General features: G+C 43.6%; 1 protein-coding gene across 1 annotated transcript; it reads right to left on the reverse strand.

Annotated features, from left to right (window-relative positions):
• Positions 1-20,538: 20,538 nt before the first annotated feature.
• On the reverse strand, positions 20,539-54,858 carry CYB5A (cytochrome b5 type A). Its single transcript, NM_001159732.1, has 5 exons — positions 54,700-54,858; positions 28,582-28,710; positions 26,675-26,704; positions 22,539-22,573; positions 20,539-20,782 (listed from the first exon to the last, which is right to left on the reverse strand). The coding sequence occupies exons 1-5, from the start codon at positions 54,826-54,828 to the stop codon at positions 20,701-20,703; spliced, it is 405 nt and encodes a 134-aa protein (NP_001153204.1). The 5' UTR covers positions 54,829-54,858; the 3' UTR covers positions 20,539-20,700.
• Between the last annotated feature and the right edge of the window lie 7,022 nt (positions 54,859-61,880).

Raw genomic sequence — 61,880 nt, forward strand, 5'->3', positions numbered from 1 at the left:
CATTCCCTCCACATTGCCAGTCAGCACCCAGCACTCCTGTAAGCAGAGCCCTCCTTTCTCTCTCATTTATTTATCCTTTAATTATCATTATAGACCCAAGGATTCCTGTTTTTGCCAATGGTTTTTAAGTCATTACTGTACTTAATTGTTTGGCTGCTCAAATTGGGCCAGATTTGGCTAATGGGAGCTCCAGGAAGTTGGCTCCTGGGTCCTTCAGATATGACCCATCTATTTTTTAAATCACTCCTTATTTTGTGGCGTAAAGTCCTTCATGCTCATGTGCCTACGTGGTCTTAGCCCTGAGATCAGCCACTTCTCTGAGCAGTCCTGGCTCCATTTCAAGGGAAATAGTACTTGACACCAATGCCTGAGCACAACAGTTTCTTGAATGACTGAACATTTCTATCATGGGTTGTCTTTCCAAGGGTCTGTTTTCACCTGAACCAGCATTAGAAAACAAGATTCTCTGTCTGTGCTCTCTCAGGAACAGAGAGTGCTAGAGTTCAGCTGAGAGGAGAAAATTGATACAACACTATGATAAGGGATTGTGGCTCACTGTACGAAAGGGCACAGCCGGGAGCCGCTCTCCACAGAACAAGCCACCAAACTGAGCGTCCCCACTCAGGACAGGGGATCCACATCTGATCCCCGGCACTGGTCATTTGGATTTCCATCTTTCTCATGGTTTTGGACAGCAAGGTACCAGGTTATTTTAACTAGGGAACGGAGCAGTGCACTTTCCAGGACCCTCGTGGAAATCATGGGAGCTACTCAAAAGCTTCCCTTGCCATCGTATCAATTAAATGAATTCAGTGATGCCCCACATGCGAACCTGGAGTGGCACTGGCACCAAAGAGCACGCAGCCCATTTGCTCTTTCTTTTTAAAGCATTGCATTGTGAAAACTTTCAAAGATGCACAAACACGAAAGACCCCCATGTGGCCTCACCCCCCATTCTTATTTCATCCATCCCCCCTTCACTCCTGCACACTCTTTGGCAAGAAAATTTTAAAGCAAATTGTAAATGTACTTCAACATACATCTCTAACAGTTAAAGACAATACTATTATCATATCCAACAAAATTAAAAGTAATAACCTAATTTTCTAATATCATCTAATAGTACCCAGTCCAGGCTTAATTTTCTCCAATTATCTCAAAAATGCCTTTTTACAGAACATTCTTCACAGAAATTGAACAAACAATCTTAAAATTCATATGGGGCAACAAAAGACCGCGAATTGCTAAAGCAATCCTGAGCAAAAACAAAGCCGGCGGAATCACAATCCCCGATTTCAAAACATACTACAAAGCTACAGTGATCAAAACAGCATGGTACTGCTACAAAAACAGGTCCACAGATCAATGGAACAGAATTGAAAGCCCAGAGATAAAACCACACATCTATGGACAGCTAATCTTCGACAAAGGAGCAGAGGGCCTACAATGGAGAAAAGAAAGTCTCTTCAACAAATGGTGCTGGGAAAACTGGACAGCCACATGCAAAAGATTGAAAATTGACCATTCTTTTTCACCACACACCAAAATAAACTCAAAATGGATCAAAGACCTAAAGATTAGGCCTGAGACAATAAGTCTTTTGGAAGAGAATATAGGCAGTATACTCTTTGACATCAGTTTCAAAAGAGTCTTTTCGGACACTGTAACTCCTCAGTTGAGGGAAACAATAGAAAGAATAAACAAATGGGACTTCATCAGACTAAAGAGCTTCTTCAAGGCAAGGGAAAACAGGATTGAAACAAAAAAACAGCTCACTAATTGGGAAAAAATATTTACAAGCCACTTATCTGACAAAGGGTTAATCTCCATAATATACAAAGAACTCACATTGATTAGCAACAAAAAAACAAACAACCCGATCAAAAAATGGGCAGAGGACATGAACAGACATTTCTCAAAAGAAGATATGAATATGGCCAATAGACACATGAAAAGATGTTCATCATCGCTAATCATCAGGGAAATGCAAATCAAAACTACACTAAGATATCACCTTACACCCGTTAGATTGGCAAAAACATCCAAAACCAAGAGTGACAAATGTTGGAGAGGATGTGGAGAAAAAGGAACCCTCATACACTGTTGGTGGGAATGCAAACTGGTACAGCCACTATGGAAAACAGTATGGAGATTTCTCAAAAAGTTAAAAATAGAAATACCCTATGACCCAGCCATCCCATTACTGGGTATCTATCCTAAGAACCTGATATCAGAAATCTCAAGAGTCCGTTGCACCCCTATGTTCATTGCAGCATTATTTACAATAGCCTAGACATGGAACCAGCCTACATGCCCAGAAACTGATGATTGGATAAAGAAAATGTGGTATATATACACAATGGAATACTACTCAGCCATAAAAAAAGACAAAATTGGCCCATTCACAACAACGTGGATGGACCTCGAGGGTATTATGTTAAGCGAAATAAGCCAGTCAGAGAAAGACGAACTCTATATGACTCCACTCATAGGTGGAAGTTAGTATATTGATAAGGAGATCTGATCGGTGGTTACCAGGGAAAAGGGGGGGTGGGGAGAGGGCACAGAGGGGGAAGTGGTGTACCCACAACATGACTAACAAAAATGTACAACTGAAATCTCACAAGGTTGTAATCTATCATAACATTAATAAAAAAAAAAAAATGCCTTTTTACGCTTTGTTTAAATTAACATCCAAACAGACAAGGCCTACATCTTATACTTGAGGGATATATCTCTTAAGAGTATTTTAACCCATAATAGTTCCCTCTCTTTTTTTAATGCCATTTACTTTTTTGTTTTTTAGGAAGATTAGCCCTGAGCTAATTATTGCCAATCCTCCTCTTTTTGCTGAGGAAGAGTGGCCCTGAGCTAACATCCATGCCCAACTTCTTCTATACATGGGACACCTACCACAGCATGGCTTTTGCCAACAGTGCCATGTCCGCACCTGGGATCTGAACAGGCGAACCCCAGGCCACCAAGAAGCAAAATGTGCACACTTAACCGCTGTACCACTGGGCCGGCCGCTAATGCCATTTACTTTTTGAAGAAACTGGGTTCTGTAAGAAGCCAGAGCAAAGATGTAAGAATCAGAGACGTGTCGGGCTGAGGCACTCACGTGCTGCTGAGCAACCTTGTGCAAGCGGCTGAACTTTGCTGAACTCCGATTTCCTGATTTGTAAATGAGAGAGCAGCTTGGCTGACAGGGTTGTTGCAGAGTGAAAGGAGATGATGGGTGCACGATGCTCAGCATGCAGAGATCAGGGAACAGTAGGGATCGCCACCTGCCTTGGTCAGGCATGGAAAGGCACAGAAGAAGTGTGGGAACCTGATGCAAGGACAGCCATTCCCTCCCAAGAACATCCAGGCTCTCCCTGCCTCCCAGGCTTCTCAGGGTGAACTGAGTCATGAGCACACTTCAGGGGCAGACTCAGTGGGGACGCCACTCCTGCAGTGGGCAGAGGGGGGACATGGCAGGGCAGCCCCGTCACAGGTGGTGCAGGGTTGGAGAACAATCATGATGTGTGTTTGTTTGAAGTACAGACCGACAGGAAGGAGCCTTGCCATACACCTAAGCAGCACCCTGATCAGGTGTTCATGGAGTAAACTTTGAAATTTCAACTCTGCTCAGCTGGGTAGATGTGGAAAAACAAAGATAACCGGAGGGTACGCTTGTGGCCTTCATGGCAAAGGTGAGATAACCGGCCAGGAACATTCCTGATAGGCAAAGTGCCTCGTCACCTGCGGGAAGGAGGCGGAGGAGAGAATAATAAAACTTCTCACGTAGACGAGGAGCTAGGGCCGTGTGGTTGTCCGCTGGTGCACACAGACAGACGTCGTTAAAAAGGGGACATCATCTCAATTCAGGCGCTGAAGTCCGTCGCTCATAGAATAATCGCCCCAAATGCATGCAGAAATGAGCAGGAAGGCTGAGGGAACTGCAAATGATGGAATTCTGCACCGGGTGCTTCAGGGGCTATCCTGCAGCCCAGCAAATTGTGCCCTCTCTGAACCAGAGTTTAGGATAACGTGCAACCAATGATTGTTATCAAAGGTCTAAATGACAATGCAGGAATCAGGAGCAAATCACCACCACACTGATAAGAAGTTGCCACAAAAACATTGGGCACACAGTCACTACCAAACACTTTGACCGGCCCTGCTGAACTTAGCACATGCTCAGCACACGCTGTCTTCCCCAGCTCACCTTTGCAGAGTGGCTCAAAGGGCCTCACCCAGCATTCCGCACCTGTGACTTCCATTCAACATCCATTGCAGATGAATACAGATTCATTACTTTCATGTAGGTTCTGGTGGAAGAGCCCCCCCGCCCCGCCAGGCCCCAAATCTACAGGTTTTTAAAAAGTTAGGGGACAACATCTAAAACATGAGAAAAGATGTAATCATTCTTTGGAAGAAAATAATTTATATCCATATGTACGAGACACGTCAGTTACAGTTTGTCAACCCTATCAGACCCCATACTCACCCTTTTAAAACTAACATTTTGTAATACTATCTCAACCTGAAATAAGATTCCTAGATAATGTAACTTAAATATACTTTCAAAATAATCATGGTAATGACCTAAATCTAATATAAAGGAAAAATAAAATGAAAGCAATTCATAATTAATATTTATTTCAATATCTAAATGTTTGGGTACAGTTATGCCAGAAGACAGAAAGGTCCCCACACATTTCTAAAATCTCTGCTAGGAGGCAGTACCACCCCTACCAAGAATCGTGAGGGCGCGCTTCGTGACGGGACCACTGACTGGACCGTAGAGATCCCCCAAACCAGGAGGGCTCATCCATGGGGTGCAGAAAGTTCTAGCCAATTGTTAGGTGAGCCAGAAAGGCCAGCTCCTTCCAGCAGCTGCAGTAGAGAATGCAAAGCATATTGGCCAACCAGAAGTCAAGAGAAGGGAAAAGAAAAAGAAAAAGCACATTCACTGGGGAAGTGGTGTTACAGGAAAGAGAAAACACAATAGAGAAATAGGAGGATGCTCACCTTGGGAGGTGACTCTGATGCTGCTGGTTTCCAGGCCCAGCTCCATCCCCGAGCCACCATTCACTGGCCTCCCTTTTCTTTGAGCTGTCCTAACAACTACTGTGTTGTGTTGTGTTGTGTAAACTCAACATGGTCAGAATTCTGCAGTGAAAAGGAAGTTTTGATGAGGTTTTCTTTTTTAAGCTAATAGAAAATCTACTCCATTGCTGGCTTGAGAAGTTATGTTAATGAGGCCTGAGAACTGGTTGTGAGAAGTTGTAATTTTTAATCCTCTGTCAGTCAGAAATTCAACACAGAGTTTTAGGCAAAAACATTTAACATTGCATCCATTGCAAATGCCACTTCCTCACAGTTAAAGACTGAAAATCTGAATTCAGTTGACTACTAGTGACCTTGGGGGTGGAGCTGCTTGACACCCACCTGTAGGTACACCTGCCGTGGAGAAGGTGCCCCCACGGGCCTGGCTCGATTCTGCCCATTAGCCTCACAGCACCTTTGGCAAAGCTCTGCTCCCAGCTCAGTGCTGAGTCATCTGCATGGGCACTGCCAAGCAGGTAAAACGTTTTCAACGTAGAAGGAACCAGAGCCTGATGACAACACCTGTGGCCCAAGCCTTCCATGATGAAAAGACTTAACAACATAGACGTGTGGGATTTTGTCCTGGTGCTTCCCAAAGGCAAAACACGCCCGGTGCAGGCTCTTGCCTGGCCGCTGGGCTCTTCATCACAGCTGAGGTCCGTTTCTCCTGCTTCACCTCTCTACCTCCTTGCTCTCGGCTCACCTGGGTTTTATGAGGACATAGGCCCAGACAGAGCCCAAGGAGCTGGGTGCCTCAGAACCACCTGCCTTTCAACAGCTCTGAACATGCTCCTCCAGATAGTGTCCACACCAGCCAAGCTCCCCGGAGCACTCACTCCCTGCGTGAGAGGGCGCCAGGCATTGTCACGGTGCCACTGTCCAGAACAGAAATGTTAATTTTTAAAAATGGGCCCTGGGTCACATTCCCCTGGAAATTCTGATCCAATATTAGGTTTACCCATTTTTAGGGGTTGAATTGTTTCCCCCCAAATTTATATGTTGAAATCCTAACCCCTGGTACCTCAGAATGCGACCTTATTTGGAGGCGAGGTCATTGCAGATGTATTTAGCTGGGATGAGGTCACACTGGAGTAGGTGGGTCTCTAATTCAGTATGACTGGGGTTCTTGTAAGATGGCCATGTGAAGACACAGATGCACAGAAGGAGAAGAACATGTGAAGATGGAGGCAGAGATGGGGTGATGCTTCTACAAGCCCAGGAACGCCAAAGCTTGCCGGCAGACCACCAGAAGCTGGGAGAGACGCCTGGACCAGATTCTTCCTCCCAGCTTCAGAAGGAACCAACCCTGCCGACACCTTGATCTCAGACTTCTAGCCCCAGAACTGCAAGACAATAAGTTTCTGATATTTCAGCCACCACATCTGTGGTATTTTGTCATGCCAATCCTAGCAAACTAATACACTTACTTAAATTGACTTTCGAATTTAAATATTGACCATCTAACAAATTATTAGTATTTAATTTATAAACTCCATAATGAGGGTCATTTCTCATCACAATACTTATAGTTTTTACTTGAAAGGAACAGAAATGCATTGTCTATCAGAAACTCCACCTGTAGACCCTGCTCATCCAAAACTCGCTCTTTTCCAGGAATCTCCGCAGCCCTCCCGTGTGCCTCTTTAGTGTGTCTGAGCTGGAGTGACGCAGCGGTCCAGTAGCAGTTCTACTGTAAGAAACGCACCCCCCTGGCCGCACACTCAGACCTGATGTAACCAACGGAACAGAGTAAGTGCCAGTTAACTACTTGGTGTCCAAATCAATAAATACAATGTCAGGTGCCTTCCTCTCTCTCGTCCCCTGTTCTTGGACTTCTCCAGAAAAGTTGACTGTGACATGGGTCAGTCACACATCAGCCCCCAAAATATCTAACTCTGAACCCTTGGTTTGTAGCATAGGTTTCATTATCTATTACTTGTTTTATTATCATACATTTTATTATACTGTTGACTCACGGTTTTTAAAAAATTAGGTTCCAAGTTGCCATTCTAGCTTACATGATTTTCCAGAAGGGCTTTCTAGTACATTTCCTTAAAAAGAAGCTCAGTCGATTACTTCTTCTTCTTTTTGCTTGGTGGGGAAGATTGGCCCTGAGCCAACATCTGTGCCAATCTTCCTCTATTTTTTTTTTTTATATGGGCTGCCACAGCATGGCTTGAGGAGTGGTATGTAGGTCCGTGCCCAGCATTTGAACCTGCCAGCCCCTGGCCACTGAAGTGGAGCACATGAACTTAACCACTTGGCCACCAGGCTGGTTCCTCAATTATTTCTTGACAGCAGCAGGTGAAAGGTTTATGTCATAGGAAATTATAGCAATATTTCGATGCTGTCATTTGCAAATTTATAATATAAATCCTGTTTACTATGTGATCATTTGGCTATACTTAAGACCAGCTCTTAAGGGCAGACGCACTTGGGATTACACATGTCTTCTTTCTTCTCCTGCCGGCACGGGAATCCACGGCACCTTGGGCAGTGCGAGACCAGTGTTGGCTCAGCCCTTAGCCTCTAAGGGGAAGTTGTGACGATGAGGATGCTTTTCTCACCTGAGTGTCCGATGCTGCCACAATTCTGGGGAATCTGATTCCAGATCAGAAAGGCAAATGCTAAGAGATGCTCAGAATCTGACTCTCACTGTGAAGGTCTCCTGCAATTCTTTCTTTTGCACTCCTTAGAATGAAAAGGTTTGCGTTTTAAAAGCTACTTGAGGGGCTGGCTCCGTGGCTGAGTGGTTAAGTTCGCGTGCTCTGCTGCAGGCGGCCCAGTGTTTCGTTGGTTCGAATCCTGGGCGCGGACATGGCACTGCTCATCAAACCACGCTGAGGCAGCGTCCCATATGCCACAACTAGAAGGACCCACAACAAAGAATATACAACTATGTACCGGGGGGCTTTGGGGAGAAAAAGGAAATAAATAAAATCTTAAAAAAAAAAAAAGCTACTTGAACCTCAGCCCCGGCAATGAGAGCAATTACCTAACGGGGCATGTACCAGCACTGACACTGCTCTGTACAGGTCTTGACTCAGTACAGTGCATGACAACTTTTTCCAGGGGACAGAGTTTGGAAACGGACAAACTGGTGGGATTGACAAAAAGGCGACCATGTTTGGCTGTCAACCGAGCTTAATTAAATCTCCCTGCCTTGAGAGAAAAACTATGAAAGGGCCCTTGGCTTGGAAGGTTCCAGCTCTGACAGATTGTCAGCAACATTTCATCACATCGTTGTGTCAAATGTTCTTTGCTGGTTGGGAAAGCAAGAAGTGCTAGAGGCCCATGCTGACCTTTGTTGGACTGAGAAAAAACAAAGTTTTGCCTTCTTGGCTTGTGAAGCAAGTGTTGTCCCTCCCTGAGACTGGCTCCTCTCCCACAGGGGAGGTGAAGGGGCACACAGCCCTGCTCCAGGCATGGCCCTCCCGCCACCCAGGAGTTCCTTCTGGCTCCGCCGGGAAGACGAGGCTCGGTCAGGAGAAACAAGGACATGGACATGCTTTATGTGGGAAGAGCACACATGCAAACTCTGCCTTACGACCTACTCTCACTCTGACTTATTTCTCCTCCCCCATATAAGCAACTGCCTCTTATCTGGCTGGGGCTGATGGAAACCAGATGTCAATTAATCCAAGCTCACCCACATCTCTGTCCCCCTTGGGCATCGCCATAGGAGCTGATGGCAGTCGCCACGACAGCCAACTGTTGTACCTCTTGTATTTCTCAGGTTTCAGCAGCAGGAGAAGCCAGTGGCGGCAGCAGCCCCCAGAGACGGGTTCTAGAGCAGTCAGCTCCGATTCCCTGGTGAGTGTCTCCTTCCTGGGGCGTGGTGCTAGTTCCAGCTCATGTTAGCTATGAGTCTTTGAGCTGCAAATGATGAAAAACTCGCCTATCACTGACTTAGACAATCAGGATGATTTATGAATTTCAACTTTCAGGTTGAATTGAAAGAAACTGCCATTCTTGTAGGTCAACACTCGTCAAGGTATCAACAGTTTCATATGCTTCAAACCTCATAAAAACCCCTCAGTAGTCTGGCTTCAAGAGAGGCATGATCCAGGAGCGTGGCCAGTTTCTCCAAGGACTCAGATTTTCCCAGCCCTTCCAATATGCTTTTCATGGGGACAGGCTCATCACCAGATCTCAGGAGTCCCTACCCTAGCATGACCTAAGATACCTCATGATGTCAAAATGGCTGCAGCAGTTCCAGACATACATCTTGACACCATATCATCCAGGGGAAGAGAAATGGTCTCTTCTGACAGCACACGCAGGGGAAGGAAGGAGTTCCCCTTTCCCAGGAACACTGGCAAACAGCTCTCTTGCCTCCTTGGTTCTGAAAAAGTGGAATATTTTCCTACTATTGCCAGGAGATGGGAATTTTTTTTTTTAGCTCAAGCTAATCAGGACTCGACCTGGAGCTAGGAGTGAGGTCAATCCCACCCATATCACATAGTTGAGAATAAGGGAGGCTAGTCTCCTCAAAGTCAAATCTGGGGACTGTTACCAGAGGAAAATAAATATTTAATGGCAAAAGAGAGATGTTCCCTGCAGGCTGCTGGCACTGAGGTGAGCATGACCAGAACAAGCCTTTAGACGGAGTAAGCCCCCTGGGGGTTAGCAGCCACCTCAGGGCAGGAAGGTTTTGGGGCCAAGAACCTTACTTCCTGCTCATAGGGGCTTGTGGGCTTCAAGCTGGTCTTTGCTTCCACACTGGATAGTGGCATTTGTACCCAGCTGGGGACACCAAACACAGGCCACGTGCAGCGGTCTCGGATCCAGCTGGCCTCTCGGCACTCCCCACACCCCTGCTTGTGCCTCCAGGCAGCTCTCTGTGCCCTTCTCCACAGCAGTTGTTCCAAATCTCTGTTCTCTCCACCATCTCACTCTCATTCTCAGCTGTGGCTTCAGGAAAACAGAAAACAAGAGGCGGGAATTGCCATTTCCCCTTTCCCTCCTCTTCCCTCACTCTGGTTCCCACCTCCTTGGCCCTTTTAGGATGGAGAGCTCTCCTGCAGGGCTCTCCACCCCGGGACCTGTGGCCTCCAGTCAGCCCCTTCCCTCCACGTCCTCCACCTCTGCCTCGACACAGCGCTTCAGCATTTAAAGATGATTCCATCTCTCGCACCTTTAAAATTCAAATAAGGCAGAAACCCTCTGCCCCCTGCCCATCCCCTCCAGCTGCTACCCTACCTCCTTCCTCCCATCAGAGCCAAGGTTCCAAGTCTCTCCCTTGCGTCCACTGTGACCGTCCCTGCCCCTTCCTCTCTGTGGGAGCTGCTCCCCATAAGGCCCACCATGACTCTCTTGTCGCTGTTCTGGGGAAAATTTTCAGTCGCAGTCTTAGCACACTGTTTCAGAGCACAGACTTCAGAGCCAGCCCAACCGGAGTTGGGTCCGGGCTCTGTCACTTGTTGGTGACCTGGTGAGAGTTCTTTGCGCCACTCTCCATGTCCCTTGCTTCGTCTCTAACACGCAGATGATGGCAGGTTCCTACCTCCATGTGTTAGGAGGAATAGTTGAGGTCATAAACATAACACCCGCCAAAGAGTGCCTGGCCCAGGGCAGACACGATGTGCTGCTATGACGGCAGCCCCTGCTATATCCGTGACCTCCTGGGCCCCTTGGCGATGCCGAGCACTCTGCACTTCTGTGGCAGCATCTTCCTCTGGCTCTCTGCCCTGCGCTCTCCTGGCCTTCCTTCTCCCTGGGTACTCAGCCTCCTCCCAGGCTCCCCTTCCCCTAATGTGGGTTCCATCCATGTCTCCCTAATCTTCTCAGCCTGCTGTCTTCTTCCCAGACGACCTCAGGCACTCACGTGGCTTCAGCAACCATCCACAGCTGATGGATCAGCCCGTGTCTCCAGCCCAGACTGCAGAGCATCGCCACCTCCCAGATACCCAAGCCAGCCTCTGGGACTTCTCCCACTTGCTCAAATGTCTTGACCATTGTGTACCCCCAGTACTTTCCACAAAAACTGGCATATGGTAACTTCTCAATATGCCGAACAGATGGATGGATGAACGAATGGATGGATGGTCTCTGGTTAAGAGATTCAGAATGAGAGTATAGAGTCTCAAGATTACTTGAAATCATAACAATAGTTGATTTCCTGGAAGTAGTGTGAAGAGAGAAGCGCAGATGGCACACGACAGAGCCTCAGGGAAGAACCCCATTCAGGGGGTGGGAGGGCTATTCCTCAGTAGGCCTCCTGGTGAACACAGCTGAGGCCAGTACTTCTCCATCTTTAGGGTGGGGACCGAGATTCTTCCTTTAACAGACTCACTGATGCTGCTGCTCTGCAGGACACATGTTGAGTAGCCAGGGTGCTGGCCTCGTCAATTTCCTTTAAAAATGAATACATGTATATTTTACCACAATAAAAAATAATAATAGTACATAATGTGTTACACTCAATAAAGATATATCCTTTTGCTTTTTTGATATGGACAGATTTCTGCAATTTATTGTTAAGTGAAAAACTGTCTTTCTGATGTGATGCCACTTTCTAAGGGAATATGAGAAGGAATTCTGGAAGAATATATGTTGAAATGCTAATCATAGTTACTTTTAGGTGGCCACCAATTTAAATATTTTTATATTTCTGATTTATATGTCTTTGGTTTCATTTTCTATAAGTATGTATAAAACTAATAACTTTATTTTAAAATTCCCACTTTGAAAACTCTAAATACATAAAAATATAGTTACAAATACATGTGTTTATTCCTAGGCTTAGGCATCTGCTCTTGGCCACCCATCATCTGTGATCTCCAAAAGGAACTCTCGAAATGTAAATTAGATCATATCTGTTGACGCCAGGCTGGCCTCCTTTGTTCTTCTTCAAATATGCAAGGCACATAGCTGCCCCAGGGCCTTTGTACTTACTGTCCCACTCTCAGGAATGCTTTCCACGGATATTTGCATGGCTCGTTCTCTCACTTCATACGAGTCTCCACCCAGATGTCTCCAATTCTCAGATGACTACCTAATCACCCTAAATAAATGACACCCCTCTCCCTTTATATTGCCTACCTCACTTTACTCCTCTCGTCATGCATACTTTTCACTGACATTGCATGAATGTCTCCCCACCAGCATGCAGCTTCCTGAAGGCAGGGACTGTGGTGTCCTGTTCAGGGCTGAGTCCAGGCCGAGACGGCTCCTGGCTCACAGCAGGCACTTGAGACATCACTGGGGGATGGATTTTAGGAAGAGTTGTGACCTGAAGAGGGATGGCGTTTTCTTCAGTCTTACAGTTAGAACTAGTGGTCCTTGATCTGTCGGGAATCACAGGCCCCTTAAGAATTTAAGAAAAGGTACTGATACCCTTGGGAAAACACGCATACAAACAAAACATTTCATGTGATTTTGGGGATCCAATGACTCCCAGGAGCTGCTTCTACATGTTGAAATCTGCTGCCCCAAACCTCAGGAGCCGCTTATTTAAGCCTAATTGCTATTTGTCTAGGCCAGAAGTTACTAGAAAGATCATTCCTTTGGGTTTCTCCCACGGAGAGACAGATAACTACGCCGTCATAGAATGGCAGTTGTTCATGAGAGAATGCACAGAACACCAACACGAACTACAAACGGAAATTTAGAATTTGAGCTTGAGATGGGCAGGAACAAATCAATAGCCCAGATTCTGCAGTATAAATTTCAGTAGGAGCTCTAGCAACCCATCGCTACTTAATCTAGTCAGCAGATTCACTGTCTCTCTCCGTGTCCTCGGAAATACACACCAGCCGACGTCCAGGACACACGGATGCCCTCAACTCCGCGCCGGCCTCCTCGAGTGTCTGCACATCCCTCCCTCCTCTGCCTGGCTGAGCGGATGTTTATCAGTTCTCTTTGCTCCCAGTCTGCTTCCATTAGCCATATCTGTCATTGAAATTTCACTATTTAATTGAATATTGTGTAACCTGAAAAAAAAATACAGTGCAAAAGGAGAGATGTTCCTATAAAGACTGCCAAGACTCAGTTGAAGCCTTTGGAGAGCTTTGATAGAGAAGGTGTTGAAAGGACTGGTTAGGTGCGGACACAACCACTATAAAAGACCAGGGAGAACATCCTAACCCTCTGGGGATGCTGCAGTGCTTACTGAGAGCACGGGAAGCTTCTGTAGGTTCTCATTCCACCCTACAGTAAGAGGAGGGAAATTTTAAATGATGCATTATGGATGCCACCCATGGACCCACACTCAAAGGAAAGCTCTAGACAAATGAATGAACATTTAAATGAACTTAAAATAAAATGATGATGATTTTCCGCTTTACCCGACTTGTTTGAGTAATCAACCATCCAATCACACAGTTAAGGGGGCTCCTACTACATTCTAAAAACAGGGAGAGGGGACAGCCAACCTGAAGTCACAAAGAAAGAAAACCCTATAAGCATTATGGAATTAATATTTATAAAGACGTAATGCCATCAGACCCGTTTGGTTTTCCTCCTGGCATGACTCAGCAAACAGACGGAGAACCAGCGTTCTGTCGTCCTTAAGGAGAGAGGGCTCTAGAACCGGGCAGGGGCGGGTGAAGAGAGAGCCACAGCTAGGCGTTTTCTGGTGAGGACAGCTTCACGAGGACAGACCTAAAAGGGCATGGAATCCTGTTTGACCTTGAAAGACACAGGGAACCAACCAAGAGTGGGCATCACACTCAGTAGAGATGATGCTGAAAAATACTAAACAGTGAAGAGCATTGGAAATAAGGACAAAGATCCACACCATGATTTCCCTGAAAGGATTTTGTTTTCTCTAACACATGAAAACTTCAACCAAAAACATTGAATCATTCTAAATCGTGTTTGCTGGGAATTCTTCTACGAGTTACTCGGTGCCCCATGAGCATGCTTGCACCAAGAGGAGGAGAAAAGTGCTCTCTCTGGTTCTGGCTCGGCCTCCGTGGGGAGCCTTGAATGCTGAAATAATCACTCTTTTCCCAGGAGGAGAGTGTCACTTGGGGCCCCTGAACCAACAGCTTCTAGTTAAAAAGAAGGCTTTTAGGTACTGGGCTTCCTGCCAGGCAAACTTTACCAGCTTGGAAGAGACTCCCTGGGGGCAGGTTTGCTGAAGTCAGGAGATAACTGCAGCTCTGCAGAGATAAGGAGTAACTGAGCAGAAGTTAATCAAACTCAGGTCCAAAAGCACAGAACTTCCCTGACCTTTGGGCACGTAGCTGGCCCTGCCCTCCTCCGTGTTTGCTGCTGATAACCTTGCACCCTCCGTTGCCCTCCATCTCTGGGACGGGATCCAAGACCTAGGCACTAACGTAGCCTTCCATCGGGTTTCACCAGCCCGCAGGATCTGGTGTGCTAAGAATATCAGAGCTTTGTCAGAAGGACACCTTTCTCCACCTCTTGCCGTGCTGAGACTAAACGCACCTGTGCTCCGGTATACAAAACTCGGAGTCAGCCTTCTCACTGCAGTTCTCAAAACTCACTATCCTTAAAGGCTGAGGAGCAGTTTGCCAAGTGCCTTCAGGACTGCCCTGGACTTGGTGCCACCGCCAAGGCTTTTGGGCAAGAGTCATACGGGAGTGGAGCCTCAATAAGAATAATCTGATGATGATGGGGTTAAGAGATTAGAAATAGAGATCGGAGGTGGGAGACCAGCTAAGTGACTTCGGTCATTTATTAGCTTAGTTATTTAGTCAACAAACATCTCCCATGTGCCAAGAATTGGACGAGGCTCTAAGAATACAGCATGCAACAGAAATAATAGCATGGACAGATCCAGGTGGGATGAGCCAGGGATCACTTGTGGCCATAATTCAGAGAAGAGCTGAAGGCCTGAACTAAGGCGATGCAGGTGGAGAGGGGAGATGGGTATTAGGAAGTAGACAGACCATTAGGGCTATCTATTGCTCATTTTTAATTGCAAAAGTCATGCAATTTAATTCAAACAATATATAAATGGACAAAAAATAAAGTAAAAAGTAAGAGTCCTTCCTCTATCTTCACATTCCACACCATAAAGAAGGCCATTTTTAAAAGATTGCTGATTTTAGGAAGTGACGTTGAGGGTGAGTGGGACGTGAAGAACTCTCATTTCTGGCATGAACTGGGTGGATGCTTCTGAGATAAACACTGGAGAAGAACTATTTCTTGGGGGTAGAGGATGAGTTTACTTAGATTGTGTTGAATTTTTTTTTATAATAGCTTTATTGAAATATAGGTCCCAGACCATACAGTTCACCCATTTAAAACTTACTACAATTCAATGGTTTTTAGTATGTTCATAGATATGTGCAAACATCACCATAATCAATTTGAGAACTTTTCCATCACCCCAAAAGAAACCCATAACCATTAGCAGTCACTCCCCATTTCCCCTTTACTCTCCTCCCCAGCCCTAGGCAACCACTTTCTGTCTCTATAGATTTACCTGAACATTTCACATAAATGAAATCATACAACACACGGCCTTTTGTGACTGGCTTCTTTCACTTAGCATGTTCTCAAGGTTCCGCCTCCTTGTAGCATGGATAGTGCTTTTTATTGTCAAATAATATTCCATTGTATGGATATAACACACCTTGCTTGTCCATTTATCTATGGACGAACATTTGGGTTGTTTCCACTTTTGGGCTATTATGAATAATGCTGCTATGAACATTCATGTACAAATTTTTGTCTGAACACCTGTTTTCAATTTTCTTGAGCATGTACCTAGCAGTGGAATTGTTGGATGACATGGTAATTCAATGTTCAACTTTTTAAGGAACTTCCATACTGTTTTCCACACTGGCTGTAACATTGTACATTCCCACCAGCAATGCACAAGGGTTCCAATTTCTCCACATCCTTGTTCACACTTGTTATTGTCTGACTTTTTGATTACAGCCTTCCTAGTGGATGTGAAGTGATACCTCATCATGGTTTTGATTTTCATTTCTCTAATGGCTAATGATGCTGAACATCTATTCATGTTCATATTCATTATCCATTTGCATATCTTCTTTGCAGAAGTGTATATTTTGCCCATTTTTCAATTGTTATTTATCTTTTGAGTTGTAAGAGTTCTTTACAAGTCCCTTATTAGATATATGATTTGCAAATATTTTCTCCCATTCTGTGTATTGCCTTTTCACTGACTTGATGATGTCCTTTGAAACACAAGTTTATTTTTTTTTTCAAAGATTGGCACCTGAGCTAACAACTGTTGCCAATCTTTTTTTTTTCCCTGCTTTCCCCAAGTGCATAGTTGTATATTTTAGTTGTGGGTTCTTCTAGTTGTGGTATGTGGGACGCCGCCTCAACGTAGCCAAATGAGCAGTGCCATATCCACGCCCAGGATCTGAACTGGTGAAACCCTGGGCCGCCGAAGCAGAGTGCACGAACTTAACCACTCGACCACGGGGCCAGCCCCGTAAGTTTTTTATTTTGATGAAGTTTGGTGTCATTATCTAAGAAACCATTGCCTAACCCAAAATCATGAAGATCTATGCCTACATTTTCTTCCAAGATAATTACAGATCTTTTATTTTGTTCCTGAAGTGGCAAAGTAAGAAAACGAATGTGAAGGTAATGCCACTGTTACTTATAAGAATATTACATTTTTCTATCCGGCAATTCTCTAACGATTTCTCTCTAAACAGTTACTGATATGACAGGCATAATCATAAAGGTGAAGTAAATTCAGTGAGCACTAAAATATTAGAAAAATGAAACGAGTTTTCCAAGTTAGTGAATGTTCACCACAGAATAGACATCATTTAAAATTATCATATGAATTTCAAATTTTTTCTACTAGAACTTCTAACTGTTTACTTGTTTCCAGAATTCCCCCATGGCTCCAAGAATACTAAAACAGATTAAATTTTCCAATCTAAAAACGACAACATGCCATTTTAATGGTTTCTTATGTGGAGAGAGGTGAAATTTTTGCAATTGTACATTTTGCCTTGTTTTTCTGGAGGACCTACACTGTAGACACAGGCAAATTTGTTTCATTGCTTCTTTCTTCTTTAAAGGGAACGGTGATGATGGGGTTCAAAACAGCTCCACCTCTGGATGCGTAACTGTCTCTAAGCCAACCCCAAAACCTTGAGTCACCTTCAGCCTGGTCCTGGGGACTCCAAATACCAGCAGATGCAGAGCTGGCTGGGCACAAAGGGAGACCACTTGTGGGACCAGATGCTCTGCTGCCCACTACCCTCCTTAAAACAACTACCTTTGAGGCCGGCCGAGTGATTAAGTTCGTGCACTCCACTTCGCTGGTCCGGATCCTGGGTTTGGACCTATGCACCACTCATTAAGCCATGCTTTGGCAGCATCCCACATAAAAGAACTAGAATGACTCACAACTAGGATATACAACTATGTACTGGGGCTTTGGGGAGGAGAAAAAGAGAGGAAGATTGGCAACAGATGCTAGCTCAAGGCCAATCTTCCTCACCAAAAAGCATAACCTAAAAAAAAAGTAACATTACATAAAGGCACAAAAATCATATAAATTCTAATTATACTACATTAAATCATATTCATCTAAATTTCCATTAACACAAAAAAGTAATACAAGAGATTAATAAAGCTACCCTTATAATCTCTAGTATTAATGAAGTTCTTGAGTATACACTTTAGTGAACGAATTTCACAACAAAACTTTTTCTAGATATAAATGGTAAAGTCACCAGAAGAAGAAACATCTCACCTGGCATAAGTTTTTTTTTCTTAAAGATTGGCACCTGAGCTAACATCTGTTGCCAATCTTTTTTCTTCTTCTTCTTCTTCTTCTTCTCCTCCCCAAAGCCCCCCAGTACATAGTTGTACATTCTAATTGTAGGTCCCTCTGGTTGTGCTATGTGGGATGCCGCCTCAGCATGGCTTGATGAGCTGTGCTATGTCCATGTCCAGGATATGAACCAGTGAAACCCTGGGCTGCCAAAGCGGAGCACACGACCACTCGGTCATGGGGCTGGCCCCTTCCTTGGCATAATTTTAAAACTTGAATATACTCAAAAAAACTTTTCAAGCACCTCACAGGTTTCACCTCCCTACCATAGTGATGTGTCATATGCTCTCCAATAGCAGTGGTTGGTAGGAGTGGCCACTAAAATATTTCTAGATTACTAATTTAGCAAGCACTAATTATTTTTATTTTTTTGCTGAAGAAGATTGGCCCTAACATCTGCTGCCAATTCTCTTCTTTTTCTATGTGGGACACCACCACAGCATGATCACTGACAGACGAGTGGTGTAGGTCCATGCTTGGGAACTGAGTCCAGGCCACCAAAGTGGAGCATGCCAAACCTAACCACTAGGCCACTGGGGCCGGCCCTAGCAAGCACTAATTTCTTGCCTTAACCTCTTCAGTTATACAGTAGTTCCCCCCTTAAGTGCAGTTTCGCTTTCAGTGGTTTCAGTTACCTACAGTCAACTGCAACCCAAAAATATTAAATGGAAACCTCCAAAAATAAACAATTCATAAGTGTTAAATTATGCTGCCCTCCTGTGTAGCACGATGAAATCTCGCACCATCCTGCTCCCTCCAGCCTGGATGGGAAGCATCCCTTTGTCCAGCAGATCCACACTGTGTAAGCTACCCACCCTTAGTCCCTTGGCAGCCATCTCGGTTATCAGATCGACTGTCACGGTATCGCAGTGCTTGTGTTCAAGTCACCACTACTTTACTTAATAATGGCCCTAAAGTGCAAGCGTAGTGACGCTGGCAATTCAGATGTGCCACAGAGAAGCTGTAAAGTGAAGTGCTTCCTGTAGTAAAAGGTGAAAGTTCTTGACTTAAAAAGATCATATTCTGAGGCTGCTAAGATGAATGGTAAGAACAAGTCTTCCATCCATGAAACTGATGGAAAAAGAAATTGATGCTAACTTTGCTGTCACACCTCAAATACGTATGCACAGAAAAAAACATACTATAACAGGGTTCGGTACTGTCCGTGGTTTCAGGCATCCAGTGGGGGTCTTGGAATGTATCCCCCACGAGAAGAAAGACTACTGAACTGCTTGTTGCCCAGACACAGCCTTCATAATGACGCCACATCTTGAGCAGTTAACCAACTGCTCTCCCATCCTAGAGAAAAAATTGAGGAACTTTACATGTAAATCCTTGATATGTAAGCATCAAAAAGCAGAATGATGGTCTCAAAAGTCATTTTTAGTGATCTACTGACCTATCCATGATTAAACAGTCATGAGAGCGTGCATATATCAGCGTGCCTACTGACCTGTATTGTCTGTGGATGTGTCAAACCTCAGAGGTATACATTTCAGAACACTTTAAGTCCATTACAAGAGGCATGATTTTGTTCCAGGCACACGTTTATTAAAATTTGAACACAAGATTCCTCTGCAAGATATTTTCCCATGTGACACAGCCTCCCTTCCCCACCTCAGCCTCACGATACTCTAAGTTTCAGTGACAAAAGAGGCAAACGATGATATATGCCATTGATTATAAAAAATCTATACTCTGAAATAATAAAAAAATTCCTTTCCAATGTGTTTCAGTTATTTCTGAAGAACTCCACTGCTCGCCAGTCGGCTAGCATGCCATCGGAATTGTGCAGTCCTAGCTAACTACAAAGTTCCTACAGTCTAAAAATTCATACCTCAAGTTTCCACATTTAAAAGGAAAAAGGCACAGGGCAGAGAATAACAAATGAAGACAGGGTGACTGAGTCAGTCCCCTGGAGCTCCAACAAGAAAGCGAACAGAGCCGTACCAATCCCTCAGGGCTCATCGCCGGCAGCGGAATCTCTTCAAAAATCAGACTCTAAATGTCCCAATCTCTTTCAAATTGGTCTTTTTACAAATTAGAGAATCAACATTTCCTCACAAGAGTACATAAAGAGTTTCACCTCTGAATGAGGAATCTTTAAAACTTCAGAACCTATATAACTGAGACCTTCTTCAGAATAATATTTTTAAGGTGAGAGAAATGACAGTTGTAATGTCCTCTTGTGGTTCACGGGTTTCTGTTTATGCTGCTGGTGTTTATTCAGCAAAAAAGAGATGGAGTCTCTTTTCTAGGTCCTACAGGCCACTTTCTCCTTTTATCATCTATTTCAAGTGCAACAATTATTAGAAATCTTTAAGCTATAATTTCTGAGCCTTTCTTAATTTCTTTGAAAAAGGAACTACGTTGGAAACACGCAATGCTGGTTACTCAGTTAGATGTCAGGAAGCACAAGGAGAGATCCAAAAATGCTCCCGTCCTCCAGGCACAGACGACTCGGGTCTGAATAACTAGCACATTACATGACTCTGCTAAAAATGAAAGATTCTAAATGTTAAAAACAATTATATACCAAAGAGACAGGCAAACGTGGTGGTAAATGCTAAAAGCCAGACATATCTTTAAAAGATCATGCTCACATTAAGTAAACTATGTAGTGATAGAACATCAAAATTAAGTTGACGAATAAAAAGGCACATTCTAAAAGCTCAGGAGTAGAAGGAATACGACAGTTCTTTTTGGTTTGTTTTATTTCTAAATGTAGGAGGAAAGGCAAACAGGTGTATTAAAATTATTTTTCGGGTGAAGGTTTCTGTCAGTCAAAGCAGTTAACACTGGCTTCTTTCTCCCTGGTCCAAAGCAGTCTTTTCTTTCATTGGCTTCTGAGAACGTATTTAGTCTTCCGCCGTGTAGATGCGATACATGAGGGCTACGACCACTGCTGAGATGGCTGGGATCACCCAATTGGTCCACCAGCTGGAAAGAAACAGCAATGATGCTTGTATGGTGTTCGATGCAGGGGACTCAAAATGTTTGCTCCTTCTGATTACCATGAAAACCAGTATGGCATGTTTTTACTACCCTTCTAACCTATTTGGATGAAAAGACAACTCTTGAGTTGCCAAAAGCGATGCAAGTGCAGCACGTGCCCTGGTGTACCGGCCATTCTCTATCCTCCTGGCCTTATGAGAAGACTAATGAGCCTCCAGTTCCAATTAAATCTATCCCTATAACTTATACAAACAGCTATGAATCACTCCCCCAACAGACGCTACTAGGATGAGTGACTTTTCTAAAGGGCATCAACGCTGGGTTACGTCAAGTTCACGAAAGTGAATATGCCTGACAGGGTTTACTCTAGTTACATATATTAACTAAGAATTTAAAATGGCAGTAACTTAAGAAGCAGAAGACCAAGGTTCTCATTTTGGGAGAGCCATCAGCAAGCTGTATAGCCAAGGGCAAATCATGTCCCCTGAGCTGTAAGGTTAAGGGTTTTGAACCACATGATAACTAAGGGTGCTATCAGCACCACAGCTCTGAATTCTGGGATTCTGTTTTGAAAGTCTAGTCTTCACACGTGCGTGGATTTAACATGTTATGAAGCAACACACCCAAACTACTCAATCTGCGGTCCATCAGTGTAAATTCACGAAAATCCCTAACTTACACACTGTTCAGTCCTGATGCATAGAATTTTTGATGAAGTATAAATGACAGATTATGGATTAAATCAGGGACAGAGCTAGGAGGATCCTCCATTTAGATCTGAACCTGTAATTTCATAGAAAACAGAAATAATGTATAGGTTTTAGACTCAGAATAAAGCCAGATAATGCCTATGAATACATTTATTTTCTATCATAAACTTCCTATCCTTTAATACTCTGTACATATCAACCCATTCAAAGATCAAGTTCAAATAAAGATTTAAATCGCAAAAGGATTACAAGTGTAATTTTCATCTTGGTGGGGTTCTCAGTTTCCATTTAGAAGGAGATTGACATGTCAGGGAAAAGTAAGGTGAAGAACTGCCTGCAGGCAGGGAATGTACCAGAACACCAACAGACTGGGGCAGTTCAATTTGACAGGGTGAAATAAAATAGGCATAAATGTGTGATTTTGAACTTGGGTCCAAAAAGATAAACATATGATGGCAATGACACAAGTCAATACGGTAGAGCTGCCAAAAATGTTAATATGATCTTGGATTATAATGAAGAAATCTGGTCCTTAGAGCAAGTGATTCACACCACTCTTAGATTACTGGGTTCAATTTGGGGGCCAACATATAAAAGGGACAGAGGAGAGCTGAGCCGTGCCTAGGAAGATATAACCACTACAATTAAGAAACTGATCAATTATCAAATGAGGAAGGAAATGGAATGTTTCCCTGGGGATTAAAAGATTGCGCAGGCCATAGAACTGCCTTGCGGAAAAAAGAAGCTTCAACTTGTTCGGTATGTTCCTTAGGGCGGACGTAGCTGGAGGGTGAGATCTGGGGTCACGCTTAGAGCGTCCACAGCCTGAGCTGTCTGACAGTTTAGGAAGGAATGCCCCAAGCGGTCTGAGGCGCCGAGCCGAGAAGACCACTGGGCTGTCCACAGAGAGGGGCACGGTGGAAGCTCAAGCGTCAGAGAGGCACCTCAGATGCGGGGTGAGGCCCCCCGTCCAACTCTGACTCTAGGAGCCTTCCAATGCAATGATACTTGGAAAGAAAACTACCACATACCTGGAGTTGGAATCGACAGTAGTAATAAGAGTTTCCTGAAACACAAGAGAAAAAGTAACTTAAAGGGAACATCTGAACATCTAGCCAATTGACTGAAAACCTGTTTTAAAATAAGAACACAATATTTTATTCAATGCATTCTTCAAAAAATGTTGAAAGGGAAAATCACATCAAATTTCTTTTCACTAAAATGCCTAATTTCACCATTTTTCTGGATGAAAAAATTTAAAGAATTATCTATATTTAAATTCCTTGTGAACATAATGTAGATAATTTGAAAAAATATCAAAAATTACTAGGCTACATAAAATATCCTGCACACAACAGACACCCAAATACTTTAATGTAGAAACTGAAAACATATCATTTACCTATACACACAACCCCATCGTTATCTTTAGGAAGAGCAGTTTAATTCTTCAAAAGCATGAATGAAACATTCAGTAAAAACACCAGTTATTTCATTCAAATCTTATATGAAGTGTCTTCAAATTATATTAAAAGACATATCAACGAAAAAAAAAATCAAGAACTGTCATTTAAATTATAACACTCTGAACCACCTTTCCTGGCCTTCTTTACCTCTGACAGGACAGTTCTAGAAAGACTCTAGAGGCCTCAGGGATGGACCTCACACTGTCAGCAGCCAAGAAACCTCCAAATGAGGACACTCTGTGTGCGGGGTCTTTCACAGTTATGGCTTGTCTTACCTTCCAGAACTTTCCGAGAGAAGCTCTGCTTGTCAGTATCACAAAAGTGAACTAAGGACAGCTCTGGAAAAATGCATACTTCCCCAAAGAGCTGAATAACTAAGGCCTAGCGAAATATAAACTTTTCGGGCTTGAAGACATGTTAAGAAGCATTCTTTTGACATTCCACGCAGCAAAGTATTAGTGCCTCAGAGGAAGGCAGCCACGAATCAGTCAGGAAGCTTCATCAGAGTCTTGTCTCTGCAGCTCCCCAAGGCTGATCGCCAGCAAAGCCGTCAGTGGTTTGCAGTGAGGCAAAGCGACACTCAGCAAGGTGTGTTACAAAACTCCCATAAAAGGGCAGGGACCTTTCAGGGAGGAGCAAGCAAAGCAGTTAGGGGACCCACCAACCTGGAAACACGGCCTTTAAGATTCCTGACACGGTAGGGGGAAAAAAATAAGTCATTTAAAAAGAAAACCGCACATTTATTATCTTTTTAAGCAATGTTAAATCTTAGCAACTACGAAAAGCATTCATAACTACTGCAAGATTTTTCAAATTTTGCACATATGAATAAAATTAACACGGATTACTAGAAATAATTGGACAATGCAAAAATATTATTTAGCTATTAGAAGAAAGACATAATCAGTTCCGAAAGTGAAACACAACATCTCACTAGGGCCAAACATTATTGCCACACTAGCCAGTTAAGGCTGAAACGGTAAACAGGAGGCAAACATGGATCTGTTATTTTGTTACATCGAGCACATGCATTTTACCAAACATGCTGACAGCCCTTTATGGAAACTCGGCTGGCCTGTCCTTCCTCCACCTTCATCACTGCCATGAGTGCTAACACTAAACACTGCCACTGCATCACGGCCACCAGCAACAACAATGATATTCTAAAGAGCTGAACTTCAGAAGATCATACACATTATTGATTGCTTATTATCTGTTAGGCTCTTAACCTCGGCATGCTTGAGAGTTAAAGCGAGTTTGAATTACCACTTAGCACTCCGATGAATAAGGAAACTGTCTTTCCTGCCCAACGCCCTGAGGCACCTGAGTTGGGTTTCCAATATCTAACTAACAAATATGTTAACAACAAACAGGGAGCAGAGACTATGGTTTTTATTATGGGCTCGGCCACCTGTTCACTCCGTGACCTTGAGGGGTTCAGTTTCAAGAAGGAAAAGGTTAATAATTAAAACAGTACAGGGCGAACTCTATACAAAAGCATGTAACGCCATCAAGCTTTTGCAAATCAAAGTCATGGCATTTGTAAGCTCATCTAACTTAGTCCATTCCTTAATTGGAAAGCCCTCCTAAAAATACTACTGACAGAATGAAGCCTTTCATGCGAAGTCAGAGCCTATATAAGTTTAAGAGACTGCAACTGCCAAGCCTGAAATGGGTGGTGGCTGTGGTTCTGCAGTGTGTGACCCTGAACAAGGGCAAAGCTTGGAATAAGTTCTGAGCTTCACCGTCTTCACCTTCCCTGGAACGTCCACAGATCCCACGGAAATATCGTGAGAATCAAATAAAGTCATTTACACAGCAATGCTTTGAAAACTACGACCAAGAAAAGGTGCTGCTGCTACTGATATCCTCCATGTAAGCAGATCTGGCAGACATGGATTTGTTTAATTACAAATGCATCACTTCCATGTTTACAAATACCTTAAAATTTGGCAACCTCACATCATGTTTTCCTTTGGGCAGATTCAAGCTAATCATCTTTGCTGCATCTTATTTCACAATTCAACTACATATTGTAAGTAGGCAACGTGTCAAAAATCCAGACCACTGCATAGTTTTATCAGCCTGGAGAGAGATCGATGGTTACACAGACACACACAAGAAAAGAAACATCTAAGAACACTCTTCTTCTGGTAAACTAAAAGCAGAAGAAAGATAAATCTGGAAGAGTGGTCATGTGTTTTCTTTCATGGTATTTGCTTACGGCCTTGAGGTAAAACACCAAGTTCTTGTCCCGCATTCCCCCAGTTCTGCTCTAAGGTAAGCAGAGTCACATATGTCCTACAAGCAAATAATGGAGGAAAGAGTCTGTCTTTCAAAAATAAAGCAGTTATGGTAAGAGGCCTCAGCCCTAACTCGTGCTTTCTGCTTGTGGGCATGGTGGTTCGGGACGCGGTTGGACCTACGTTAGATCTGAGTCCATGCCATGAGCCTCATCCTGTCCTTGCTTTACCACAGCTGAGTGACCTGCACCAACCTTATAAACATACCGAACACCTAACAGGAAAAAATATACTTTTTCCCTGACAGACTTTGGAGAAAAAGCAAAAACGTCACACATCACAGAATTTCAGGGGGCCAAAAAGTGGCCTCAAAGAAAGTGCTCAAGTCATATGAACTAACAGCAAGGATTCTAAGCAATCGTTACAGAGGCAATTAGAATTCTGAAGTCCATTTTTCATCTTCCTGAAGGATTCAGATCACCAACGTTGAGCTTAAGCCTTTTTTAAACAGGAGAGAATATAAAAGAAATTGCTCTGCACGAAGCAGCCTTACACACGACTTTTACCGTACTGTCTAGGGTGTTAAGGTAAACACGGCCTTTATACTCTGTTGAGTTAACTGCTTTGATTTTGTTGTAGATTTAAGACAATGTCCTGCCAGCAACAGCAGTAAACTGAGTTCCCCAGTTCTTAACGCACGCTCTGTCAAGCCTGTTCCTGTACTTTCTCTAATAAAACCGAGCGCATCAACCAAAATGGAAAAATTACGCTCTTTCTGTTGTTTGTTTTAAGAAAACTTTCCTCCACAGTCTTTTAATTACAGGCCAGCAACTATTCTGCCTATTTGTATTTCTCAGGAACTTTGGCTGCTGTCACCAATTCTTGCTAAGATTTATCTTCAAATATAAGTGACATGATCAGCTCAGAGAGAAGGGCTAGGGAACCAGAGGGTAAAACCAAGCGTTGCTAAAATTATTTTCCTTTCCTAAGGAAAATGCATCAAAATGTCATTATTTAATTAACATTAAATTCATCCAACAAATATTTTTGGAATACCTACTATGTCTCAGAGACATGGAGATGAAGAAGACATAGGCAGTGTCCTCAAAGGTTTAAGCAATAAGACCTCAGTTCAATCATATTTTAAGTTCTCTGAAAATACGACTTGTGTCAAATCTTTCAGATCAGAAGCACAATGCTCCTTATAAAAAGTAGCTCTTCAGAAGGTATCTATGATGAAAAATTGTTTTAAGTATTGAGAGCCTTACGAAAATAACACACAAGCTATCCTAACAGAACGTAATGACTACTCTATACAAATAAACTTGGCTGAGCCAATAGGTTACAAATTCATCTAACCTAGAAAGGTCATGCTGGCCTTTGCCTTCCAGTTTGACAGAAGTGATATACAGTGAAGACAACTATAGCAACTGGGGCATTTGAGTTGGTCACACTTACCACAGGCTTGGCGATCTTTGATCTGTCATCCTATAATAAAAAAATAAGGCACATTATGGAATGAAAGACATCTACAAAAAGTACCATTTTCAAAGTGCTTGCTTTTACTGAGATTTTTAAAAACCTTACTACTTAGTAATTAGCATTTTGGGTTCATCTATCTAGGTTGTTAAAAGCAAAGTTTGATCCATGTGACTTGACTGCAAAAATTAGTAGCAGATTAAGTGTTGACAGAGATTTTCAATCTAGAGTTCCAAAGCTGAGAACAGCGCCATGGTAGTCATATTTTATATGCTGATGTATATTTACATCGATTAGACTTGGATTGTGATCTTTAATTCAGGAAGCAGCTGAGACCTAATTAGATTCTTCCCTTCCATCCTCTCAAATTCCCTTGGCGGGATGTGTCTGCATGTATGTGCGTGTGTGTATGTGCATGTATACGTGTGTGATGTGTATCTTATTTGTGTGATAACCTCAGTGAATTCCCACAATCTCCCACTTACAGGGTCATAATGTACTTAAACCTCCGGCCAAAGTGGTCCAAAATAAAGCACATCTAAAGGCTGACCATAGGTAAGCCCAGCAGGCAGGTGAGGCAGAAATGCTGCAGTGCTGGCCTGCAAGCCCACTTGCTCTACCCCACGAGCTTTGAAATGGAAAGAATAAGGAAAGGATCAAACATTTGAAGGGCAGGCCTCTCTGATGACCATAAAACCACTTCACTTTTGAAGTATGAAGAAGGAAATATGTCGGCAAATAAACTTTCCAGATAAATGAAGCTTACTCTCTGAAAGTATCATCTCCTACCACGAAAAAAAAAAGACCTCCCCACTCAAAGGAAATTGTCCTACAATGGATTTCCTATCTTCAGGCCTCCCACAAAAAATCTGGCTTAAGCTTCCCCTCATTCATGGTCAGTACAAGAAGCATCAATCATATATACACAGGACTTTTCCTATATTTTGTTCTCCATGTGCTCACTTGGGTTGAGGCTGTTTGCCAATGTTTTTTTCTGGCTAGAGAGCCCCCTTCCAGTAGCACCTCAACCCGCTTCTGGTTGGCTACTGGGAATGCACCCCAAGCTGGGAAAGCAGGAGGGAGGGCATCGCTCTGAGGAGTCCAGGCGCTCTCTAGAGGGAAGGAGGGGAGCTTAACGTGCAGCGTGGGATCCGCCTGTCTGCTCGGGATGCTGGGAGAGCTCAGTTACTTCTTTCCAAGTTTTCAAATACATTCCTGATAACTTCAGTTGACGGACTTGCAAAGTTTTACATGCTCATTTCAAATCGCCACAGAAGAGCCTAAATTCATATGACGGCCCTAGATTTGTATAAAAGCTAAATGAGGCCTGTGTTCTTTTTAAGTCAGTCCATGAATCGGCACCAAGGGTGATGTTCTCAAAGGTCTGGAGAAGTGAGAGGAATGAGGACAATGTGTGGGTTTTACAGAAGGCAGAGTTCATTCATTTAACATAGCTGATTTCTAAAAAAATTTTAAATTATATTTTAGAATTAAAATATCTTCAAACTAATGAAAGAAAAAGGGAGCTTCTTAAGAAAAATACTTTGGTCAAAAAATAAAAAAAATAAAACTATGCCCGGTTGATATCCCCCACCTTCCACCATTTGCTGCTCCCGGCACTTGAGGGTCTGACACGCACTGCCCTCAGCACACGGCCTTGGGATTCAAGGATTCTGACTCCAAGTGCCAGCGAAAAATGCAACCAGAGAGATGCAAAGAAATTTCCGGTCAATTTGTTTATGACGAAAACGCTGTTTTAAGATCAGGAGAAATTGTCTTTGCTTTACCCCTTTTTAAATTCTGTAACATGAAAGTCTACAGATTTGAATACGGTCAACCAACAACTTTAAAGAGAAATAAGTAAAGGCCCCCAAAAAGGTACTTACTGGATGAAGTTCTCCAATGATAAACGTTTTGGACAACTCTCTAGCATCTGTAGAGTGCCCGATATCCTCGAAGTTCTCAGTAGCATCACCTCCAGCTTGTTCTCTTAAGACTTCTTCCCCACCAGGATGCTGTTCAAAAGATAGACATAAAAAATAAATATTTTTCCCAGGCAAATGAATTAAAATGAAGTGGCCAGTTTTTTTAACCAAATAGGCTACTCCAGAAGTCACAGATGGCAATGCATGAGGATAAGTCATCCATAATGTGGATAAGGAGATCATAGTCCTTCGTAGTCAATTTCCTTCTTGGAAGAGCAGCAGAACCTTTTGCTAACAGAAAGAGGTCATTTCCCCAGGTTATTCGTATGGCAATAAAAGCATCAGGTACATATTTTTGATTCTTTGGGAATGTCCTCTTTGCTTTTCCATAGAGCTCTCAAAATTGCTCTTCTTAATCTTTACCCAGTCTACTTTTTCTTGAGTCCTATACCTTGACCTCCGACTTCTTCGGGCTCAGTGTGGATGGACACCATTACACCTTGGGTGATAATTCACCTCTGAAAAGCACCCTGCGTGCCAGCAAAGTACAGGCAGCGTATAGCCTGTTGGACAGGCAAGCCAGTCCCCTGCCTCTTGCAGAACTTACCTTCTCGTAGGAACGAAAAGAAAAGCAGGCAGGTGCAGGAGCGACTTGCTCAAGAAGCTGCCATAGGGATCCATCGTCGACAGGGAACAACAGAGGCAGAGGGAAGAGTTCATTCTATCGGGTGGAGGGGTGGAAAGAGCCCTTTGCATAACGGAAGCATTTTAGAGTGCCAGCTGCTTTAACTGGTAAAACAAGGACGGTCACGACGCAGGAGGGGAGACTGACAAGTGGGGCCCAGTCACAGGATATCTGAAGAAGTCCAGAGGATCTCAGGCAAGGGAAGGAGTTCTCTGTCACGTAAAAAGAAAGTAAGTGCTTGGTCATACCACCCTAAATACTTTTGTAGGGAAAAAAACCTTCTCAAATTGAGCTTTAGTATTTCCTTAGATCAAATTCACCGCACCCTGAGCAAATCACCTGGAAGAGTCCAATAACTGATTAATTCTCCCCTGCATGACGGACTGCGGTCTCTTAATTTCCTCCAGTAAGGGAAGACACAAAAGCACCTAACATTTTAGAAAGGTGGACAATGATTCTGTTTTGAAACCTGTTTCTCCTCCTCTTTTGTTTAAACCAATCTAGTGCTAAAGAAATCAACTTTTTTTCTCTACTATTTGTAAAAGTTATCCATCCACATTACTGAAAAATAGGAAAGCACAAAAAGAAAATAAAAATCATCTAAATCACTCATAATCTTGCCATCCAGACAGAGCTGGACACACATATATGTACATGTGTGAAAATTTTAGAAAGAAAACCATGATCATTACCTTAGTACACTGTTTCATTAGACAAAAAGCAGATAACAACACACAGTACAGAGACAGTACTGCCTAGTGGTCACTACTACTATGTGAACTTGGGAAAATAATGGTACTTGTCTCCTATCGCTTTTGAGGATTAAATGTGTTAATATAGGTGTCTGACACATAAAATATGACCAATAAATATTATCCAGCATTTTTTTTTTTTTTTAATTCACAGACATAAAATTACATTTTATTGAAAAAAATCAAAACAACATCATCTAGGAAAAAAGGTACAAAAACTGAACACGCTCACTGTTCATATAGATGATTAATATAGAAATTGCTGTACACTTAAATTTTTTTCTTCTGTGATCATAGCTAACCAAAGTTATGAGGGAAATAGTGATTCCCTATATTAAATGCCTATGTGAACACTTTGAATGTACACATGTTTATCAGCATTAAAGCTTTTAGTTGACAAATCCAGGTTGGATTGTTAATAATGTTATAGGAGATGATGTATATCTAAGTTGTGCCTATGTTTTGTTTTAATAACATTCATAGTAGAGTGTCTCTGAGGTAAACTGACAGAAATGGAAGAGATTTTAAAATAATTTCTACATACTAAGGATATTCATTTTTAACATGATGAAGCAATGATGCATTATTTTCAAAGTGCATTTTAAGTCTTTCATTGGTAATGAGCTCCAACAGTTTATGCTGTAAAATTATTTTTTTTTTTTTTTTTTTTTTAGCATCTCAATAACTTGTCCTCTGGAATTTTTTTTTTTTTTTTTTTTTATTAATGTTATGATAGATTACAACCTTGTGAGATTTCAGTTGTACATTTTTGTTAGTCATGTTGTGGGTACACCACTTCCCCCTCCGTACCCTCCCCCCACCCCCCCTTTTCCCTTATTATCCAGCATTTTTATTAAATATTTTCTACTGTCATTATCTTTTCTCAATATGGCTTTATAAATGGCTACAAAATGTTACATTGTGTAGACATTTCCAAACTTCATTAAATTTTCCTCTATTGGGGGCATTTAGAAGCCCACTTTAAACAAACACCGGAGCCACACTCGAGGTACAGGAGGCATAGGCAGTTGCCTGTCTCACTCTGAAACCAGCCTGCAGCTTCCTGATGCATCTCCCCGTCTGTGGCAATGAAAAACAGGATGTGTTGCTTCTGGAACAGCCTGCTTATTGTTGGGCTCAGACTGAGTCAGAAGCAACAACGTGGGAGATATAAAATGACTAACCTAGCACCCACGACGCATGTCAGTTCAGACTGCTGTTCCCTCCGTGTGGGCAGCTCACCTCAGGCGTTCCTTAGCTTTTCGTGCCTGGTAAGGACACGTGAAGACAGACAAACCTCCGTGAGTAAACTATTATTTTTCGGTTATAGCCTAGCTTCAAAGGAAAATTTCAAATGAGGTTAAATACATGGACTGGCCTTTTACAAAGAGTCATAAAATTAGATAAGTTTTAGAAATAAGAATTCTGATCTTTAAAGTGCCAAAATGGAGAAAGTAAACATTCTACTTCATAGGGTAAACAGCAGTCTTAAACCTGAAACAAAAGGGCTACGTCTCAACTTAATTTCTGATGAAGCACAGGAAAAAAAAAGGATATGTGTGTGTGTGTGTGTGTGTCTGTTTTTATGATTTAAACTTTGCCTAAACCATTTGTAAGGCAGTTTTATAAGTAAAAAAGGGAAAGAGAGAGTGAGAAAGAAATATCCAGGGTTATATTAATTTCACTGACCACTATTTAAGAAAAAATGTAGTATAGAATAAACAAATTGATGCTAAAAGACCTTTGTCCTGCCCTAAGGATTTTTTAAACAATTAGTTAAGAAAAACAAAGACTAAAAATTGATTTTTGGAACAAAATAATGCAAATCTTGATAAGACAGTAAAAGATATGAGATTGCCTTATCACAGTACCTAATATTTTCCTTGAAATATATTTATGATCAGGGGAGGGAGAGAGACAGACAGACACCTTGCCAAGTAAATCAAGTCTGAATTGCGATGGTTTAAAAAGCAATTCATCTTGTTGCTCTCTCCTCACTCTCTTAGCAAATTCATGCTGCAGCTTTAGTAAGCACACATCACATTTGAATATTAAAGGAGGTGATCTGCCTTACTTGTCAGCACTCGTAAATGACAAAGAACTGAGAATGCCAGACGTTGGTGCCATCTTGGTTATTCCCAGAGATGGTGTATGTCAGCGATTTTTGTCCAGAAACTCTCAAAAAACTTACTGCTACCTTTGGAGCAGATTATAGAATTTGGGGATGACTCAAAGAAAAGGCAAGGCTTTGAAAAAGGAAAGCAGAAATGTGACAGGCGAGCGAAATTATCTGAGGATTTTCTGAAAGATTTAAGGAAAAGACCAAAATGCTGTCACTTGCAGGCAAGATTGGAGGTAACAAATGGGGTGAAATTTTCCTTAAGAGTCTGAGCTAAACTGTGGTGAAGTCTGTATCAGAAATCTGTCCTCGCCAAGCACCATTCCCTAGGACCGCCACCCATCCCACCCTGTGGTGGCCAACAGCGGCTGCAGAACCCAAAGAGAGAAAGATGGGAGGGGAAGTCAGGGGTGACATTAAGGAGGACCCAGGAAGGACAGAACTGGAGCAACGATGGGAAAACAAGCCATTTGCACCAGAGCCATCCTTCTAACATAAAGCCTCCCATTTTTCCAGAGGAAGATTTCATTTTCCATTTGTATTATTATGTGAGAAAGTTAATTCACTCAACGCACACATACCCAGCTTCCTCATGTGCCAGACACCAAGGTGTGCCAGACAAAACAGTGAGCACAGAAGGTCACAGCTCCTGCCCTGGGGAATTCACAATCTAACAGGGATCCAACACGAATAATCCACGACTCTACGTCTGCAAGTGAGAATCGATGCTCTGAAATAAAACAGCACAGCGCCACGAAGAACGCGTATAATCCTGAGGACTCAGGAACGGCTTCTCAGATCTGAGACGCAGAGACGGAGTCAGAGTAAAGGAGGGGCAGAGACTGAGTGAAGGAACGTCCAGTAGAGGAAGGAGCGTGGCAAGTTCAGGAGCAGAAAGAGGCTGCCACAGTAGGAAGGAGAAAGGGCAAGCTGGAGAGGGCAGGGCAGGCCACACGGGCTCGCAGGCCCTAGTATCATCATCCTGGGAACAAATGAGAAGCCATTGAAAGGATCTAAGGAGGGAAGGTGACAAAATCAGATTTAGTTTTAAAAATATATCCTGGTCTTCAGAGTGGACAACAGATACAAAGGCAGGAGAGGATCTGAGAAGAACACAGTCTAAAGCCAGTACAGAAATCAGGGCAAAGGACGACAGCAGCCTAGGGTGGGATGGTGGCAGGCATGGAGATGAGACAGAATGTACACAGGACTTGTCAGAGTGAAGATGGTGAATGAGAGACAACACGCATCAGGATGACTCTGGTTTTGGTTTGTGCAGTAGAATGGATGATGGTGCCAATTGCAGGGACTGAGATCTCAGAGGAGTCAGTGAGCCAATAATTCCCTCTGTCTGCTTCTGCAAAATCTCCACTTTATAAGTTACCCAAATATATGCTGCTCTGACAGCATATGAGAACCCCCAGGTACAAACCAGAGAACACCAATAAAATAATTGGAAATAGCTTTCACTTTTTGCATCTATAATTTCAGGTAAATAATAAGAAATACATTTGAAAAGATGAAACACGGGCACAGTCCATAATTCAAAAGACATTAACTGCCACAACCGCTACCCAATCCTAAGGACACTTTCAGGAAGACACGGTAAATTCCTGGGACATAAACAGTAGCGCTGGCTACCAGGTCCTGAAATCACAGCTGGCTGTCCAGTGCTATGGCACAAACCCTGGCAGCAGCTTTGGCACAGTGGATCTCTCCTCTTTGAAGTGCTGTCTTCACGTGGCTTGCAGGACAAAAGCCTCTGCTATTTTCCCTTCAACCTGACTGGCTCCTACTATTCAATCTCCTGATCTTCTTGAAGTCTGAACAGGGGAGCACCTCCCATCTCTGTGCTAGCTCTCCTGGTGATCTTACCTATTATCTAGTCTCTGACCTAGAATATGTGCCACCTGTTCCCTAATGAACACAGTCAAATAACGATCCCTCCAGACTCCCCCTTGAGGCAACAGCCTACTTAACACGTTCACTCAAGGTCTAACGCACATCCCGACATAACATAGCCAAAACTTAAGGTTTGACTTGCCCCCATAATGCACTCCTTCCCAATCTTCCCACTTTCAGTAAATGTTGCCACCATGCACCCAGTTGCTAGAAGTCAAAAACCAGAAGTCAAACTTCATTCCTCTTTCCTTCTTACTCCAATCCATCAGCAAATCCAGCTGCTACCTTCAAAGATACTCAGAATCTAACCACCTCTCCCCACTTGCACCGCCACCACCTTGGACCAAGCCACCAACATCTCTTGGACAACTCCAACCATCTCCTAACCGGTCTCCTGCTTCCTCCCATTCATTCTCACAATCAACTCCCCTTACGGCATCACGCTCCGAAGAGTTTTCCTTGATGACGACGGTGATCTAGGAAAGGGCCGGTGCCAGCTCAGTCCAGGGTGCTGGCTGTAGCGGAAGTGAAAGGAGGTGACGGCAAAGCAGAACAGCAAAACAGGTCTGCTTCAGTGACAGAAGGAAGATGACGGTCCCCCACACCTGCAATGATCCAAAGCGCCGAAGAGGAGTCCTCTCTCCCTCGGCTCTGTGCACAGTCTCTGGCAGCCCTCAAACTCGCCAGACTCGCCCCTTCTCCGAACGTTCACATCTGCCTTCTGCTCAGAATGCTCTTCCCAGACCTTTACATGGTTTCGTCCATCACCTCGTTTAAACTCTGAAGAATGCCAGCTTTTCAGAGCTCTTCCCTGATTTCCCATCTAAAAGCGCCCGCCCCATATGCCCACACAGGTCTCCCGCCCCTTCCTGTTTGATTTTCCTTCACAGCACTTATTACTACCTGAAGTTATATTTATATAACTTGTTTGTAACATTCAGGAGGACAGAGACTTTTGTCTGTCTTGCTCATCACCATTGCTAGCACATGGCAGATACAAAGAAGTATCTGTAAGTAACGGTTGGATAAATAAATGAGAAAAGCACAGATCATTACACGTTGGTTTGAAACTATTATATATAACCAGTTAAGTGGTTAAGGACAATTTTCTCATTCTAATTATTCCAGTTCATACTGCCCTCCTTTTCCTGAACTGGAATAGTTTTAACCATTCAGGGATCATATAATTTCGTATTTAATTGCTGTCTAATTTATTTAACCAAAAGATTTACTGAGTGCCTACTATGTGCAAGGCATTGTGTGGGACACACAAAAGTACATGAAAAATCAATGTGATTTGATCCTGAAGAAGTGTGCAATTAATTTGAGCTTACAGAAATAACACAGAAGAGACCTTTGGCCTTCACTCATACAGCCCCATGGTTTTGACTATTCATGAACTACCCAACAGGTCCTAAACATGTCGCAATGCATAGTACTACTGAAGCATGAACTTGCATCACTTTCCCTGCGAGGCAGGAGCAGGTGAGTCACTTAGCTCTTGAGCGTAGCCACAAACAATGCAAACCTTTCTCAAGAGAGAGAGACAACCTAGGCGAAAAGTGAAAAGGCGTTTCATTTGCAGTGAAAGAAATGTGCATTTATTATGTGTGCATGTACACAAACACACACACACACACATACTGTGTGTGTGTAAGTCAAGGTGAGCTCAGCACGTTGAGAAGGGTGCTCCCTTATGTGGTATGATGCTAAAAGTGGCAGGGGCATCAGGCAACCCCTTTGGTGGTGCCCTTCCTGTCAAGGTGAGGAGGCTCTGAGTGAGGTCATTGGTAGAACAAGAGTTCAGCACAAACCAAACTGCTCTGAAAGAAAACGTTTTTCTCACCTGACTCATCTAAGAAGAAGAGGCCAACTCAGAAGGCAAAGATGGCCAAGGACGAAAGATTCTTCTCTGCGGCTGTGTGGCAGGTTTTAGGATCCAGTGTGACTTAGTTCACCAGTTTGCCAACCTGAGGGCATTGAAGGCTAGGGCTAAGAAGTTCTTGCCTGTATGACGACAGAGCAATAAAGGCTGGCATGACATAGCTTATTTCGGTTTTTTATTTATATCAATTTAACATAAATTAACAGTTTTATGGATTTAGTCCTTGTTTTACAATCACTTCAGGTCTGAAGCGGCCTCATGGGCTTTTCAGTTACACTTTAATGCAAGAAATAGTTATAATTGCACTTGTGTATTTGAGGATTTATCAAAGTCAAGGGTCTGCCAAATACACACACGAATGAGAGGAATACAAATACTAAGGCAGAAAACGAAAAGTATTAAATTGAGTATCAGTAGGTTCAAGGAAAGGATAGGTCATTTGGTTGGAGGACGACAACAAAGGAACCCTCAATACCCTGAACAATTGACAGGAAGGGTGAGGCCACCCCTTCCCCACTAAAGGGTCACTCCAATTAACGGCCCTCACTGAGCCTGTATGGTACTCAGTGGTCTGAAAGATATACCCCCTGTTTTCTAAAAAAACGTTAAGAGCTCAAAAAAGAAGAAAATACTACAAACTTGACAAATTTTTCTGCACTGGGCACCAAATAGCCATAAAGAAATAAGCAATATTTACAGTCCTTTGGACAATGGTAACAAACAGAAACAAGCTCAGATTCTCATTTCATCTTTAATGAATAGCGCCGTGCTGGTATTTTCAGGTAAACACTGTTGAGTTACCTGCTGGGAAAAATCCACACACTTAAAACCAAAGACCAGCTGCCACTCTTCACTTACAGAGCTGGCCTCACCACAACCCCACCTACCCTACGTCTTTGCAATCATGCCCTCTGGGTAAGAATCTGCTTTAATCTGAAAACACTCAGTGCAGATGGAGTTCTGGTCCTCTTGGGATTGCTTCCTTCAGGAGAGATACCAGGGTTATCAGGGTTAACCCGCACTCACAGCCTCCCCTCGGAGACCATATGATAAGCTTCATTCATAACCAAAGTTCCAAGAACCTCCCAGAAAAGACACATGGCCTGTTTAATGCCACAGCGCTCAATGGTTTACACCCTCGGTCCTTATAAAAAAGAACAGGACCCAAACTTGATGGGCAATCCTCCCACGCCCTGCTGACGTCACCCCAGGACTGTTCAAGTGGCAAATGCCAGTCCCTAGGAGGCTGCCTTCTCACACCTTAACCTCTATCCCCCGGACAGTCTCTACTTCAGTAAAAACGAGTAGTGAGAGATACCACACACAGCAGGTAATGTTTCCCAAATGAAAATAAGAGTCCAACGTCCCATACAGAGAAAACAAACAAACATCAGACTAAACCAGCAGAAGATGCTTTACCAGAGCAGAACAGTTCATATGTATCAAGGGTCAGGTACGGAATAAGTATAATCAATGAAGGCGCGACCTTTGCTTACTTTTGTATGTTAAGAGGCCAAGGCTTACAAAATCAACACAGTGAGAGGGACATCTCAAATCCTTTTTAGAATGAGGCCAAAGAGAAATGCTAAATAAAGGAATAAATGCATTATTAGAGATTCCACAGTATCTAGGATTTTTTAAATTGCAAGAAAATTCTATTTCATATTTAACAGCAGATACTAAAAATGGACCTATAAAAACCGGCAAGATGAAAAAGACAAACTGAGATGCCACTCCTGATACAGATGATTCAATAAATAAATTCTTAATATGTATGCAATTATCTTAAGGAGAAAGAAAATGTGAATAAAATCAAAGTCAGTCTAGATTCAAATAGGCAATGTGCAATTACTATTAATTCAGAAACTGATTACCGAGGGAAAAAGCTCTCCAGGTCCATTCTTTGTTCTTACTGTTTGTTTCTATGGCTGTTTTACAATGCCTTAGATTCTCTACCCAGAAAATAAAGATGGGTATAGATTATATTTTTGGAATTATCTTTGCTAGTTATGTTCCCCTTTAATACAAATAATTTCATAAATGAGATAGCCTTAGGCTTGATATAGGATAATATTTTTGCTTAGCCTTTGACCTTAACTTCTAGAATTCTCACATTTTAGTGGCTTTGGAAAAACAACTTATAAAATTTCAAAGTCAAAGGTTAGAAGGTCGTGTTCATGTAACAGGAAAGACTTCCATTCTTATAAATAAAACCCAGGAGGGCTTCTCACAGAGTTCACGGCTCCAGGCACCGAGCTGGTCTTCCTCTCTCCAGCCCCTCACCCATTCTTATCCATCTTACATGACTGCTTAGAATAGTCATCCTCAAATATCATTTTGACCATTCCATGTACCTACTCAAAAACCTACAACGGTGAATTTCTGCATTCAAATAAATGCCTCCTGAATTTCTCAACAAAGAGCTTCAACATCTACAAAGCACAGGAGATGCCCTCAGCTGAACAACCAAATCAGCCAGGGCGAAGACGGATCATTGCTCCAGTGTGTGTTTCTTCCTTCCCCTGAACACTTAAACTTTCAGCTGGAAAACAGCTACTTAGAGATTTTCCCAGCCTCCCTTGCAGCTGGGTATGCCACATGATTAAATTCTGGCTAATACAATGTAGGCAGAAGCGTCAGGAGTACCTTCCAGAAATCTTCCCTTAGAGTGGTGCACCCTCATTGCCCTTTCTCCTCATCCCCTCCTTCATCCTCCTGTCTGGAAAGGGAATGCTGCCTTCGAACATGAAGGTAGGGGCCGGACACTCGGGATGGCTGAGAAGTGAGCTGGAAGCACGGCCTCAGAGGGCTTAAGGGAACACAGCTGGCACACTAGCCCTGGACTGGAAACTCATTTCTTTATGACAGATGAATAAACTTCTATCTTGTTTAAGCACAGTTATTTGGGGCTCTTCTACGCTTAATTCTAATTACGACATCAATCATTTTGTCAAGAAGTACCACGTGCCAGGTACAACACTAAAGTCCAGAAGCACATAAAAGATGCAAACAAACATAGTTCCCAGGGTCAAGAGACTTAAAATCAAATTAGGACAATGGTCTTCACAGACATTAAACAATTAGAGAAATACCAAGGGTCCATCTTAATTGTTGACTGAACAAAGTAGAAGTCTAGAAGGATGGGAGGGAGACTTTAAAAAATAATTGAGGCTTCTTCAGGAGAGTCAGAATTTGGACAGAGAGTAGATGTTTAGGCTTACTGGCTGAAATGTGCATGGCATGCTTGCGGTCAGTGAAGAGATAAGTTTGAATGAAGCAAAATACATAACGCTGCGTGGTGGCTCATTTTATGCATCAACTTGACTGTGCCCAGGAATGCCCAGAATAAATATTATTTCTGGATGTGTCTGGGAGGGTGTTTCCAGATGAGATGAGCATTGGAATCGGTGGACTCAGTAAAGGAGACTGCCTTCTCTAATGTGGGTGGGCATCATCCAATCCATCGAGGGCTTGAACAGAACAAAAGTCAGAGGCAGGAGGAATTTGCCCCTTTTTCTTGCCTCACTGATTGGGCTGGGGCATCTCATCTCCTCCTGCTCCAAGCCTGGGGTCTACACCCTTGGCTCCCCTGGTTCTGAGGCCTGCAGACGTGGGCTGAACTGCATCACCAGCCCGCCTGGTCTCCAGCTCACAGATGGCAGATGTTGGGACTTCTGGGTCTTCCTCATGATAAATCTCTTCCTATACATCCATCCATCCATATATATATATGTATATATGGATGGATGTACATATGTATGTGTGTCTGTGTGTGTGTACCTCCTGTTGGTTCTCTCTCCTGGAGAACCCTGACGAACACAGGCTAGATGGTTAGAATGGACCAAATTACATCAGGCCTTGAGAGCCAGTGTGCAGTGGAAGACAGGAAGGAGCACTGTGAGCTCCCGACAAGCAGAGTGATGGGATGAAAGGCTGGGCCTCTCCAGCCCCTCGCCTCCCCTCTACCCGTCACAGGCTCCAGCCTTCCTCATCAACCACTCTCTAGAGGCTTCCTGAAAGTGCTACTGGCCTCATCCTCATCTATGAGCCCAACATCAAAAGCATAAAACTGAAGTGGAGATCTCGGCTCAAAAGGGTAGGCTGAAGGTTAAAATCGTAGAAGTTCAGAGGTTAAAAGAACCTTCAGAGCCCCAAATCCTTAAATTCACAGATAAAGAAACTGGGACCCAGAGAAATTAAGCCCAAGGTGACACTGACAGTTCATGGAGGAGCAGGACCAGCACCCTGGTGTCTGACTTATAGTTCAGCCTCCCCACTTTTTTTTTAAACATGTAAATTAAATGACCATTTTTATGTTTCTGAACAAAGTGACTTTAGATAAGACGCCTTAGAAATAAGGTTTCTTCGTAAATTTTCCTTTTGGGAATTTGGGGGCAAATCTCTCTCACTTCATCTAGACTTCGAGAAATTTTGTCATTTGCCCTGCCTTCCTGGGCCTTTCCAACTAAGAAAGATTCAGAGGACACACACACACACTCTTCTATCTCAGGGCTCTAGCTGGCTACAAGGTTGTCCCTATAACAAACCCAGAAAGGTATGAAGAACTAGACTACAGCATCATAATACATGTCAGGTCAAAGTCATTCCCTCCAAGGGCTTGCTTAACCAGGCCAAAACAAACATCAAAAAAATGCCTTTGCACTTAAATGTAATGTTATGTGGACCCAAAGTCCACCAGGTCTGGAGTCTTAAATAGTATCTTTCAATCCAAACACTTAACACTGCCAAAAAAAAAAGGTGGAGTAAACAGATTGTCTGTAAACAATGACTAGGCAAAAAAAAAAAAAAAAAAATTTATTTAAAGAGGGTATCTTTGGGGCTGGCCCAGTGGCAGAGTGGTTAAGTTCATGCCCTCCACTTCAGCAGCCCAGGATTCATGGGTTCAGATCCCAGGCACAGACCCTCACACCACTCAGCAAGCCATGCTGTGGTGGCATCTCATATACAAAATAGAGGAAAACTGACACAGATGTTAGCCCTGGGCCGATCTTTCTCACCAAAAAAAAGGGGGGAGTATCTTCAATGGTTAACCCAAAATGAAAACAATTCAAATGAGTTTGGAGAGTGAACAATTTATATAAGACTTAGGGGAAAAAAAAAAAAAGACAGTCTGACCAAATGTTTTCTAACATTTCTACACACTGTTTTTCCGAGAAGGCAGAGGGTGATAGCCTGGAGACTGGCAGGGTTCAGCAGACTTCGTTCTGCTCCGCCTCCATCATCCACTCCGTGAAGGAGCTGGCACCCACATCTGCACTGCCAAGGGGCAGTATGTGCACCCTCATGGAATCCTCAAAGCTCAGGGACCAGGGGCTCACGGGCATCACCTGAATTACTTCTCCCTTTCACTCTGAAGATCACAGATGAAACTTGAACCAGGCCTGTCTGTGCATTCAGCCAGCTGGCTTCTGAGACCCATCTGCTCACTCAGACATACACCAAGTGCCATGCCAAGCTGGGCTGTTACCAGGGTGGGTGAACCATGGCCCCCACACCCAGGGACTTACAGTCTCATGAACAAACGGACATGTAGACAAATAATAGCTAAACATGGTCAGCACCAGATACAGGAGCCACGGCACAACATTTGAAGGGATCAACTCTCCAAGAGCCGGGGGCCAAGAAGGGGTCACCAAGGAGGGAAGGCTCCAACTCCACTGTGAGAGGCCCAGCAGCTGTTCACCCAGAGAGCAAGCGGGGACATTCTAAGCAAAGGAAACGGACATGACGAAGCCAAGTGGCAGAAACACAATGGCTCCTCGGAGGAACTGGAGGTTCTGAAAATAACCGGATTTCAGGCGTATAAAAATGCATTGTTGGGCAGTTTTTTCACTTGTTTTTGTTATTGGGTTGGGGGGAGCAATTAGAAAGGAGAACGAAGTATATAGCACCTCCCACCTACTTTTATAAACGACCCTCTCCCATGTCATTTATCAAAATGTGAAATTAGACCCCTCAGTAATCACATATTTGGCCCAAGGCCACTGCCAGCCCCTTCGCCTTTGTGATGCCTCCCTGATCCCTTCAGGGGCTCTAACGTCTACCTCCTTGCACTCCTCGGGTTACTGCATTATCCTCTAGAAGTACTCTAGAAGCTACAGTTTGTCCTCCAGTTGGCAAAGCTTCTCCGTCCAGGCAGCACGGTGTTATGGAAACAGCACAGGCTTGGAGGTGGAGGAACATGAATTCAGGGTCCAGCTCTGCCACGTCTTAGTGGGTGACCCAGGCAGGTGCTGGATCTCTCTGAGCTTCCATCTCCCCATCATTAAATACCTCCCCCATCTTACACTGCAGAGAAGAGGACATGGTATAATTAGTGGAAGGCCTGGCATACGATAGTCGTTCAAGCAATAGGAACTTAGTTCCCGCTCCTCCCCACCCCCATGTGATATTGCCACAAAGAAGCTTGTACAGACATGGCACAGCTCCTGGCCCTTTAAATTGCTGCAGGCCAAGTCCAGCACCAAATCTCAAGGGACCCTCTTCTTTCCACCCACCCTTTACCTTCAAGTGATTTCTATGGATTTTATCAACTAGCCTGATTCTACTAAGCCACAGAAGCAAAAGACAAGAGTTAACAGAAACAAGATACCGTAAGGACAAGTATTTTCTACACGAGATAACTCTTCGAGGTCACTGGGATGAAGACAGATAGGTGACGCAGCCGTGGGCTGTAGAGTTCCTGCAGAATGCTGTTAGGATACTCTCTCCTCGAAAAAAGAGAAACAAAATCCTTCTTGGTTATTTCTAGAGTTGAAATAGTAAATGTTTGGCCTAAAATGTACCACGAATCAAAGGTAATTCCACATTTGGTCAGGATGCTCTGACCAATACTTTTAATTCTTCCATTCCTAAACTCGTCTCACTAGGAAAAATAAAGCAAGTGAGTTAACTGGAGACACAACTACTCCTCTGATGTCTGAAGGGAATGTAAGCCCTGACTGTGAGGTAATGACCTTGGGGTAGAGGGAAGAGGCAGGGTCAGGCCCACTTCTGAGGCACCAGGGCAGGGGATGCTGTGGAAGTGAGGCCAGGCGACGCGCTGGAACAGCGCACTGCTTGCCTTGCAACCAAACTCAACCCAATTTCCTCAGAAGAATAAACCAAGCCACCAAAATTGAAGGCCCACTGGCAGATGTGTTATGATCTACGAGGGGCTGTACTCTGTCTATCTATGACCCATCCTGAGTCAGAATGGCCAAATGAAGAGATGATGGGAACAGCTGCATTGAGACCGTGGCTGGGCGGTGGGGTGGGGCGGTTGATGGTGGCACCAGTTCTGTCTTTTCTTTTTTTCCCCCTCAATGCCAAATAGCTAGGACTATTTTTCCTTTTACGTCTTGTGTTAAGAATAATAAATTCGGTTGAAACATGCAGCTGGGGGCAAGAGAGAAATGAAACAAGCTGTTAGGAAATTAACCTCGTCCAATAGCCATTCTGTATCAATTTTCTAATATCTTACAATTATCAACTTTTAATTATTCATTCAATCAACCAACTTGAGTCCTCTCCGTGTGCCAGCATTGTTCTAGTCACTGGGATATGTGAATAGGCTTTTACGTGGACACAGTTTTCATTTCCCCGGGACAAACATCCAGGCATGCAACTGCTGAGTCATACGGTAAGTGTCTGATTAACTCCATAAAATGAACAGGTTGATTTCCAGAGTGCACCATTTTGCATTCTCACTGGCAATGCACGACAGATTCAATATTGCCACATCCTCACCAGCATTTGGTGTTACTCGTACTTTTTCTAATAGCTGTTCTAACAGGTATGCAGTGCTATCTCTTTGTGGTTTTAATTTGCATTTCCCTAGTGGCTAATGATGTTGGACATCTTTTCATGTGTTTATTTGCCATCCATGTATCCTTCTGGAAGAAATGTCCATTCAAGTCTTTTGCCCATTTTCTACCTGAACTGCTTGTTTCCTTATTGTTGAGTTTAGGGAATTCTTTATATATCCTGGATATAAGTCCTTCATCATACATGAGATTAGAAAACAGTTTCTCCCAGTTGTGGCTTGACATTTCATTCTCTTAACAGGGTCTCTTAAAGAACAAAAGTTTTCAATTTTTTTTCCCCTCCCCAAAACTCCAGTACACAGTTGTATATTCTAGTTGTAGGTCCTCCTAGTTCTTCTATGTGGGATGCCACCACAGCATGGCTGCTGACAGACGAGTGGTGTGGTTCCGTGCCTGGAGTGCACCGATCTTTAACCACTAGACCATCAGAGCTGGCTCAAAAGTTTTTAATTTTTATAAAGTCTAATTTATCCATTTTTTCTTATTCACATCATGCTTTCATGTCATGTCTAAGAACTCTGCCTAATCTCAAGTCTCCTCAAAAGATTGTACATTTTATATTTAGATCTATGATCTATTTTGGGTTAATTTTTGTATACAGGGTAGAGTTTAGGTCAAGATTTATTTACTTCTGACTATCGATGTCCAACTGTTCCTGAACCATTTGTTAAAAAGGCTATCCTTCCTCCACCAAATTGCTTTTGCATCTTTGTCAAAAACCAGTTGGAAATGTTTGCCTGGGTCTATTTCTAGGTTCTCTACTCTGTTCCACTGATCTACGTATATGTCTGTCTGCCAGGACCACACTTTCTTGATCACCACAGCTATATCCTAAGCATTAAAATTGGGGTGTAATTAGCCACTGAAGGGTATGAACAGGAAAGTGACATGATCTGACTTACATTCTAAAATGTCTCTCTACTGTGCTAAGAGTACACTGTCAGGGGCAAGGGACATCAGACAAGAGGTGACAGTGTTCAGACCAGGGAGACAGCAGAAGAGGTGGGAGAAATTAGTCAGACTCTGACTACATTATAAACGTTGAGTCAAAAGAATGTCCTAGTAGATTCAATGTGGGGAGTGAAAGAAAGAGAATGGTCAAGCATGACCCAAGGGTTTTTAACCTGAGTGACTGGATGGATAGAATTGTCATCAACTGAGATGGGGAAGGACGACGATGGAGCAAGTTTTGCGAGGGAAAATCAGTTCAGTTTTTAATATGTTAGGTTTGAGAAGGCTATTAGACATCTAAGTGGAGATGTGAAGTGGACTGCAGACACAAGAATACAAAGTTTAGGAGATAGGAGACAGGTCTTTTTCACCTGGAGATAAAAATTCAGGAGTTGTCAGTACATTTAAAGTCACGACACTAGACGCGATGGCCAAGGGAAAGTAGAACACCAGGGCTGAGGGCATACCAACATTGAGGTCAGAGAGAAGGGGACAGAAGGATGACCAGTGAGGTAGGAGGAAAACCAGGAGAGAAAGGCCTCCTGGAAACTAGCACAAAAAGTATTTCCCAGAGAGGCGATCATCTGTGTGGCGCTGTGCTGACCAATCAGGCGTGAAAGCTGAGAACTGACAAGTGGCATCGCTGCAGACCTTACCGAGCAGTTTTGGGAAATCAGTGGGGTTCAAGAGAGGATGGAGGATACGAACTGGAGACAGCAGGCTCAACACCCTTCCAGCGGGTTTACGCCACAGGGGAGCAGAAAACGAGGAGTGAGTGGAGGGGAAGAGGAGTCAAGAGAGTGCACACGCCCGAGAGCACGCACATGTGCTACAAACTAAGAGAAACAACAGCATGCTTTAATACTGATGAGAATAATCCAGCGGCGTGCAAGTGAGGAGGGGGCCTGCTGATGCAGAAGAACCAACGGGGAGTGGCTGAAGCAATGTCTGCGTGAGAAAGAGGACCCAGGAGCAGGCAGAAGTGGAGGCACAGCTTTGTGCAGGGCTACACTGGCAAACACAAGAGTCTTTCCCTCACCTTTGACTCGCCCTTTCTTTCCATTACTTCACAGGAGCCTTGCTCAATGGCTTCTCGGTTCCACACTCTGAGGCTCTGTTATAATCTGAGTTGTCATGAGAAGTCCCGCTATTTCCTCAGTGTTCAATCCTTTGGACCAGAATCCCTGGCAAACGTCTATGGACCAAGAAGACATCGCATCTTAATAATACCACTACGTGCCATTTGTGTGAAAAAAGGAAAAGGTAACTAAGACAGTAACAGAGGACGGGTTTGTGTCTGCGTTCCTCCATCGGACTCTCTTCTGCTACCCACGTAAGGAATACCTACTGAGCGCTGACTGTGTGCCAGGGCATGTGGCAGGGGGCACAGCTGATGGACGCGAGCCCACTGTGTCATGGAGGAAGGGAGCTAACACAAGAAAAACAGCAGATTCGGACTGAAGAAAGTGCTGGGAGAGAAGTAACACAGGATGATGTGACGGAAAATTCCCCTTTCTGGGAGAAAGACAACGAGCTGTGACCTGAAGAGGGTGGTAATCAAGGACATGTACACCAAGCACAGGGGGTACCAGTGCAAGGTTTTCAGGCAGAAACAAGTCTGACTTGTTTGAGAAACAGAGGCGAGGCGACTGGGCGTGGAGGGCAGGGGATGGTGTGACCAGCCCAGGTGGGAGAGGGAGGGGACCGGATCAGCAGAGCTTTTTAAACCAGGACAGAGATGGGATTTATTGTAAACACACCCACACTGGGAAGCCATTGAAAGGAACTAAGCGGAGAAACAACAATCTGTTCCCACAAGACGATGTTTTTTGTGTTTCTTCTAGAAATTAGCATTCTTTCGTGTAATAACATACATGGTTCAAACTGAAAACTCGAAGCACTACCAATCAGATGGAACCACTGAAATCCCGAAGACCGCGTCAGGACGTGCTCTGAAGAGACGGACGGTGTAACAACTCCTGCAATCGTGTGACAGATGCAACAAGAAAGGAGGGAAGGACTCTCCCCCAGGGGCTCCCCAGGAGGGGCTATTTACACGAAATGGCGATGCTGGCAGACAAGGAAAGGCAGGGTGTCCTGTGCACCTCTTGCAGCTGAGAGGACAGGACCTGCGGGCGATGAGAGAGGGTGTGGGAAGGGCCAGGAAGGAATTAGGCAAACCCAGAAGGGACTTTATCAGAGCACTGACCTCGCTGGATTTCATTCAGAGCAGTCTCTCCCAGGGAGGCCTTTCCAAAGGCCACTTAACCTCCTCACACAAGCCTAACTCGTCTGTAAACACTCTCTTTCTTAAACTAATCCACACTGATTCTTAAGGCAATGCAGGTGCCAGATGTGTCAGGAACAAACTAAGGCCCTGAAGACTTTCCAGGACTCACTTTACTTAAAAATTTCCCTCTGAGAAACTGGAATGGGCTTTTCCTTCACCTTCTAGAACACAACACAATAAAATGACTCAAGTTAGTTACCGAACCTCCTAAGCCACATTTTTCTTACCTTTCCAAAGGAGAATACCATGACCACCAACCTGAGCGGTCTGTTTTGAGGATTAAAAGCACAAATGCAGGGAGGGTTTTATGCTCAAAAAGCAGTTAGCACACTATCTCGCCGCACAGACTGAATGTCAGTCAATGTTCAGAAGTGACTGCTGTCACTTTTACCATTGGCCCACTGGAGATTTCCACACGCAGAGGGAGTACGAATGATATTTATTTAACACTTGCTGAAGACAGAGAGAGGGGAAAGCAGGCCGGACATATTCTGTGTCCTGGCCAATTTTTGACATGGCTGTGCAAGGCTCAGTGAACAGCTGGTCAACGACAAGCAACAGCAGGCCCTGAGAGAAACAGGTAGAAACTGACACATGCAAAGCCTTCATGACAGAAGAGCAACAGGCTGCCACCCCAGCGAGCCAGGCACAGAAGACCCTGACGGAGCCCAGAAGCAGTTAATGACGCCCTCGCCCTCCTCCTCACGTCCACTCTGCTTCCAGGTGCCCCCAAGCATCAGTACCAGTTCAGTGCCAGTTCTGGACACGATGAACCCACGGGTCGGATTAGAGACACAATCCTACAGCTGTAAGAAAATTACCTCCTGCCATCATCCAGGAGATGTCAGCTCTCAGTAACCAAAGGTCACTTAGCAACAGGCTACACAGGCCAAAGGCTGCTCACCCAGTGTGAACTGAGTTCCACATCTTCAACTCACTCTTTGGTCCCCACGCAGGACTTAGGAAAAGAGACAAGCAGCCAGTTAATAAATACATGTAAGTGGATGTTCCCAAGACAACCCAGTTCAATGGTAATAGGGAAAAAAGGAAATTTATTAAGACGTAGAGAATGGCTTTGAGCCCGGCTATTTTGAATCGCTGTTTAGTCTGCGGCTACCTCAGGCCCCTTTTCTAAGTGCTTTGAAATGGACTAGCACTGACAACTAGGGCTAATTTTAGGATAAATGAGGTATTACTTGCTGCAGCTGCACTTTTAAGAGAATTTATATACTAAAGGGGCTGAGAAACGTCGCCCTGTGTTTCCCCTTCTGACAAAAATACACACCAAATAACTCAGGAGACGAAGTGGGTAGTCACCCCAGTTTCTCAGCTACTAAAGAGAGCCGAGACCTGGGGAAACACTCCCTAGTGTGTGAGCCCTTGTGAGGGGTCACAGCACCAGAATGACTACCATGGGCACTTCGGGATCCACACCAAAAAGTAAAAAGTGTATATATATATAGCCTTTCATCCAACAATCCCACCTGTAAGGATTTACCTAGGACATAATCACAGGTAAGACATTAAACCACAAAATGTGCAAGAAGAGAGGAATGGTTACATATATTATGATATATCTATATAACAAGGAGGCAGCCAGGAAAATTACTATTTACTGAAATGGAATGACGCCTTCCACATATGAGGGGGTCGGGGGCAGATTGTAAAACAGCACGTGTAGTATTTTACCATTTATGTAAAACAAATCCATGCATGAGGGTGGATGCACAGAGAGCTGTGTGGAGAACGTTCATCAAAACGTCCATGGTGGTCAGCTCTGGGCAGTGGAATTCTGGGCAGCTTTGATTTTCCTCTTTGTACTTTTCCACAATGTCCAATTCCTTATAATAATTGTGTATTCTTTTCCCCCAAAAAAATAAAGTTGTATTTTTAAAAGCTCCAGAGATGATAACCCATTATGCATAGAACATCTTTCCTGAAAAACTATACTTCAAGTGAATATTTGTATTTTGAACTGTTTTTGTTCACTGGCCAACATTAAATAAATATTGGACCTACCCAATAACAAAAAATAATTATAACAATTTATAAGAAAACTTTAACCTAATCAAAATATTGACATACTTTTCCAAGTGTTTTCACACACATTATTCTTCAGGATTGTTCAAAAACCTGAAGTAGATGCAGATGATGGAATATTCCCCATTTAAGAACAAAAAAAAAATGATTTAGAGAATTTACTTGACCTGCCGAGGTCACCTCAACAACAGGTCTAGGACTGGATCTACCTTTCCTTATCACCATCCAATGCCTTCCCACGGATGTCTAGTGGGACCAGGGTTATTCAGCCTTCATTATATTAAAAGTACTTATTGGTTAACTTCTGTGGTTTTGGAGGACTTTTAGAATAATAGACACCCGCATTAAGTAGAAAGGAGGGTTATTTATTCCTTGATTTACCCATGCTGGCCTGTATAATCTGTTCCCCCTTCCTTATTTAGAATTTCCATCCACCTTAAAGATAAACAATAAGCAAAAATTAATCTTAAGTGGTTTCTTTTTTGTCTGTTTCGAAACAAAGTAGCCTCATAAGTACTCTTGGAACCTCTTCTCAAAAGTAGCAAAAATTTCCCCAAAAAAAAAAAAATTTGTAGAAATATATAAAAGAGGTCCTGCCCACAGGCTCACATTCCCAGGGTGGCCTTGTGAGATGTGGCTGTGCCACCTGTTTACCCAAGATGCCTGAGCCACCTCTACCATCAAGGATCCCTCTATATTCTCCTACGGATTTCACATTTTCTCAGTTTTATTTACCAAACTACGTATGTTAAATAATAATTAATAATGTTCCCAGTTTACATTCATCCAAGACATATTTCCAACTGCAACTTTTTAATAGTATGAGATTTGGAACATTATCAAACATCCTTGAAAAAAGCAAATGCATTTAGGATTTTAGCCCTAAATATGGCAACCCGTCAAGAGTAAAGATACACGGTCCTCTGTGTTTTTCAGAATTAAGGACACTGAGTCTCAAGTACCCACACTCTCTTCCCAGATCCCCAGGGCAGTCAGGTCTCCCAGGCTCAGAACCACAGGTCTCTGCAAAGTAGGCAGCCATGTTCAAGGAAAATAACAAGAAGTATGTCCCTACAACAAAACTTCCTATAAAGAACACTGCCTAAGACTCTAAAAGTGAAAGTGAGTCAGGAGTTAACAGCTTTGGGAGGCAGAATGCTGTTAAAGAGCATCCAAGACAGATCCAGAGCGTCGGAACCCCGGGATCACAGGAAATGTTCTACAGAAACAGGTTTCCATTCTGATCATGTAAAGCAGCGGGGCAACTCGACACAAAGGCATTCTGATTCATAGCATTTTTCAGGAAGATTATCTATTTCAAGACTTAAACATCTACTGACTTGAACTGAAAGCAAGTTAAGGTAACGGTCATCAATTATGTGATACTTCCTTCTTGCCTTCTACATTTTCCCATTTTACAGCTCTTCTAAAAACTGAATCAATGCTGCTGCCTGAATCACAGAAAGGGAAAAGCAAACCGGGTTTCTTCCTGACCCCAAACATCTACATTTTCATTTCAAATGACTGCACCTCAAAGTTCTATAATCATTAACCCTACTAAAAATATAATCAGATATGATAAGACTCAACTGCCAAAACATAAATTAAAAAACTAGGACTCAGGATTGAAAAACAAAAAAAAAATCTAGCTCAAAATATATAGGCAACAAGGCTCATAATCTTGTAGGTCAGTATCAGATAGTAACTAAACACCTGGTTCTATTTAGCTTGCCATTAATAACAAGCCAGCCTTCCCTCTCAGGTGTCAAACCTCCTCTTGAACAACAAAACAGCTTAATAAGGCTATTATTTCAGGAGACAGAGCTCATTGCACAACTCAGAACCTTCACCTGTGTTGAGTGGAAGGCTATAATTTTTACAACACTCTCCTATTTCAACATCACCTGCCAGATTTACACCTTTACCTAAAATCTCATATTAGCACTCAGCTACACAGGATGCTATAGAAAGAAAGCCACCACCCTACCTGACCCCACACTAGTGTAGGAGTTTGCTTTTACTGCGTACAGACGATACGGCTGCTATCGTGTTACGTGTTTAACCAGCATTATTTTATTATAATAACCCCGTGAAGTAGGCACTATTATCATCCTCCCATTTTACCTTAAATAGGGCATCTGAGGCCTAGCGAGTGTCAGTGGCAGACCAGGACCCCCTTCCACGCATCACAGTATACATTCTCTGCACATGAATGCCGAAGTGCATGTAAATCTATGATATTCTGGAAGAAGCCATAAAAAATCATGCTGTCCATATGGATGGGTGAATTCCTAGTATAAGGAGACCTAGCCCACAGTAACTGAAGGTTCACTTTGGAGACAGGAAGCCCCCTCCCCCCAAAAAAGTACATACTTAGGTAAATTAGGGAAAGTAGACTATTGTTTAGCTGCCATGCAAAGGCTGCATGAATTTCCGGAGCTTTGGCAAGGGAGGAAGAGAGATCTTCAGGGCTCCCTTCTGTTTCAAAAGTAGGGATGAGACAAACAGCGACGTCTAAGACAGTCACGGAAACAGGAGGGACCCGGGAAGAAGGAAAAGCCCTGACGCCCTGGCGGAGCGTCCTGCAGCAGCTCTCTCAACGAGAAAGTCTGTGTTTGTTTAAGTTGCAGGCAGCCGCCTGCAGGGAATCCTGGATGGCCCTGCTCGGGGCGGGAAGCCAAAGACCAGGATACCACGTTAAGCAGAGATGCTCCCGGAAAGTAAAACGGCAAATAGAAAACACGTCCCAAAAGAGAAGGCTGGTCCCGTTGCTGACCAGCTAGAACAAGACATTGGCAAGCCTCCTCCTCACTACATGCTGTCATCCTTCCAGTCGGTCAGTTTCAAAGTGGCAGCCACTTTCCTCTTCTGCCTTAACCGAGCAGGTCTCGTCCTTCAAACTCCTGCCACAGCTGACTTCAGGTTCTACTGACCCAAGTCGACAACCAATGCCTCACACTGCCCTCTGGGTCCACTCCCGACTGCTGAACTAGACTCCAGTTGGACTCACAGCTTTCTGTCTTATTCCTGCTTCCTCTAACGGAAGCTTCTGCAAATAGAAATGATGTCTCTTCCTCTCGAGTTCCAGTCTTCACTACAAGATACTGGATGGACTGATCAAAAGGAAGGGCGTGAACACCAGGGAGCAGAGAGGCCCCAAACTCAAGTCTCAGGTAGGCTGTTCTAGGAGCACTTAACCAAGTGCCAAGTGAGAAAAGTAAAGTATACAGGAGCCACTGTAAACTTTTTATTTCTCATTATAAATAGTAGTTTTTAGTTATCTCGCTATGTTATCAAATATTAATGATGAACTCATTTCATCTCATCTTATGTGAGAGGCATTCTCCCCAAGCTACTTTCAAAGAAAGTATTGAAAACTGAGAATGAAGGAAACTGTCGTCAGCGAATTTACCCACTGAACAGCTTGTTCCCATCTCTTCCAGTTTTACTCAGAACACTGCAATTCCCCCTTTTCTGCCTCATAAGAATGAAATGTAAAAGTACATAGTTTACGGTAAAGTTTAATCATCTTCTCTTCCTTATTATCTCTTTCTGAAAAATTTACCCTTAAAAGTTATGCAAAATACATTTTAGGACAGTGATTCTCGACTAGGAGTGATTTTTTTCCCAAAGGGGACATTGGCAATATCTGGAGACATTTTGGGTTGTCACAACCGGGCGGAAGGGTGCTGCTGACATCTGGTGGGGGGAGGCCAGAGAGGCCTCCTGTAGAACACAATGCATAGGGCAGAACCCACAGAAAAGGAAAAATGCTTCCTAAGAGAATGTGTCCTGTTGTTCCTTTTTTTTTTTTTTTTAAATTGGCACCTGAGCTAACAACTGCTGCCAATCTTTTTTTCTTCTTCTTTCTCTTCTCCCCAAAGCCCTCCAGTACATAGCTGTATATTCTAGTTGTGAGTGCCTCCGGTTGTCCCTATTGTTCTTTTATAAATGCTATTCTTTTTTATAGACACAAATAAAGCACACACTGGAGCTTAAAACTCCAGAATCACACACAGTATAGGAGGGGGGAAGGAACAGCTGCACTCAGATATTTGGTGTCAATTAGACCTGATGTTATGATGCAGGGTTGTTGGTTCAAGAAACTGTAACAGCAAATAAGTTCAGCAGAAGAGACGGATCAGAGCTGACTCCCTACCATAAACCACTCCTAACTAAATCAGAACACTATCTTCTGGCACTCCACCAAATGACAATTTCACAGTAAAGTAGCTTACTAATAAGCATCAACTTCAACTTTTTAAAAAAGTTAAAAAAAAAATTCTCTGCAAAACAAAAGTCCTTGAATGTAAATTGTGACCCAGCTAAGACCAGGCCTCTATTTTCATTTTCCCCTCAAACTATGTAAAGAATTCCCATCACCAAACATTCTCATTTATTGTCCAGTGGATGAAGGAGGGTTAAGTGTTGTATTAAGATTTATGATTCAAACTCCCCCAGAGGGATCAAACACATCCCGAGACAGCAAAGAAAAGCCCCTAGAACTGCAAAAGTTATAACCTAATGCAAAGAATCTCATCAAAGGAATGTTTTCCTTTAAGCAAAGCAAAGTTATTTTGCAACTTCCAAAGCTGTTTAAGGATCCAGACCCACTGGCAGTTTTTACTACTCCATCTATCCGTCTTCTCTCCTACTTCATCTACGCCTCACGCCCCTCGGGGTTGATTTTCAGTCCCAAGAAGGCGGCACCTGCCCTGGTGGCACCGTCGTTATTGGATGGAGTTAACCATCACCGTGCTCCTTCCTTCCAGGCGAACAGCGGGTGGGCGCCCGGTGCCGGGGACAGCGCGTTTGCATCACACCTCAACCTCCGAACTCAGTCCCTTCTGAGAGTGATCCCATAGCTCGGGTGGGTGATCTCCAACCGGCTCCTATTAGGAATCCACTCCCGGAATAACAGAAGAGGGACAACCCCTGTCCCAGAGGGAGACCCGGTCTTTGCAAACTCAGGGATAAAGGAGATCTTTCAAAATCCTTCCGTAGCTGCGCCTTCTCCCAGGAGAGCAGCTCCAGACGCGATTTTGCTTCCCACTAACCGCTAGGGAAAGGTCTGCCACACGTCCCCGCAGGGTCTCCTGAGGCCGCTCCTGGCGTACCGGCACGCTGCGGGCTGCAAAAGTGGCTCACCCGGCCGCTAGGCTGGCCGACGCGCCTCGGGCCGCTCCCAGGTGTGTACACACTGGTGTGCAGACTCCGGGGGCGCACGCGTGGGAGCGCTTTCAGGCAATACATACACATACACACACACACACACACGGGTGCGAAAACTCAGGTGTTCAGACTCAGGGGGGCGCTCCCAGGTGTGCGTGCACAGGTGTGCAGACTCGGGGCGCACACGCCGGTGTGCCGACACAGGCGTGCAGAAGCAGACTTCTCCCAGTTGTGCAAAGACGGGTGCGCACACAGAGGTGTGCAGACTCAGGAGCGTACATACAGTTGTGCAGACCCAGGGAGCGCTCCCAGGTGTGCAGGGCGGGGCGCGCACGCACGTGTGAGCACACTCAGGTGCGCACACAGAGGCGCGCACGTCAACCCCGCCGTGCTGCGAACGACAGGTCAGGGCAAGGGAGCCCCAAAGCCCGGCCGGCGTCGCGCCTCACCAACTCACCTCATCCAAAAATTTGGTCAAATCGTACACCTTGTGATGCAGGATCAGCCAGGTGCTCTTGCTGTGGTTGTGCTTCTTGATCTCTTCCAGAGTGTAGTACTTCACCGCCTTGTCCGACTGCTCGGCCATTTCGCAACGCGGCGAGCCTCAGGCCCTACAGACAGCAGCCGAGCGGGACAGAGCACACAGGGCGTCTCAGCGAACCCGGCCCGGGACATTCCCCGACTTGGGGCCCGGCGCCGGGGGCAGGGCGGCGGGCGCAGGGGAGGCGGGTGGCCGGCGCAGGGCCTCCGATGATTGGCCAGAATTCGTGTCACTCTAGGGGCCCGCCCTCGGCAGACACCCTCCGCCAGCCCCAGCGCGCCCCGCCCAGCGCGCGGGTGTTAATTGGCTGTAGAGGATGCCCTTCACAGTCCAAGCTGTTGGGGCGGGGCGGGGCTTGCGTCTGCGCAGAACCGGCGGGGCGCGGGGGTGCCCGAGTTCGGTGTGCTTGAGAAGGCCGGGCGTGCTGGGGAGGTGGTTTAAGGTGGGGCCGCCGGGGCCAGTGCAGAGTCTGTGTGTGCTGGGCAGCGACCGCAACATCAAAACCGCGCGATTACCCAACAGGTCGGGTCAGCCAGACCTGGACTTTAGTTTGTAACAAAGTCGTTCCGCTGCGAGTGTCGGGTAAACTGTTAGCGTGACCAGAGACATCAGCGAGCCTCGTGGACGCCCAGCACGCAGCGCCATCCCTTAGCTTCGGTGATACCAGGGCGCCGCCCGGAGCCTAGTGTCTCATTTTGCTTGATAACGCTCCCTCCTTGGCCCCCCAGGATTGCTCAGTTCTCACAGAAGACGCAAACCCAGGGAAATTACTTGTTCTTTGAAAAGCAAACTCTAATTATTCCCGTATCCTGAAGTGCTCCTCCGCGACTGACCACCGACTAGGCGAGTCCTTGTCTTAGTGTCTTCTCTGTCTTTTCTCGACACGGTATTGTTTAAGGTAAATCCTAAATGATTGACAGCACTTGGCAGAGAGTCTGGAAGAGTACCTACCCGGGTAGGCACTCAGGTTTACAGATGTTTCAGGAAAAAAAACAATGGGGAATTCCTATTAAAAAGTCATCCGATGTTAATTAAGGCCCTTTTCAGCAATGGTAGTTAATTCCAAAATGGACTACGCAGCAGGTACACGTGTAGATCGTCCTCCCAGGGACTCAGCGCGGTTCTTCCACATCAGGTGCTCATGGATGTTAGTCCTCCCCGCCGCCCTGCTCACCTCCTCCATAGGGATGCATGGCCATCGAGAAGAAAACGTTTTTCCAGGCATTCCAAATATTCTAGCCTTTTCATATGATGGAATACACTGATTGATTTTCAAATATTGAACCAGCCTTGCATTTCTGAAATAAACCCTACTTGTTTATGGTGTGTAATTCTTTTTACGTATTGCTGAATTATATTTTAGGATTTTTTGTATCTATGCTAGAGATATTGGCGTGTAGTTTTTTTTTTTTTTTTTTTTTTTTTTTTTTTTTATGCCTTGTAGTTGCCTGGTTTGGGTATCAGAGTAATACTGGCTTCATAGACTGAATTGGGAAGTGTTCCTTTTTATTTTAATTTTCTGGAAGAGATTGTGTAGAATTGCTGTTGTTCTTTAAAAGTTTGGTAGAATTCTCCAGGGAAGCCATAGAAAAAATTCTTTTTCCAGAAGTTTTAAACTATGAATTCAATATCCTTTAACAGTTATACGACTTTTCGAATTATCTGTTTCATGCTGAGTGAGTTGTGACAGTTTGTACTCTTCAAGGAATTGGTCCTTTTCATCTAAATTGTCAAATCTGTGTGTGTAGAGTTGTTCCCAGGAGCCCCTTATTATCCTTTGCTGTCTGCAGGGTCTGTGGTGATACCCTCTGTTCACTTCCTGATATTAGGAATTTGTCACTTCTCTCACTTTTTTTTTCAGCCTTGCTAGAGGTGTGCCTGTTTTATTGATCTTTTCCAAGAGCCAGCTTTTTGTCTCTGATTTTCTCTATTTGTCTTTTTTGGAATGTCATTGATTTCTGCTCTTTATTAGTTCCTTCTACTTGCTTTGGGTTTATTTTCTCTTTTCTTCTCATTTCTTGAGGTGGGAGTTTACTGTATTGATTTGAGATATTTCCTCTTTTCAAATGTACGCATTTAGTGTTAAATCTTTCCTATACATTTTAAAAATAGTAAACCAGATTATATTATTTCCCTAACAGTTCCCAGGACTGCTGAATCTCCCATGACTCCTAGCAGTGCACTGAGTCTCTGGAGTGCGTGGCCACCTCTATAATCCAATGTCAAGACTGTTTCAGATTTCAGTCCCAGTTCCAAATAACTCCAGAAGTGGTTAAAAACTAAACTTTGAGGCCAGCAACCTGGATCCTATCCCTGGCTTAGTGACTTGCCAGATGCACGACTATGAACTAGTCAGTTAGCTGTTCTAAGCCACTGCTTCTGAGATGCTTAGCACAGGGTCTGGCGCATAGAAAGCAGTAATAGATTTTAGCTGGAGCTATTATTATTATTATTCAACGAGACTTCCTTGTTCCGAAACACAGGTATGAGGAACCTATCCCATCTGCCAGGTGCTCCAAGGTGAGACAAATCTAGAAACAAACCAGAGAAATTAAAGGAACACAAGTATTTACAAACTCCTCCTGACTTCCCCTCCAGCAAAGAAATTTTTATAAACATTTAGAAAACCAACTCTACTCCTAAAGTTCCTCGGGTAAAAATATACTGTAAAAAGCGCTCGGTCTTCTCTTCCACAATAGGGCCAAAATAAGCAAACATTATTACATTTTTTATTCCTTTTCTAATTCCTTTTGCCACTCGTGCATAAGACGCACTTGAACAGCTCTTTCCTGCCCACTGGTGAACAGTTATATTTGCCATTCTATAGTTATAACCAGAGAGAGCTGATTCCCTCAACAAATGGCACTTCTACAAAGATGGACTCCAATTCAAATATCTACATGGATAATTTGCACTATATCTATGTCTTTTAAATATCGTGTTAGCATAGGTTAACTTTTCCCTTCCAAAAGTTTCCCTGTTAGCAATAATTTTCAAAATTTTTATTCATTTTAAAATAAAGCATTTATGACTTGAAGTTTTTTTTACCCATGTGTATTTATAACACACCAGAATGCAAGTTGAGAATCTCTGATCAACTGGATTGCAGAGGCACACATGAGGAGCAGAGAGCAATGGATATTATCTGATCATAAAGCTCATTGCTGAGGTGGGGCAATTTTCCTCAGAACTTCAAACAATGACAAGTTAATTATATGTAGGATATCTTATTGTAAATACATTCTTAGGCACATTTTCCTTGTATATCCATCTCTAAGTAGGAGCAGACAAATAAGGGAAGTAAATATTTGATTGTAGGACATGGTTGCAATATTAAATTTATTTTTTAAAGATCTCCTTTTGTCCCCAGGAAAAATAAATAGAGCAAGAGTAAAATGGTATAGACAAGGAAAATTCCAGATATCCTATTTAACTTTGTAAAGGGTTCGGGGTTCTAGATAGTTCCATGAAATACAGTTGGTGGTGTTATCATCAAGTCACCCAAGTCAGAAGCTTGGGAAGCATCCAGGTTATCCTCAAAATTGAAACCATCATGAAGTCCTACAGATTTTTCCTCCTAAACGTCTCAGTAATCAGTGCTCTATTCTTTACCCCTGTACCATTGCCCCAGATCTTCCTTTCATCATTGCCTACCTACCTGCTTATAGTAACTTCCTAACAGGCTCTTCTTGCCTCTAGTCTTGAACTCCTTGGACCCATTTTCCATAGAGGGATGGACCCAAAATTAAAACCTGATGACATCCCTACTTGCCGAAGACCTTCCCATGTCTCCCAATAACTAAAGTTCAAATTTCTTACCAGAGCATCCACGATCATTCAAAATCTGCCTCTCTCTCTAGCGTCATCCTTCGTGTTTTCGACCTCAAACCTTATAGCCTAGCAACAGTGAGCTAGTTTTAGATCTCCAGAGACTCAGCATCCTTTCCTCACTTCCACACCCTTGCTCAAGGCCTCTCCTCTGCCGGAGTACTCTCCCTACCTCCCTTCTCCCACTTCTTTATCCTGGCCAAGGGCTCAGGACCCTTTTTGGCTCAGCTTAGGAGTCAGCTCTGGAGGAGGCAGGTGCTCACCCGCCCCTCTCACTAGTGCCCTCTCAGTGCCCCTTGATTCCCTGATTGTGTCTATCACACACTCACTAAGCCATCAGTCTACATGCCCGTCTGTCTCACTGGACCAAGAGTTCCTCAAGGGCAGGGACAGTCAGTCACATCTGTGTCTGCAGCACCTAGCACAGTGCCTGGCACTCAGCTCACGCTCAATAAATGTTTTTTAATGAATAAGGATATAAATGTGATATAGAGGATGGCGTGTAAGTACTTGGAAAAATCATGATTATACTATAGCCAGACTGAGAAATGTGGATTAGTTTACTTATCTGTCTCTAGCAAGAGTACTAGCCAACTTTTTGAACTTTTCCCAGGACATCTACTAAAGTAAAACTGTTTTATTTCTATCCCAGTCTAGGAAGCAGGGGAAAAGAGAGGCTAAATGTAGCAGCAGCATGACAATAGTTTTAAATGAACAAGTGTGCAGATCTATGACCAGTCCAAGGTGCTTGACGCAGCCACATAAGTGTATAAGTAACATGAACAATGGAGAGGGCAGTGGAGTTCCTGCAAGCTGGGGAGCTGGGAACCCCATGTCAGAAACACAGCTACCTACCTGAATAAAAATAGCATTTAGGGGCAACAGCTGTGGCATAGTGGTTAAGTTTGCGTGCTCAGCTTCTGAGGCCTGGGGTTCATGGGTTTGGATCCCAGGCACAGGCTTACACACCACTCATCAAGCCATGCTGTGGCAGGGTCCCACATACAAAATAGAGGAAGACTGGCATAGATGTTAGCTCAGTGACAATATTCCTCAAGCAAAAAGAGGAGGATTGAGAACAGATGTTAGCTCAGGGCCAATCTTCCTCATCAAAAAAAACCCCCAAAACAAAACATAGCATCTAGGACTTCTATGGTTGACACTAGAAGGAAGTTAGTCTCCAGGTGTGTGGCTGCATCCCCCACATCCTTCTTTCCCTGATTCCCTCCCTGATTACTGATATCACCCCCTGCCTCCCAACACTACCCCACTCTCTTCAGCGCTCGGGAAAAGTGTGGACGAATAGCCCTTTCTTTGCTTTCTTACTTAACACTCACTTGCTAAATGATAGCAAAAATGAATTTTCCACATGTACAATGATCCTAGAGCCTGACAAAGTTTATTCACCTTTAATAAATGAAGCAGCGATGCCAACTCAACAAGTCTGTCTAATTCCCAAATCTCCTTAAGTGATGTGAGGTGCCTACCCAGTGAGGACCCTTTTTAGGGACCTGTCCTTCTGAGTCCAGTCTCCCTGTGTATGTCTGCAGACAGCTGATTACACTCTACCCATAGATACAATCTTAGGCATCCAGACTCTTCAAAGTCCAAGCCAGGGGGCATGCTGAACCCACCCGCACCCCACCTCCGGCTTGTCATCATAGTCCCAGTTTCCTGTCTAAAGATCTTTTCCCCAGGTAATCTTTCTCAGAAATGACCTTCATTTTTATGTCGCACTTGCCTAATCTTTGCATGTCTGGACAGTTTAAACATGATTTAACACAAGGCAACAATCTTAATCTTCATAAAAGAGATACATACAGTCAGACTGATGGGTGGAATCCTTAAGAGGATTCTCCCCCGTCTTGAATGTCTGCAAGTGAAGTAAAGAGAAACATAAGTAACTCATACCCCTGGTAAATTGAATCAGCCTGCCCACAAGCTTCAAAATGTATCTTGTGAGGAAAGCTTTTCCTGGGCTGAAAATTCTGGGTGGCCCGATGACATTGTGTTTTTGGTTAATTAAAAACTATAACGTAGGGGCCGGCCCGAGGCAGAGTGGTTAAGTTCGCATGCTCTGCTTCTGTGGCCCAGGGTTTTGCCTATTCAGATCCTGGACATGGACATGGCATCACTCTAGCCCATGCTGAGACAGCGTCCCACATAGCAAGCCAGAAGGACCTACGTCTAGAACATACAACTATGTACTGGGGGGGCTTTGGGGAGAAGAAGAAAAAAACAAAAAGATTGGCAATAGATGTTAGCTCACGACCAATCTTTAAAAAATATATATATATAATGTAATGTCTTATACATATAAATGGATGTGCATATATGTTTTGAAGCATAGTAATATAAATGAACACCAATGAACCCTTCACTTGACTTAGGGACTGTGGGCTCCTCCCATACCCCATCCTTCTGCCTCCTCAAAGTCACATTATCCTTAATTGTGTTTATCATTTCCTTGCCTATAAAAAAATAGTTTTGCACATATGGATATATCAGCAAACAATTTATCGTTCAGCTTTTCTTGAAGAACTATTGAACTTTATAAAAATGAGATTATACTGTATAGTCTCCTGGGACTTTTACTCCATTCAAAATTATGTTTTTTAAAATTCATCCATGTTGCCTAGAAAGAAAAACAAAATAAATGAAGAAGAATGCTCTTAGCAGCATTCCTCATAATAATCCCAAACTGGAAGCTAATTGTCCATCGACTTTAGAAAGGATAAACAAATTGAAGTACATACACATAATGTAATACTATCCAGTAATGAAAATAAAATACTGCTACCCTCAACAACACGGATGAATCTCATAATGTTTACAAAAGAAGCCAGACACAAAAAAGTTCGTGTTATGTGATTCCATTAATATAAACTTTCAAAACAAATAAAATCAACTTATGTGTTAGCAGTTGGGACAGTGGTTACCTTGGAGGAAGAGAGTAAACGGCTGGGAGAGGGCACAAGGTGGACTTTGAAGATGCAGGTAATGTTCAGTTTTTAGATCTGGCTGGTGGATATACAAGGATGGTCATTTTTGAAAAATGATCAAACTGTCGATGGTACTTATGATTTGTTCGTTTTAATTTTAAAAGATTCACCCGTGTTGTTGTATATAGCTGTAGTTTATTATTTTTTTCTTTGCTGTATAATATCCAACTATGTAAATATAATTCAGTTTATCTATCTATTCCCCTGTCACTGAACATTTGAGTTTTTGTTTCTGGCAGATATTTATTTGACAAACGATGCTGCTAT

Source organism: Equus caballus, chromosome 8 (genome assembly GCF_041296265.1).
Source record: "Equus caballus isolate H_3958 breed thoroughbred chromosome 8, TB-T2T, whole genome shotgun sequence".
In the NCBI taxonomy this organism is placed as follows: domain Eukaryota; kingdom Metazoa; phylum Chordata; class Mammalia; order Perissodactyla; family Equidae; genus Equus; species Equus caballus.

Bases quoted from the DNA above. Each gene is read 5' to 3' on its own strand.
- CYB5A (NM_001159732.1), bottom strand. From the start codon at position 54,828: ATGGCCGAGCAGTCGGACAAGGCGGTGAAGTACTACACTCTGGAAGAG. The intron at 28,711-54,699 runs GTGAGTTGGTGA...TCTTTTGAACAG, and splicing joins TGACCAAATTTTTGGATGAG to CATCCTGGTGGGGAAGAAGT. The intron at 26,705-28,581 runs GTAAGTACCTTT...TTTTTATTATAG, and splicing joins TCATTGGAGAACTTCATCCA to GATGACAGATCAAAGATCGC.